Source organism: Anarrhichthys ocellatus, unplaced genomic scaffold (genome assembly GCF_004355925.1).
Source record: "Anarrhichthys ocellatus isolate YVR2014 unplaced genomic scaffold, GSC_Weel_1.0 scaffold5, whole genome shotgun sequence".
Classification (NCBI taxonomy): domain Eukaryota; kingdom Metazoa; phylum Chordata; class Actinopteri; order Perciformes; family Anarhichadidae; genus Anarrhichthys; species Anarrhichthys ocellatus.
This window is the reverse complement of record NW_022280035.1, coordinates 8,686,483-8,758,571: the sequence shown is the minus strand read 5'-3', so window position 1 is coordinate 8,758,571 and position 72,089 is coordinate 8,686,483. Positions and strand designations below refer to the sequence as shown.

The following is a 72,089-nucleotide window of genomic DNA, read 5'->3' as shown; positions in this document are numbered from 1 at the left end:
AAACATTGCATTGTACAATGTGACAAACAGACGAGCTTAATCCTCTCCTAAAACACTTTGACTGAGGAAACACAAGACAGCAGAGACGACACAAAGCAACAGATTGAGCGGAGACTCACCATTCTGCGGATGGCTCCACAGATCGCGTAGGTCTTGAACTGACCGTTGAAGCGACCGGTCACTTTGTCAACCTGCAGAGGACAGAGAACTTTGGATCAGAACATTTGATGTCCAAATCAGCCACTGCACGTGGGTAACCTGCACTTTTCTGCTAATCAAAACCGTTAAAAAAAACAAACCTCATGCCCTTCACATAATATTAGAAAAATCGTCATCCTCAGACATTGGGTTGGTTTCACAAAAATAATGCAACTTCAATAACTCCCAACAAAACCTGCCGTCTGCTAGCTTCCTTAAAACCATGACATGTTTTTACATTTCTGACAAATCTAGTTTGTTTAGGGATGCACCAATCCAACGTTTTCAGTCCAGAGTACCGATACCGATGTTTAATCAATACGCTGCATGCTGCATACGTAACCATTGAACCTCACTCTCATCATGGCCCTGTGGTTTACTCAAGTGGCCAACTTCATGCAAATATTTACCACCGACACTGACATCTACTGTTTGAACTTTGTGTATATTTGTAGAACAGACAGTACAGCATGTGTCACAAAGCCTTATTGAGAGTAGCAAGCTGATAAAATTCACAAATACTCTGACAGCATGATGCTGGAGATATTCTACCAGTCTGTTGTGGCCAGTGCATTGTACTTCGCCGTAGTCTGCTGGGGGAGCAGCATTGGAGCCGGAGACACCAACAGACTTAATAAACTGATTAAGAAGGCCGGCTCCATCATTGGCTGCCAACAAGACAATCTGGAAGAGGTGGTGGAGAGGAGGACACTGAAGAAACTATTATCCATATTGGATAACCCGGACCACCCTCTCCACCACCTACTGCAGGGACAGCGGAGCACTTTCTCCAATAGACTGATTCAGCTCCGCTGTCACAAGGACCGATACAGGAGAACATTCCTGCCCTCTGCCATTAGACTTTATAATAAATCACCTCTGGCCAAATCAAACACTAGACTGTAACCCTGCTACACTGTTGCTGCTGTTGGTGATCTTGTGCACTACTGTTTTGTTTATTTTCTCCTACTTAGTTAATTTAATATGATTCTATTTACTGTATATACTGTGCATTTTTATTACGTTATTTTCATAAATTTAATAGGTCCTGCTCTGTTATTTTATTATATTGTATATAGTGTGCACTTTCCATTTTCCATACTTAATATTTCTATTTTATAACCCTGTTTGCTGCTGCCACAGACAAATTTCCCCCTGGGGATGAATACAGTATATTTCTATTCTATTCTACCTTATTAGGGTTCAAGCATACAAATGCCATCTATGTAGACAAAGGTATCCTTGGAGTCTTGATACCTCGTCTCTATATTATAAGAGTTATTAAATATAACTGATATTAACCATAAACAGCATGTTTAATAGTGGCTCAATCTGGACACACTAATCTTAGTTTCATGCTTTCTATTACATACGACAGGATGAACTAAGACTTACCTCAGCGATGTTGAGCTGGACGGAGGCATGGTCCTTCGCTCCAATGATTCTGTTGCTAGCAGAGCTGCAAAACACGCATCAAATATTTGAATTTATTGTTCATCTAAAATAAATCTTGCCATCACTCACGCCGATACTCTGCATAACAAAGCTTTCAGCTGAGCCTCAATTAAACAATTTATGATGTTCCCAACAAAATATTTTCTACTACAGACCAGTCCCCAGAAATATTAAATCCAGTATTATTCTCTAATTACCCTACCACTGTGGTGAATGTAACTAGGTACACATACCCAAATACAGCTATTACTGAATTTGCACCTTTTTTTTTTTTACATTTTATGCTTCTCACAATTTGACAGCTTTTTGTTTTTTAAAAATCCCATATTCTATAAGATAATGATTTTATAGAATATGAAGCATTGATCACAATTAAACTACTCAGTATTATATAAATGAGTAAAACATTGGCACAACCTTAATCTGGAAATGCAACTCACACATTAACCCAGAAACACTGACGGGGAACATTTTTCTTAACAGTCAACAATGTACAATCAATACAAAGTACTACTACATATTATATACTTGTACTCGGGTAAGGTTTGGGACTTTTACTTGAGAGTGGAGTATTTTTACAGTGCAGTATCAGTACTTCCAGGTAAATAAAGGAGCTAATACTTATACTAATACTTAGCACACAGCAACAAGGCACTCACCATTTACGTGGGACGTAGAGGTCCACAAATTCACCAGAGTCGTTCTGCATGTTTACAGGTCGTACAGGTGGTCGCCTACAAATCTGAAAGAAATGTGACCAAAAAAAAAAGACATCAGAAATTGGCATTACGTTAATTTCGTGCGCTAACTAGCTAACATTACAGTCTGCTAACACTCTCAGAGAGGCTTAACGTTGTAACAGTCGCTTGTTCCCAAAGCTACATACATAAATATATATATATATATCACCGTATTAACAAACACAAAGAGTACATTTATTTTAATGCGAGTCTTCAGAGAAACCAGCAATTACAGTTAGCACTGATAGCATGCGGCCGCGTGTGGCTGCTCACACACTCGGGAAACGTCTGAGATTTACACACAACTTCTGCCATAAACACCATCCACAGGTCATCTACCACTACACAGCCACGTTAACTTTGACATATTTCACAGAAAATCGCGGCTATGTAGGGATAGAAGACGTATTTTAACCGTTTTGAAGACGACAACTCGACAGACACTCACCGATACGATAAATGGCCGACAGGAAAGGAAGAGCTGCCAAACCGGAAGAAGAAATATCTCTCTCTAGATGTTGTTGTTGCCACCTGCTGGCTAGATGCTGGTACTACACACAGTCTACACTAGATGGCCAAAAGTAGATAGACACCCTGCCTATATACTTTTAGACAGGGGCTGTTTCATGGTTTGGGTATGTATATGTGTATATTTCTTTATTTGAACAGGGACAATGTACTCTTTATATTTATATATATATATATATTTGCAACTGCTGCACAATAATTTCCCTGGGGATATAGTTTCAACATATCTTATCTTCAGGTCCAATGAAGGTAAATGTTAAGTCTATTGTAAAAGGATATTTCAGACAATAGCGTTCTTTTAGCTTTGTGGCAACAGTTCGGGGAAGGCCATGCAAAAATCCAGGTCCATAAAGGAAATGTTTTCCCAGTTTTGTGTAGAGGAACCTAAACTGCCTGCCACCTGAAATTTTAATAATCAATCAATTATTTGTTGCCATTAAAGAAACAAATCATAAAATACAAAAAAATAGAATGTAATTCAAACGTGTGAAAAGATGATTAAATTCACATGTCCCACTAACTATATTGTGTTCCTTATTTTGTCTTTAAATGAAGAAACATTAAATGGCTGACAGAAAGTATTTTACACAGTATAGTTGAGAGTAACAAAATACAAGGCAGAGCTCATTTGTCAGGTAGTTTGATTCAGTTATAAAATACTTAATTCAATGTTTAAAGCTTGCTTCCTCGTCTGGATGGGTGGAGTGAAACATCACCTCCGTTACCAACATGTGCACGCATATTTTTGATGATCTCGGGTATAAAAGTGTCAATACCAGCCTCCACTCATCTCGTTTTAGGCTTTCCAACAGATGTTGAACCGGGCAGCAGAGATTTGATCTCATTCAGAGCATTAGTGAGGTCCGACACTGATGTTGAGTGACCACATCTGGCTCCCAGTCGACGTTTCAGTTCATCCCAAAGGTGTTGGATGGTGAGGTCAGTTCTCTGTGCAGGCCAGTCAAGTTCTTCCACACGAAACTGGGAAGACCATTTCTTTATGGAGCTGGTTTTGTGCATTGAAATATTGAAACAGATGTGGGCCTCCCCAAATGGTTGCTACAAGCTAGGAACACATTATTGTCTAAAATCATTGTATGCTGTAGCAGGATTTCTCTTCTTTAGAAAGAAAGAGGCAGAGCCCAGAAAATGGAAATCAGCCCCAGTACACAAACAAACGTGACCACATATGCTTAGCTACTGTATATAGTGTACTTTTAGCACAGGTGGTCTAGTGTTTCCAAATGACTGATACAAAAAGTCCACATTTTGCTTGTATTTGAATTTCATAATGTTTATTTAGGGTACAGTCACCTCAACCATGGTAGCATTATATAATGCACATTATGTAAAAGAAGAGTTTTCACATTTGTATTGAACACAAATATTCTGAAAGTACCAAGTTTTTGTTATTGAACATTACATGATACGTAATAAAAGTGTGATAAACGTATGCTGCACACGTACCACATCTTACAAAACATGTCGGGTTATTTCTCCACAAAATTGGATTCCCCTGATAACATCTACGACACCGCCAAAAACAGATCAACATATGATGTTTCATCTAATGCAATTTCAGCAATGACGGTTTCAACAATACAATTTGATTCATCCTATCAGAAAAGATGGACTTTTATATATTATTATATATCTATACCATATTTAATTGTAAGCTATGAACATCTAAAACAATTATACATTAGCACAGCTAATTAAAAAAACTGTCTTAAGATATTAATAAATACAAATGTATTTTTGAGAGCTTGACCACAATGGACCAAAGCGGTGTGAGACTGATGCAATCAAATACAGAAAAAACCTAACATCTAGGTTGTTGAAAATAAATTCCACAGTGAAACTTGTTCAAATAATATCACTAAGTACTACAAATGCAACAAGTACAACTACATCCAGGACTAGGTCTTGTCCTGATGTCCGGCGGTCATTATCATTGTTTCTTGACACATGTACACCCGACAGCCAAATTGAAGGGACACTTGCACCACTCCTCGTGTAGCTTGCGGTAGACGAAAATCTGGAGGAAGATAGGCTTGGCGACCATGTGCTCCACAGTGCAATCCTTGCAATCAGCATACTCGATGAGTGCTGGATCTCTGTCTGCTTCAATATTATTACTGAAAGAAAGGGGGGAAAGTGTCCATGAAAATTGAGGCATACATGGAAGCAGATTGGCAAACAAGGGTGGAAGTGACAAATTATGGAGAACAGAACCATCAAAAATCATATCAATGAATAAATAAATTACTGTATAAATAAAGTTAATACAAATAAATACATAAAGAAAAATTGTATGGAAGAGTGGATAAATAGGGGAATTTGTAGAAAGTTAAATAAATAAAAAAGGAAATTAAAACTGAAATATCAATTTATGTCACATTGTATAAAGTAATTGATTGATTAATTTATACCTACATTTGTATATTGAAATATTTGTTTGATACACAATCCCATTGTTGACGCACAACCGCCTTTACCAAATATTATTCATCAAGTCACTTTCTTATTTTTTCTTTTGGCAGGTTCTGTCAGGCATAGAAAATGAGAGGCTACTAAGGCTAGTTAATACAGGAAAGGTATACATTTAATACATTTACTTGTTCCAGCACTTCATTCAAGTTCTTTTAACAGCTAAAAAAAAATATATTCAAATCCAAGTTATTCTTTTTTATGATCAATTGATTTGATATGTTGGCCGTAAGCAGGGTTTGAACTTCGACTCTAGCTCTCTTCTTCCATTCTTGACACAATGCCTTTTAGGAATGAATGAGAAGATGTGTGCCTTTACCACCTTCTTTTTTTGATTTCTGATGTGTTCGGACGACACTTTGAACCAGTTGTCTTAGCATAACCCGACCTATGGTCTAGTTAGAAGCTTAAGACAAAGTTCAGCTCTGCAAAGTGACTCAATTACTTTGACTGCAAATATCTTTTAAAAGAGCTATTATTCATTTATACATCCCTCAATGTACTGCTAGTTAAGAAAAGATTCTCTCCTCTGGCCAACAGAAAGGAAACTCACCTTAAATTCCAGGGTGCAACTGAAGAGTGCTCGAGCTCCGACACGTGTCTGAAGCCCTGATAGCAATTCCTGGTAGCACGTTTACAGCCAGGGCCACATACAGGGCTGCTGTACACCGTCCCCATCAGTCCCAGTGATAACTGGAAACACAAGTAATATAAATGTATGTTAGATTCACATTATCAACATAATTTGTGTTTCCTATCTCTCCTCACTCTCTAGTACCAAATAAAAGCTAAAATACAAAAAAACACTTTAATATTCATCGTCATATTGTTGGAAAAATATCTTCTCACACCACCTGCTTCTATGAATGAAATAGCGTTCAAAGCTTTTATGAATTTTGCAGTCAAAATTATTCTTAGAAGGTTCTTCCACAATATTATTTTTATGTATCCTGTGGGGCAAAATCCTAACTATCAGCACCTTTCTTTGGTAGCAGAAGGCATACAGTCTAATATTTATGCACTGCATGTATAAAGCATTAGATCAGATGTATCAATCTATTGATCTGTGATGAGGTCTAAACTGTTACTGTTTCCCCCAGATCATTGATAGTACTCACCAAAAGAGCAGTGAAGTTCATGGTGAGGCTGATGAACCGAAGCAAATTCCTTGAAAGCAGAGTGAAAAAAGGTGATCCTCTCCTGTTGTCTAAACTCAAGTGTCCTCTTCCACAGACCTGTCTACACTCTCTCAGCGTTATTTATACCAGAGGTGACGAAAGAGTATTTGCATCAATGGGAAATCACCGGAGGCTATCCCCATGACACCATCAACAGTATGTTGTCATCTCAACTTCATATTCACCTGTGATTCTTGATTTCATTTCTGGTTTAATTTCTCAGGTATTAAAAGAAAATACACAACTAGCTTCCAGTAAACAATACAGAGAGCTGTGGATTTCCTTTTTTGATTCGACTTCAGTATATTTTTGCTACCGTCTTACAAACGTGAATTCTTTTTCTAAATTATTTGTCAGAATCAGCAGAATTATACGTTTTGACTTAAAACCCGAACCTGCGATAACCTCAATGCAGGACCTAAAACACAGAGGTATATGGCTTAATCCATTATCCTGTTCAAGTCGATATTTTATATTTTATATGATACAAGTCTATTTTTAGACTACGTCATTCAATACGTCATTCAAATATGAATGACGTATTGTCTGATGAAGTAGTATGAGTAGTCTTTGTAAAACACAGAAAATCCAAACAAAATGTTATCAGTGTGGATTTGAACATTGTTGAGTCATCCTGCTTCTACTCCTGATACCATGAAACAAACCACAACAACGCAAGGACAAGTGAAAGGGGTACCTCCTAGACTGATTGCCAGGGGATTACACAACTATTACAGTGTCCCTAAGGTAAGGCATGAGGCAATTGTCTTAGAAAAGCCACCACAAACGCACACGCAGGAAGCTATCTCCATGACACCATCATCAGGCGTGTGGTGACAAGTATCTGTACTTGTCACCACACGGCCTATACACATGTCTAGCATGCAATCCCCGCTTGCTCCCTTGTTTTCGTTGAACTGTGGAGGTTCAACAGGGACAAAACTACTGAAGTGCAGAATTTGGAGCCTAATAGTTTTTGAGTTCACAAGAGAATGTGTCTGTCCCAATTTGAGCAAACAAATGGGCTATGGTCAAAGCTGCTCACTCTCAGTTTTGCCATTTTTACAAACACATTAACTTCAAGTAACAGCAAAGAAACAATCCATTGTATTTGATCTATATCTGAATTTTAATAATAGAAAACAGTAGTCCCTGTGAAGTCGTTCCTGTGAAAATTAACGCTCAAACTTCTCCTAGTTACATATAAAGCAAACACATGAATTCAGCATTCAATCAAAGTTGTATTTTTGGTCATCTGAGGAATGAAAATCCAATATTCCCTCTTTTAATTCTGGTTGAGTCTCCTGAGAGACAATATCTGGCTCTGAACACTAGATGCTGCACTTTCTTTGCTAAGAGTGCGCTGAAACTGAACCCTTCAGTAAATGTACTGTAAAACCAAAATGTGCGAAAAGAAGTTAGGAAGAGAAGTTAGTCCGGTCAGTGTGAGCAGAAAGCTATATAGCAGTTGCGTTTTAGTCTAGATCCACAAATGACTCCATAAATTAACATGCTCAAGTTATCACATTCATTTTCTACATATATTTTTCCAATCAACATTCCATTTTTCATACAGTTTTAATGCTAAATCAGACATTTCAGCATGGATTGCCGATCGGGAGAATAGATTTGAATCATAGGTGTACGCTGCAGCGCGGGGGGAGGCACCCCATTCATTCCTCCATTTGCTCAGTGACACAGGAAACAAAAAAAGTTAAATTCTGGCAACCTTCCACATCCTTGGGACCCATGGAGCAATCTTTAACCCCACCTCCCATCCCTCGTTCTTGGGCTCATTCACATGAACGGAGGAAGGAAATAACTCTGGATTTGGCTATTGGTGCATTTTACAACTTTTGGGACCTCGTGGTTTAAAAACTTTCCACTGATTTACAGAAGTCTCTTTCCTTATGTAAGTCTAGGGGAAATGTTTTGTGTGGAACTTAACTTACTTTCTTGAGTTACTTAACTTACATTGATGACTTAAGTTACAGAACAAGCAGGGCCGGAATTTCACGGTTTACAATTGCTCCACTGTCTGGCCTTGATGCCCCGCCCGCCCTGCCCCGGCTGATTTTGCCGTTTTCTCCTCTGCCAATATGTTTTTTTAGACACCAGTGTTTTTTGTTGTCTGAATTCTTATTGGGCCACATAACTGCTGTGCACATAACCACCTGGAGGTCAGATTTTGAGCCTGGTGGAAAACCGGACTACTTATTTATGCACTGCAGTGTGTTTCAGGAGCGTGCCAGAAGCGGCTTTCCACTGCCTGCTAAAAATACATGCCTGGTCTATTTTTGACAGGCCTGGTAGCTAGCAAACATACCCGAACAGTCTTATTTTCCTAAACCTAACCAAGTATTTTTGTTTTAATTCACAGCATTAACCATGTGTTTAAAACTGTGACTGTTTCACAACGCGCAGGTAGGTGCAGTTTGACCTGAATCATTAAAGTGGTAAAATAAAATAAAATTCCTAGATATCCCATGGAATTATTTTGATTGTTATCAACTTAATAATGAACAAATAAGTATAAAGACCGCAAAAGCACACACAAGACAGGTGGGAGGGGGGGTGGATGGGTACAACAAATGCCGAAATTTCAACCAGGAGACCGCTTTTGGTTCCCCATGTGAAATAAGGAGTCAACGTTGATTTCTTTGTCACAAAACTTGCATACTTAAGGCACTTTTGTAGTTATTTTAAACCAAACGGCGATCTTTTCATAACCTTTCTAAACCTAACCAAGTAATTTTGTTGCCTCAACCTAACTAAGTTGTTTCTTGTGAAGACAGAAGTTTATTTTAAAAAGACTGTATGCATTTAACAAACAGAAATTGACACCTCTCACAGAGAAATCACAAAAACAGTTCAAAAAAATGTTGTGTTGTTGGCTTTTGTAGGAAACACGTGAAAATGAGGTGTAACTTTATGAAAGATATTACGAACCAGACGTTGCAATGGTGGTGACAACAACTGACGACGACCATTTGTTTTTTGTACTTCTTTCACACGTTTTATAACCCTTTTCGCTGTCTTTTACTCAGATTATGTTGAAGTCAGTTTTCACTGATATGCTTTCATTTTTGGGCACTCCGCTCTCCTTAACGCCACTAGATATAAATCATTTTATGGGACCATAGTCTATATGGGTGTATACAATGTTTTGTGTAAACTACTCCACCCACATAGGGCGTACTTCCTGTGTTGCACTGATCGTTTGCATTGGATGTAAATCTTGAGTCGCAGAATTGTCCAATATGGACGTAATTCTACAGATACTGGGCTGATCCCAAGCGAGCATATTTGCATCATTACCACCAACACATTGACAACCAGGTCAGCCAACAGCAACACAGATGAGTGACAAATCAACAATGAAGTCATGTCACAATATCGAGGATACATTTTCATACTCCCTCGCCTCAACCCCATTGTATTGTATTGATTTATAACTTTGCCTCACACTGAAAGTATGATGGAAATTCTCAGTGTGCAGTGAGTCACTTTCACTGTCAATCCTTTCTTCTGCTTTTCTCCCCACCCACCTGGCAACAAAAGTCTTGGCATTTAGCCCAGAGTGTGCTTTGTTGGCCAGTTAAAACACATTTATGAGAACATTAGTGAATACAGGATATTACCAAAAGAATTTCTAGAATTAAAAAAAAAATAAGACGAAGAGTTGAAATCAGGTGTGGGAGGCTGTCAGGACTTTGCTGCTATCTCCATATTCACACGGCGGCCATTTAGCTTTTAAGTCACGCTCAGGGTGGCAAGGAATCTCCCGGAAACTACTTAGACTGCTATATAGCTATTGTGAAGAGGTCTAAACATCTTACTTGTGTACCCACAAGCGCTTACAACGCTTACATAGTCGTTTATCATGCTCTTTTCCACTCATTATTAGTATTTGTGGGGCAAATGTCATTGACAACCATCTGAAACTAGCAGCTCAGGAGAAGTTATTTTCAGACCACAAAGAGATTTGCACCGTTTTGTTTAAAAAAAAGAAAAGGTGTTCTATGGTGTTGAAAGGTGCGTTCTGTGCAATAATTGTCCCCCATTCTGATGAAAACACCAACGATCCGTGCAAAACAGTGTGTGCACAAAGCTGTGGTACACTTAAGGGTCCCAGTTGACAAACACAAATATCACCTGGCAAACAAACACCTGCTAGTTAATGTTAGCGCTTTGTGTTAGCCAACGTTTTCTCTCTGTCGTACTACTAATCCGGCTGGTCATGGCGGTGGTCTTTCCTTCAACATTGTGGATGTAAACTTCAATCCAGCTGCACCCTTTGTTTGGATTATTTTGGGGATCTACTTGTTTTTCGATAGTTTCAACACTCAGCTGGGGTTCACATGGTCGGACCACTTCACCATAGCTATATAGCTGTCTTGACTAGTTGCCGTCAGAACTAAATGGCCATCGTTGAAGTATTTTTGTTGTTGTAAGACTCTTTCCAAAACCTTATTATATTCCTGGGGAAGACCTCGGATGCTTTGTTGATTTTGCGTAATAAAAGCAAACAGGTTGGTGGATGGACGAAGTACGAGAAACAGGAGAGCAGAAACAAAAGATGGTCACACACATTGTTAATGTTGTTGGTGTTGTTGTGGGGTTGTGTTTTCAAGCCATATACTGTAGTATTCCTATTTTCATGGATGCATACAGGGACTCCCTCCATCACGCACTCCCACACACATGGAAAGCAGGCCACAAAACTTTACTGTTTACCGTTTGGTCTGTGAGTCACAGAGTCCACGCAGATCTAATCTTTGACTGCAGGATATCCCTGACTAAAATGTAATAATTTACATAATACATTTGGACGACATGTCATGACAACATTCATAACGACAAGGAGGTTGACACATGACAACAGAAAGTGTAACAAGATGACAGAAGTACAGTTTAAAGTTGAATTGACTCGGACAAATGTTTTGTCAGGTGATCAATCGCTACAGACAATCAGATTGTCAAAAATAGTTTTGTCACAACTAAAGTACAAACTAACTTTACTGTAAAGTATGGGGAGAAACACTTGTATTTAGATGATTTTCTGAAAATAAACATGGTTTGAGTTTTTTAAAATGATTTATTAATCCGCAACTAGTGGTAAACTAGATGGATGCTTCCCAATCACAACTCTGACAACCTTTAGTTTATAACTATTTGCTGTGGTGCTTGCTGGCTGGGTAAAATAACATGCTGAAGCCTTGCTGGTCCAAGCCGCTACATGCTTTGCATCTGCTGACTCACGAACAGAAATCTATTGTGGGTAAGCTAATGTTTTCGATGGGGGTGGGGTGAGTGGTTTGTGTTTGTATTGCTATCTTTGTGAGAGTGAATTTAACTTTTTAACCATTTTAGGGAGGACAATTCTGCACTGTGAGGATACTTTGGCTGGTCTTCACTACTTTAAAAGGACTCAAGGTTAACTCTTGCTTTTAAGGTTTGAATTGGGTTTAGGTAAAGGTAAACGGCTAGGCGATGTATCCTTTCCATAAGGGTCATACAAGTATAGAGAGACCATGTGAGAATGTGTGTGTTGTGTTTGTTTGAGAAAGAGAGAGACATGGGTACTGAAACCTGTGCTGAAAGAAAACACTTACAGCCTTCAATCACAAAGAAGAGGTAAGTAGAACCGTTAATGCACAGAGTTGAATATAATGGCACCAACATAAAGAAAAAGCCTTGCACTAGCAACTAGTCTTCTGCATTGAGTGTCTCTCCTTTCTTTGGTGTGTTATTTCTGACCAGTTTGGGAAGTCTCGGCTTTTTGTTGGAAGATTAGAAATAAGAAAAAGAATAATATACCAGTCCACACTCACAATATGCTGGTCTTGCAAGTACAACATATTTAGTCAACCTTACAACAAAGCATGAAAAAGAAAAGAAAATAACAGTCTACACTTGCAATATGCTGTTCATTCACATACAACATAATTTGAGTGTAACCAGTGTATGAATATAAAGAAAAAAATGAAATACAAATGATTTTACCAAAGATGGTTTCTCAGCGGAAGATTTCATTCATTTAATTTAATTTATTTCAGTCATTGCTTTGTTATGTTATATTATCACTTTAATAAAGTTCTCAGTCTTGTCATCAGCTTGACAGACGAACAGCGACCTCCAGGAAGTCACCGCAGCGAAAACACTGGTGATAAACATGACTCCAGACAAACGAGAAGACAAGTTAGGATGTCACCGGGCATGATGGATGACTCAAACGCAGAGTAGCGTGAAGCAAGTGTTTTTTAACACAAATAGGAATGGTTACCATACACAACAGGGAGTCCGAGCACCAGACAAGTGACGAAGGGGGGAACTAGACAAGGCAGGCAGACGGGGAAACCCGGAGCAGGACAAGACAAACAGGCGGGTAGAACACAAACAATGACCTGACAGGTAGCGACTGAGAGACAGGGGTTTACAAAGTGGCTTGAACAGGTGAGGAGAGTTGTGCTGATGAGGAGGGAGTGCTTGATTAGAGGCAGGTGAAGGGAGTTAGGCTGATGCTGAGGGAGTGACTGACAGGTAGAGTGAGGAGGGTGAAGTTACACAAAGACACAGAACACACAAGGCAAAGCCTGATCCTGACATAGGAGCATGCTTTAGCTTGCAAGTGCACATACATGTTCATACAAGTTCACTTTCATTCACTTTTCAAGTTTTCCGATTTTATACATTGATTGCAACCATATCTGCACAATTTCCAAAAGTATAAAATATTATAAGTGTTTTATAAGTTATCTTTATGAATTTTACTTAAAATACAAATGTGTTGTGACGGAGATGACATTGTGTTGCGGAAAAGACATCTATTTGAAATGAAATGTAACCAACAGCATTGTTGAAAAATGTTTTCTTTCGTTTTCCAAACTCAAAGTAACATCAATTTTTGAATATAACTTGAAATAGAAAAATTGAAGCTAACAAAAACTCTTTTCCTCAAAGGTTTTAGATGGAAGTGAGTTTAAAATGATGGTAAAATTAAATAAAAATTAAAATTTAAATACTGTGTATTAAACTAAACTTAATCAAACTATTAAATGTAACACTTATTTTACAGTTTAATTAAAAAAATGTTACAAATATGGGTTTACATTAATAAAAAACACGTATTTGGTGATACTATACCTGCATTTTAGTATTTGGTGTATCTCGGCCAACCTGATCATGGTTAATTGGTGAAATAACCATGACCTCTTATCAGCGCATTACATGTCAGCACCACAGAAACAATGCCATTGGAAAAAATTTTCTTTTCCAATGACATTGTCATGGACACACGACATACCGTCACGAAGTACACGCGCCCTGTAAACAATTCCCTGAATTTACATTTTGTCCAAGGGACAGGTGTTCACACATCACGCATTTCTGTGTCATTTTAAATCGATTTAAGTTCAATATTACATTACAAAGAATGTCCAAAAATCTGCCACAGGCACAAAGGAAATACACTGCTCAAAAAAATAAAGGGAACACTTAAACAACACAATGTAACTCCAAGTCAATCACACTTCTGTGAAATCAAACTGCCCACTTAGGAAGCAACACTGACAATCAATTTCACATGCTGTTGTGCAAATGGAATAGACAACAGGTGGAAATTATAGACAATTAGCAAGACAGACACCCCCAATAAAGGAGTGGTTCTGCAGGTGGTGACCACAGACCACTTCTCAGTTCCTATGCTTTCTGGCTGAAGTTTTGGTCACTTTTGAATGCTGGTGGTGCTTTCACTCTAGTGGTAGCATGAGACGGAGTCTACAACCCACACAAGTGGCTCAGGTAGTGCAGCTCATCCAGGATGGCACATCAATGCGAGCTGTGGCAAGAAGGTTTGCGGTGTCTGTCAGCGTAGTGTCCAGAGCATGGAGGCGCTACCAGCAGACAGGCCAGTACATCAGGAGATGTGGAGGAGGCCGTAGGAGGGCAACAACCCAGCAGCAGGACCGCTACCTCCACCTTTGTGCAAGGAGGAACAGCAGGAGCACTGCCAGAGCCCTGCAAAATGACTTCCAGCAGGCCACAAATGTGCATGTGTCTGCTCAAACGGTCAGAAACAGACTCCATGAGGGTGGTATGAGGGCCCGACGTCCACAGGTGGGGGTTGTGCTTACAGCCCAACACCGGGCAGGATGTTTGGCATTTGCCAGAGAACACCAAGATTGGCAACTTCGCCACTGGCGCCCTGTGCTCTTCACAGATGAAAGCAGGTTCACACTGAGCACATGTGACAGACGTGACAGAGTCTGGAGACGCCGTGGAGAACGTTCTGCTACCTGCAACATCCTCCAGCATGACCGGTTTGGCGGTGGGTCAGTAATGGTGTGGGGTGGCATTTCTTTGGAGGGCCGCACATCCCTCCATGTGCTCGCCAGAGGTAGCCTGACTGCCATTAGGTACCAAGATGAGATCCTCAGACCCCTTGTGAGACCATATGCCGGTGCGGTTGGCCCTGGGTTCCTCCTAATGCAAGGCAATGCTAGACCTCATGTGGCTGGAGTGTGTCAGCAGTTCCTGCAAGACGAAGGCATTGATGCTATGGACTGGCCCGCCCGTTCCCCAGACCTGAATCCAATTGAGCACATCTGGGACATCATGTCTCGCTCCATCCACCAACGCCACGTTGCACCACAGACTGTCCAGGAGTTGGCGGATGCTTTAGTCCAGGTCTAGTAGGAGATCCCTCAGGAGACCATCCGCCACCTCATCAGGAGCATGCCCAGGTGTTGTAGGGAGGTCATACAGGCACGTGGAGGCCACACACACTACTGAGCCTCATTTGGACTTGTTTTAAGGACATTACATCAAAGTTGGATCAGCCTGTAGTGTGTTTTTCCACTTCAATTTTGAGTGTGACTCCAAATCCAGACCTCCATGGGTTAATAAATTTAATTTTCATTGATAATTTTTGTGTGATTTTGTTGTCGGCACATTCAACTATGTAAAGAACAAAGTATTTAATAAGACTATTTCATCCATTCAGATCTAGGATGTGTTGCTTAAGTGTTCCCTTTATTTTTTTTGAGCAGTGTATAAGACAAACTGCACCTAAATAGTGACAGATCTATAATTTAATTTTTGTATGCTCCTTTATGTGTCATGGAAATTCAACAAAAAATATAAATAAGAAATAGGTTTTCATTTTTCCTATTCCTGCAAAGGACAATTTTTTAAAGAATGTTTGATTGCGCAAAAGAAAGTAGAAACTGACAGTTTGCAAACCTTGTGAATAATCCCGAGGAGAGGTTTCGATTAATTCTGGTGGGTGGATGTAATTATATCAAATTACCTCTTAAAATATCCACCACAAGTTAGCGCATGTAACCGAAACCGCCTTCATTTCCAAATCTCCTCATGGTTGTGCGTGTTCCAACATGCCCAGCAGATGAAAAGGCTTTTATTTTCTAAATATATCCAATTCTATAATCATTTTCTCATTCTGACCTCATTTAAAAACGCCATAAAATGAACATGGACATTGACAAGAGAAAAAAAGGTCCTTTGGAAGGAAAGCAATGCTCCGATGAATCAAGACTAAACAGATATCCCTTTCCCACCAGACTTAGCCGCTACATGCAGTTTTTTTAGACACAACAAAACCTGCTTAAAATATGTGATAGACGCCGTTCCTATTGCCATTTTTTTGTAGTCTAATCTTTTCATTCCTGCATAATTTGCCTAAAACGCCTATCAACCGCGTACCCAAAGTAAACTGACAGCTCTTATTGAACCATTGGGAGTACATGTGTGGTTTTAGTCTTTATTGAACGGCAACACTCTGAAGTTTCTTCACAAACAGTCAAAATCACCGTAAGTGCTACTAGCATTGAGCTAATGCGTTTTCAGCACGGTGAAAGAGAAGCATTTTACTTCCGCCTAGATTTGTTTTGGCCAGCAGATGGCAGCAGCTATCTAAGGCTGGGACTTACAGGCTTGAAAAGACTGATTCGACAGCTAACAGTCATGACGCCTAGTACAAGTTAAAATTTGATAACAATACGACAGAAAATTAATATTTTAGACAGAAAATTAATATTTTACACGTGGTTTACTAAGAGTGCGGCCGTGGTTTACTAAGAGTGCGGCCGCGTAAAGACGCATTTGGAGACTTGCCAAATGCGTCACCACATCAAAATGCATATACTACGCTTTTGAAATTCGAACTATAGTTTATTTATGTCGATGTATAGTTAACTATATTATATTTAACCATTATCGACTTTCACAGATTCTCAAAAATTTTCAGAAACCACACTTTAGTCTTCACACTCTGTCCCAGGAACTTGACTCATGGTTTCCAGTTCAGGTTAGAAAACTTTCCCAGCATTCAATCTGATAAATCTGCATATCCCTGGCTTCGTAATTTCATTGGCTATGTGGAGCCTGAGTTTGAACAGGATCTGTTGCGATTGGCTCGAGCTATACCCAAAGAAGTGAGGCGGGCATTGTCTTTCAAAGCGGACTCTCGTTGGCTGTTCCAGACTGTGGCCGGGCTATAGAAGCTCCTATTGGGTCAAATGAGGTGTCAATCTAACCGGCGGAATGCAGGCTCCATTTTGCGATGAAAATCTCCGCTCTGTTGACACCGAACGTGAAGTTATGCCCGAAATATGATCGCGAGTTGTCATATCTGCTGGCTAATTTGAAATGATGCAACAGCCCCCCGTGGGTCTTTATGGACGTACTAATGTGTTTTGGACTAAATCTTTTACTGGATTCGATCGAGTGGACCCTTAGCCACCTAGCAAGACCGTTTTTGCTGGACTAGCATGCACGAGGGGCACGTTATGGATCATAATCGGTGAGTCACGGCGATATTTTATCGGCTATTTTTGGAGTGCTTGTTTGACAGAGACGTTAACTGTACCTGCTGTTGTTATTGTGTCTTGAAATGGTTTGCAGAAATCGAATTACAAGAACCGTAGCTTTCTAATGAGATATCACATTAATACTCATCGTTACAGGGCAGTTGTGTGCATAACACAAATATGCAGTTATCACTCTGCGGGCCGTCAGAGTGAGAGGAGGCTAAAACAGGGTTAGTAAACAGTAAAAAAAAACAACTCCTAGACACTAAACACCCCTAAAGAGGGCAGTAGGGTCACAGATGACACATGTTGAGTAGCCTACTGTACGTGGACGCGACTCATCACAGCCCCGCTGAACCTTCTCAGGAGAGTGGCAGCAAGGCGGACAGGGATAGAAACTCTTAACCGACTGCCGTCTTCTTTTGGCGAGTGTGCTGTCTGTTTAGCCATCCCTGGCACATTCAATTCAATGTCATCGCTTTGGGTTATAAACTTTTGCGTGTGCTTCTGTGATTTTTCAGGAGAATGCCAATAAGGAGAAATTAATTTCGAAAAAGAATTTGACGGGATGCTCTTCTTTGTCATTTTTGCTGAGAGGAAAAAAAACAAAACAAAAAAACTTTTTATTGGGCAGTTAAACTGCTTGCTGAGGCTTGAAGCAGACGTCACTTAGTTCGCTGCTGTCTGACTATCTAAAAGACTGTGCGCGTGTGTGTTACGTGTGTGTACGTTAAGCTGCTCAGAGCTCGGGTCAAGAGGTCATTATTCCCTCTCAAATATCTGTTTTGTGTTGCTGCATTACAGTATTATAACAACTCTATTTACTACAAAGTGATATATCAAATTGTGGTCATTTTGCAACGGTTATTTATTAGTTGTATTATATTTTCAGTTTCAAATATATCCAGGTCTTAAAATGTTGCAGGTAGCCATACATGTATAACGTATAACTCCCCGTGCAGTAGTATAAATCCTTCAACAGGAGGGTGTTCTCATTTCTGAGAAATGTGGGTTTCTGGCCAGTTGACAGAATTAGGCTCATTTGGATCCGATGTCTTTTACTGTGTCGACACAACTTTGTTATATTTTATTTTTTCTCTCTTTTTTGTCTTGCAAGTTTTTGGTTTTTATAAGAAATCTTAGAAAATGTGAGAGGAGTGTGCACCCATCTGTCTGTGTTCTCTGTCCTCGTGGTATTTGACAGAAGTATAACCTCCACATCCTCTCGCAAATTAACCACATGGTTTTTGGTTGTTGAAAGTGTTCAGCAAAAAAAGTTCAACATTTTTCCCACAGAAAGCTTCAGAGATAGCCCAAAGTTATTTGTTTTTCTTCTACAGGCAGAACCTTTAGATATGACTATTTGTAGAGAGGGAAACAGAAAATGTGAAAATGTGACTGACTTTTCAAGGGCACAGTCAATTCAAAGATACTGTAGAAAGATCGCCCAGACTCCGATGGTCAACAGCTGTGAGCACAACGTACTCTCTATGGTTTCACAATGTTTGATAATCTGCGTGATTAACAATGTGGGAAACAATGCCAAGATGACAAAGTAACACTTGACACGAAGGATGAAGATGGTCAAGTGAACCTATAATTCTCAATAACCCTACAGAACAGAGCATGCTCCTGTTTCACTGATGTAAATGGAAATTGTGAAAAACTGTGTTATTTATGTTTTATGTATCAAAGGCTCAAAATGGTTTTCCCCCCCAAAAAACAAATCCCGGAGAAAATGACAAACTCTAAACAGGAACAGTGACAATTGATGGTTACTTCAAAAAGTTTCACTACTCTAATGTCCGCCTCTGATCACAGACTTCACACCATGGCACTTCCCACAAAGAACTACAAAGGAAGCTACACAAGAACTCCGTTATCCATAATGCCACAATCTGAAGGCAGTTTTACAGCTAGAGTGACACGTTCCCTAACTAATCTAAAGCAACACACTGTAAACATGTTTTTCAAGACCAACAATAGAAAGCGGTTTGTTACCCTTGATATCTTTGAGATACCGTACATCTTAAATACGGTCTGTAAAACTAAACAAATATCTGCTTTTAGCTGCCGATACAAATCAAGTGATCACATGTGCAAACCAGGCAGCGGTAGATGTTCCCATTAATTCAACTGTGAAAAGTTGCATTGGTGGTATAAGAAGAATATCATGCTCACTCACTAGGGTTGTGCGATTGGACAAACATAACAACTATCGGCGATTGGCTGAGTACATCGCCGGGTGTTGCCAGGTGGAACACAAACACACCTGTGCAAATATATTGGCAATCACTCGTTGCTGGTGGCCAGTTGGAAAATTTTACACTAAAATGCAAACTATAGTGAGAGAGGCTGAAGTCAGAGTTTAATACGGTTTAAAGCTGGGGTGGCCAAACTTCGGTCAGCTGCCCGATTTTAAATGGCCCGCTTTGAATTTTAAAAAATGAACTAGAATATGGCTTGAGCATATTTCTAATAAATGTCACTGTATGTACGTTGCACATCCTAGTTTAAACACTAAATGTCAACTAAAGTTAGTGAAATTATTTGGCACAGAAACCAATATATTTCTGTGTCTTCCGTTTGTTGCATCTTAATATTTACATCGTAACGTTTTAAGGGCGCCCTTTGGCCAGAAACCAATTTCTGCCTGTTTTAACTTTACAGATTTACAAATGACATTGTGTTTTAAGTGGGCACTAAGGCCATGCACTGTATTACAGCTCAAACATATTGATAATTGATTTTTCTGTATACGGCCGACATTCAAAAAAAGTTTTGTTATCCGTGGTTTAAAGATTATTACAACAGCATTCTTCATTTTCAGATGGCCACATTTTATTTGGAAAAACAATCTTGATAAAAGTCTATTTGGCATATTTACAAACATTTCATCTCTACAACACAAGAAACAGAAACATTAAATATCAGTATCAACAGCATTTTTTTCTCAATGTAAAGACATACATTATGTTGTGACAACAACATATTCCTGGAGTGTGTGGAGGTGAGCACTATGAGATTCAACACGTTAAGGATCAACATAATACAAAGCAGTAGTAAAATCATTTCCATAAACCCGGAATAAATTAGCCTGGTTTTACATTGGTGTATGAAAGAGCAGACAAGGTGATTGATGGAGTTGTATTTGCAGCTTTAAAAAAAAAAAATATGACATATTCCATTACTTACATTTATAGCTGCTTTAGAGTTCACATAGCATATACTGCCTGTAGGTTTGAGGCGTTTTCTTTCTTCGCACATTCCTCTGATGTTAAAGGCCTTTTAGAAATTGTGTCAAAAATCACATTTTCACCTTTGTGTTTACTGCACTGGGAATATTCTGACTGTAAAGACAGAGAGCAGTTCAAGATGTTGGAAGAGGAGGCAGTGATGTCTGCATGTGTTTGGAAAACAGGGGGCAACGGTGGGATTTCCTCTCTCTGCTGGCTGGATGGTGACTCCAATGTGAATTCAGTCTCACCACCGCCTGCTCTCGGTAGTCTGCAAGGAAGGGTAAACACACAGAGGATTTTACAGAGAGAAAACCTAGCACACCTCATTTACATTTTTTCAGCAGGAAGGTATTTTTGGACTGTTTCTCCAAAACAGTCCAAGCAGCTGAAAGGTTGTGACTCCTTGTTTTCCTTAACTATTCTTTTTACAGTTTCGGTCACCCACACACTCAAACAATTGTTCTGCATAGTGTCCTGAATCCAAACACCTGTTTTGTATTTTTTATTTTGGGCATGTGTGACGCACACAAAATGTATGGTCACATTTTTGTTATTAGATTCATATTTGAACGAATTTCTGTGATTTGCCTATCATAATTAAACTTCCTTTAGAAGTATATTTTTATCTATGCCCAGTAGGTGGCAGTGGAGCGCTGTCGATCTGCCTCGCGACCAGAGATTTGTCGGTGCGCGTTCAGTGTCTTCTCGTAGCTTGAGAGGACACTGAAGCGAGAAGCCACAGCGTTTGCCTGTTTCATTTATTTCCTGTTTTTCTCAGGTTAGTAACATGAAAAGTGCACAAAAGACACATGAATTCAGGACCAATGTGTACATAACATTTGTATGGAGTATTTTGTGTTTTTTATGTAGTTGTTTGAGCGCTACTGACTGTTAAGACTGACTGTTGAGTGCTAGCTAAGCTAATAGTAGCCCTGTGTTACATCCCTTGTTTTTATCTGGCTCCTACACAATGAACTTTTTCTTTATGATGAAATGAATCGACTTTATGTTCCGTTAGGTCGATCCATACTAAATATGTTAATTAATGTGACTGTAATATGTATATAAGTGTTGTGAAAGTTTGTTAGCTGTTCGCTGTACTGGTGACGCACCGCCGCCATTTGGAAGAGTGTCTGTCTCACGTACGCCACAGTGGCTGTGGGCATATTGCCAAAGTGCAGTTAGGAGGGGTTTTAGCCCAAGAGACAACAGATATGTTGATCAAACATGTAATAATAGTAGTGTAACCTTTGTTATTTTGTTTATTACAACTTAATGTATTTTTCCTGTGTTTTGAAATGGAGAAACATATACAGAAGACTGTTTTCACTTAAAGAAGTGTAAAAATAAAGATAGCTTGAGAGGACACTGAAGCGAGAAGCCACAGCGTTTGCCTGTTTCATTTATTTCCTGTTTTTCTCAGGCACAAAATCTGTGATCAGGCCCATTCATGCTGTAACACATGGCAACTTAATGACAGGCTGAAATTTACATAGATGACTCTGACAGTCCATTTATTGTGTGGTTGCTTGGTCACTATATTTGTTGTCATTCTAACTTTCACTGCTATTTTGGGGATAGATTTACTGTACTGTGTGGAGATTTAAAGCTTGCTTACCTCAACAATCACATTTACAATTCATTATAAAAGTATATAGGGCAACACACACCAGTGGCATTAAAGCACCGACACCTGAATTGTTTTCTTTGTAAAAACACACACAGGAAATGGCCAAATTGTATTGTATTGTAATAAAGTAATGTCATCAATAGTGACATTAAAGTGCCATAAAATACATTGGGTGCTATGATGAGCAGTAGTCTGACCTCTGCACTCTGCCGCTGCATCTTGTGCGCTGAGCAGGACGCCGGGTCTTTCTCGCCCGACCCTTCTCGTTCCGACTCGCGCTCCCGCTTTCCTGTGATACTTCCTCTGCTGTGCAGGAGGAGTCCTGAACGTCCGAATAGACAAGAAGAAAAACGTTAGCATTATCAGAAACACTCTACTGGGTGGATGCGCGAGTAAAATGTGAGGTCTCGTTGGGGGAATCTTCTATGATTTCCCTCCACTGAGAAGAACCCGATGTTGGTGATGGGGAGGAATAGAGTCGCCCTTCTGTGGTAGCATTCACACACAGTAGATGAGGTGGGCTACGTATCATTTCTATCAAATACAGGTCTTGTGCATCTAGTAGCACAAGAGATAGTGGCACCAGATACTTTCGGTTTCCTACCTGGGTGTTGAGGCACAGCAAACTCGTGGTAGACTTGGCTGCTGGTGATGGTCTGGGTGGCTTCTGGCACTGAGTGGTATCCTGCAACAGACACAGCAAACTTTAAACTTGGTGGTTTTGAGATGGTGCAAAAGTTGAGTATCATATACTGATACAATAACAATTTCACCATAGCATGTATATGGTTTATTTTAAAGCAGATGTCATAAATGTGCCAGTGTTAGCCAAAAGGCTATTTTCAATGCTTTCAATGTTGGCCATGGCAGTAAATGAAAATAATTGACATTAACCCTTGCATCGCTCTTGGCCAGTAGAAAGCAAGCATTAGTTATACACCTTTTACTCTGTACTGTTACAGGCCCGCTACCTTTTCCGTAGAAATCAGTTCACAGACTGTTATAAGCATCCGAGAAAGTCGGGGAAGTTCTCAGTTTTCACAAGTAAATTGTAAAATATAGCAACTTTAGGTTTGGAACATTTAATCCCATTTTTAAAATGTGCTTTTAGAGCTGAGCCACTGTAAATGCCAAAGTAATTTTAATCTAAAGTGTTCATTCTCTGGGGAAGATAAATCCCGATCTCAATCTGTCCCTTATACATTCTAAAATGTATTGTTAAAATTGTGGTGATATGCATAAAAGCCAGACTGAATGTAAAAAGCTAGAAATGCAGACAGAAAACACTCATGTCAGGGGATGCCCTACCGTGCTGTTGCGAGTGCGGTTGTAGTCGTCTGCTGCTAGGCTCCATGGGTTCTTCATTGTGAAAATTGAGTAGGATGTTCCTGTTGTATTTACCCGTTGCAATGGAGCTCCCCAACACTCCAGGCACTGGAAAAAGAATAACACAGATGGAAACATGTGACCGATTGCCATAAGTGGATTTGCCACACTGTTTCGATGAAGGCACCAACCATAATGGCCAGAAAATGTGTGACACATCTTTATTTTTTTGAAATTGACTTACAATGAGAGTTGTTGTTGTTGTTCCCTGGCTGTTGCTCTCCAAGAGAGTAAGCCATCATTCCTCCGTTTCCATTCCCATTGGTGGACGGCACTGATGCCAATAGGCCTGAAAGACACAAAACACATTTATTTTTCTATCTCGAGCAAAGACGACATAATTCCTCAGAGTTCCATGGGAACATACAAGACTGTATGTATGCATGTATGTCTAAGTCTGTACATACAAGGAATTTAGCTTGGTGATTGGTGCATGACAATAAACACAGTGCAATAGTATAAAACATAATTATAAATACAAATATGAACATTTACAATAGAATATGATAGACAAACAAACAATATAAGAGTGTCAAAATAAGTCTGTTTTTGGCCATTTAACAAAGACCGATGCCGTATGTTTGACATGTTTGGGAAACCGTTTTTTCCACTGCTTTTCTAGCAAAGCGATGGTCACACACACACACACACACACACACACACACACACACACACACACACTCCTCTGCTGTTGCACATCTTCGCAACTCATGGGAAATAGCCTACAGCTCTTGTTTAAAAACACTGTCATTCTTTAAGTACTGGTATTACTGAAATTCGTTATCAGACTGTTTTTAACAGTGGGTATTGCAATAACTTTCTATTATCGGTATACCGCGTAACACTAGTAATAAGCTTTGAAGCCCCAAGGGACAACTGGCACGGCTCTGCAGTTTTGTTAATTCATTGATCCCTTACCCAGTCCCCTGTATCGGCTGAGTTGCTGGTAGATCTGCTTCATTCTCTCGATGTTAAGTCGGCTCGCCTCTGCGTGGTGCACCATGGGCTTTGGGTAATGGACGCCTATTATGCACTTGGCGGCTGCCTGCACGGACTCCGGAGCGTTCCATGGGTCGTAGATATATTTAGCAGGGAAACCTCGGAGGACGGGTAAGTATCGCCTGGAAGCATAGGGAGACATTAGATTAGCAGGCTTTTGTCAACCTGATGGAGAAGGTTACAGAGTAAATCAGGGGTGATGCAGGGATGCAATAAGTAAATACATTTCGAAAGGTTAAGAAAAAAAGTGTCTAATATCTTACAGTAGCTGCGAAGAAAATCTTTTCTATTTAAAAAAAAAAAAAAAAGGTATCAAATTGAATTGTGAAATATTTAGAATTAAGTGCAAATAGATTTTTCACGATCTCATCAATAATCATGCATATGTATGATAAGATACTAATTAAGGTGTTTTATTACTAACATTACAAGTGAATCGTGTTATGTGATACAAATCAAAAGGTACCCACCTAATGAAGTCCCCGTTGGGGTCAGTGCGTCGGCCGAAGCCCACGGGGCAGTAGCAGTGGAAAAACTGCTGGAAAAAAGAACTGCAGGACAGCCACATCCAGCTGCCTGCGTTCACGCTCCAGTCTGCATCCAGAAGCAACTCCTCAAAGATCTGCCACACAAAAACACCAGATGTTTGTTTCACACTTGATGCAGAGGTTGCTTTAAGTGTCATGGGTTATAGAGAACTCAAACACAAACTTTGATATACGGGAGGTCACAATTTTTCGTCTTTGCTTTATTTGGCATTTAAAAATGAAACGGATGGGCCTAAATGTGCGAAAGCATATTAGGGCTATTGTAGGTAAAAATAAATAAATAAATAAATAAATAAATAAATAAGGAGCCTAGGGAGAAGGGCAATATTCAAAGGGAAAAAAAAAAAAAAAAAAAAAAAAAAAAAAACTACATTTGGGAACATTTCAATTCCCACCTCAACACATCGACAGCGAGCCGATGGCTCACAGCTAACACCGGCAAAAGTGCCTGAGGGGGGAAGCGGAGGGTGGGTGCTACACTCCTGCAGTTACGCTGTCGTAGGGGACGAGCAGTGCAGAGCAGCGGCTGTGAGCTAACCAGTGTGGTACACCAACATGCACTAGCACTAACAGCACTCACGGCTATGTAAACAAGCTCGGCTTAACAAAACACAGAGGGAGAGCTGCTTGTGTTTGTTTGGAAATAGGAATTTTCAATGAAATTGAATGGGCCAAAAGTGGGTGACATCAGTCATTGTTGCAGTTTAGGTCTAGTCTCATATCCTCTGTTGTTCCTCCCCTGTACTGAACATTCCTGCATTCTCACCTTCATCCCTTCCTCCCAACTGATCCACAGGTCCCCCCTGGTGAGGAAGCAAGCCACCGCATGCCTGGCCAGGTGATGGATCCAGCCCTCCTGCCTCAGCTGAGTCATGATGGCGTCTATCCAGGGAAAACCTGTCTTAGCCTCGGCCCACTTGGCAAGTGCTTCAGGATTCTTGTCCCAGGGTATGCGGACGCAGATAGGGTTCCCTTCCATCTTGTCAAAGCGTGGGTTGTTGGTGGCTGTGGTGTAGAAGAACTCCCGCCACAGCAACTGGCCATACAGGGAGAGTGGAGGGGAGCTGTTCTTTTTCACCTGGGTTAAAATAAACACAGCAAAAATAGAGAATATTAGGCAAAATAGACACTGTGAGAAGTACAGCACGTTAGGGCGGTAAAATAATCTAATAATTCAAGTACAAATTTGGTTAACAAGCAACAAGAGGCTGCCACTACCCCATGTTCTAAATGGGACTAAAAATAATTCATGTTTTCTTCCAGGTGAGTTTCAATTTCTACATGCACTCAACACAGAGTATATATACATACATACATACATATACATACACATACACACATACAAGTTTTGTAAAATAATGTAATATTAACATACAATCCCCTGGAAGACCTGTGAGTTCCCAATTTCCACAAAGGACTTTCCACACTGCCAGAGGAGCCGATAGAAAACAGCTTTCTCTCAAAGTGAGCTACACTGGAGGGGTTGTAAACTGACCTTGCGGTAGAGCTCAGTGAGCTTGAAGTAGAAAAGGCGACAGGAGAGGCAGCCGAAGCGCAGGTAAGGGCTGAGGCCTGTCGGGCTGGCCAGCAGTGAGTTGGCATTCATTCTGGGACGCTCGAAATTAGCCACCCAGGCCTGGAAAAAGGCAGAGACACAGGGGGGGACAGGAAGGGATGAAATGATGGATGATAGATCCAGGGCACCATTATAAAAAAACAGGGTACCATTTTGAAGAATATGATTAAACATGTCAATTAGGAGTGTTGTGATTATACCAGTATTGATAATAACCGTGATATTAAAAAATTGAAATATTGATATCATGTTAATAATATATATATTATAAGTGTGTTTCAATTGTCACTTAAAACTATCATAAATATGTTCTCTGATTCACTTTCAAGCATGCAGAAGCCTAAAATCAGGAGGTGCAGTACTGACCTTTCTCTCCAGGTGGCGCTCTATCCTGGTCAGAGCCTCAGTCTCTCCTCCCGGCCACACGGCTGTAGGCAGGCCCTCGGTGTCGAAGCCTAAAAACAATCATCTGAATCACCTTCCTGGTTCATTCCTCATTCAAACAGTGTTCCACTTGTTTTCCCCTGAACTTCTATTTTCTTTAATACAAAAATAAAAAAATAAATTCTACTGCACAAATTTAGTTTTTTTTAGATACAGTGAGTACAATCCCACTTCAAATAATCCGAACTATCCCTTTAATGGTGCAACGCTTCTTCTAATCTGTTTATAACTTGTCTTTTACAGTTAGTCAGGCCTGATCATTAGGCAATCCAAAATACATTTCCAAGGAGTAAAAACAAGTCAGAAATGCATCAAACATCTTTACTGCACAAACATACGAGGGACCAAATTATCTGTCAGTCTATCTTCAACACTGCATTGTTGAGGGTTAGTCATATTTCTAATGCAGGGGTTGGTTTGAGGGGTTCTTCTCCTGCTGCCTACACCAGGTCTATACTTGATCAAGTGCAGGTGTGTGTGCGTTTGTTTTCTCACCCAGCTCCTCCAGGGAGGGGACCCCGTACTTGTCTCCGTGGTCCTCAGAGATGGGGGTGACGCAGCGACCCATCACCGTTTCTGACAGTGTCTCCACAGGCATCTCAGGAGGATCCAGGCGACTGATCAGAGTCTGGAAACGCTTGTAGGTGAGAGGAGGCTGTCCGCCATTCAGCTCTATGATCCTGGGGAAGAAAGGAGACAGGGACTGGTCAAATTTCTTAATCTTAAATCTAATTTATTATTCATAACTTTAGCCAAGATGTGCACTCATCTGGCTGGACGACAATGAACTAACTAAAATAATCCAACATAGTGTATGTTTTTAAAACTGTGTCTGCGTTTTGCTTACTTGTCCAGGTCGTAGAGGGTGTGTGATGTCTTGACGATGACCTCCACCCCTGCCTCCATGGCCAGCTTCTTGATGGCAGCATCTCTCTCCTTCCCAAAAGGCTCCGAGTCATACTCAAAGGTCAGGCGAGAGATCTTCCACTCCTGAGACAGAGAGAGATAGCCGACTGTCAGATAAACCAGCCTTTGAAGATGTCAGACTGACAGTCCAAAACCCAATGATGCTATAAAAATAGCAAAAAGCTGAAAATTCTAACTCTTGAGAAGCTGGAAAGAGTTTGATAAAAAGGACTTTGTTCAATTGAGATTATCAAAGCTAGTGCTAATTTTCTGTAGATGCTGACCTTAAAGAGCCGCGGGAACACGTTGGCTGGTTGGCCCCTGATGACAAAAAGGCGAGAGTTGAGCTTCCGAAGGTTGGCGTCCAGATCCTCCAAACACTGGAGGAGAAACCTGAAGAGGGAAGACACATATTCATTACTGATCTACCGATTATATTCTAGAGTCACGAGGCAAAAACATCAAATTATACATCATTATTGGTCCTACCCGTGTTACACTTTCACTTTTCTTCATGCTGCTACACGTTTCTTCTGCAGTTGTTTGACATTTTTTGGCCCAACAAAAGAAAATCAACTTGTTTTGTATGGTAACGGTGTTAAAGATTATTATGTTATTGCAGGTTTGAGTATAGTTATACATTCAGAAAATGTATGTGGTAAAGATAATTACACAATTTGATCTTCCACCACTGTCACAATACTTAAAAGAAAAAATAAATAAATAAATTAAAAAAAAAAAAAAAACACGTAAAGGGTAAAGGCTGATTTGACAATTTAAGACTGGAATATTTTAATCAAGCCAATAATTACTTCTTTCCATCACTATAACACCTCTGCTTCCACAACCTGCACATTCGGCCTCCTAACAGGCATCGCTTCATTACCAGAGGTCAAACTATTGAGTACCACCCATCTAGGGTGTGTTGTGTCTGACCCGCCGTCCCAATCATTAGCAGAATCTGGCAGGATAACTGACAAAGCAGACAGACGACAAGCACAGCAGACAGCCAGGCGACGTTCCGCTCGGTTTTGTTTGCTCCCGTCTGACCCCGTTAGCCTGGTCATTAAACCAGAGGACGGCTCGTTCACAAGCAAAGCTCCGTTTGCTTCCAATCCGCACAGACGGTCAGAGCTGGGCTGCAAGGTTGCACACACTTAAGGCACGTGCCTGCTTACGAGCTAGAAACAGCTATGAAGCCGGCGTAGGAGCGTCCAAAACTGACCATCTGGGTTGGTCTTTTTGTAGACCAGCTCATACTACAGTCCTCCTTTGGGTTTGCTCTGCACCTTTCAAATGGTATTCTAATTTAGGCTTTTTATTTAAAGAAATAAGGTTATGATACTTGTGATATGCACACGGTTGACAAGAGAAACTAAGAGGCTTGAGATTTGCAATCTGTGGTGAATGCAAACTTCGAATAATTATTTTTCGTTGCAACATTCTTAATACCTGTTGATGCTCATTTGGTTCATTTCATGCAGAGGTGGGCATGAGTTACACTGAGATCAGATCACACGAACATCTTTTTGTCTTCACACCACCAGGATTTTTTTAAAATACATGGTTAGAAGTCTAAAATCGCTTAGCGCTGCCAAACAGAACTTTCAACTAGCCAACACATACAACCTTTAAAATGTATTTAATTTATATACAAGTACTGAATAAAAAAAAATCTCCTCAGGCAACTGAAACCCTAAAATTCCCAAAAACATTATTGAAAGAATACTGAAAGGGGATCATGCAAACAGTCACTATGTTTTATCTAAAAAGTCATCCAATTACATGGAAACTATTGAAACAATGAGCAGGTTTTGTATTTCTATGCTTGTAGCTGCATGTCTAGACCAACTGTTGATAACTGTGTGTCTGTTTATCAGATTTTTTGGCTGCCCTCCTATCCGAGTGGACAAACACACATGAAAATATCATGTTCAAATGCTCAACAAATCATTCTGGGTGACATATTGCGAGTGTGTGTGTGTGTGTGTGTGCGCGCGTGCGTGCCCACATGCATTCATCGAAACCTTTTGTATGCGTGTGTGTGTCTGTACACATGAACCCAAACGTGAATGACTGTGTGTGCTCATGTGTGACCATTAATACATGCTTCCACTTTGGTGAGCCTCTGATTGTTCACCGGTGTGCGTTGCTGGGTTTGCCACTTCCTCTTGGTGTTCCTGGCTGCTTCCTGCTTATTTGTGCATGTGTGCATATGTGTTGGCTGCCTGGTCATACATCAGTCCTTATACAACTGCTCTGGCCTACATCTGGTAGAACGCACACACTCAGCATGGACTGCTGCACCACAACACAATCCCTTAGCTGGGTAACCTATTTCTGGTTGTGGAGGGCACATATTCATTCTCTCTCAGCAGGAGCACAAGAGACCAATAACTGAACCGTTGGGTGTTAATGAAAAGCAGTAAACCCTAAGAAAAAGCAAATACGTTTTTACAACTGTGTTTGAAAAGTCTCTTAGGTCAACTTAGGTGGTCCTAAGTGTCATTCCTGCATAGGGAATGGCCAGGTGAAGAGTTTAATGATTGCTACATAAACACCTACTCTGCAAAGGTGTTTCCATAATCCATTTAGCTCATCAACTACTCCCGCCCCTCGAACCCAGACTGGCCAATCATAACGTGGAATCCGGCAGCACGATTCCTCCGTTAGGAGGATTTTCCCGTTTTCATACAGCTTTTCGAATGCAATACTTCAAAGTGCGCATGGACATATGTGAATGGAAGCACAGCTAATAACACTGCTTTAATAATCACACATCTTCCACTTAGGCCTCTCTCAAGTGGAACACTCCTATTCTACATGAAATAGCAGAGGCCATGTGGTCATCCACACTGTTAAAAGAGCCCATTCACACAGTGATGAGTGAATTAAATGTTTCTGTCCTTAGTAACAAATTAAATGGACCCCAGGAAGAGTAGCTGTTACCCTGGTTGTACACTGCGGAATCAAATAGACAGTATATCAAGCACCATAGTATTTGTACGACAAGGGTTTAACTTTGCTAAATAAATTAAGCTAAAGTCTAATTCAACTTTGTAAACCCATTTTTTTATAAGCTTTAGCAGTTGAAGTATTCAATGAAATCTAATTATAATAATAAGTCAATGCCAAACATACTCCTTTCCTTTAGACCATATGCAAACACATTTATTTCACACGTGTACAGTAGAGTAGTTTTAGGTCTTGAGATTTGTGGTGCAGAAATAAAGAGTAAAATCTGTTGCCAAGCCTGAATTCACTGATGTGCAGAGTAATCATTAAAAGATAACTAGAACAACAAACGGGTCGAATGAACACATCATTCAGAGATGAAGAGAGATTAAATAGTTGGTAACCTTGTGGCTTGTAGAGAAAAAGCTAATGACGTGTGTGAACCTCACATCCTGCATCTTTTAGAAGATAAAGAATTACGGCTGGTTTTCTTTTCAAGCTAATGTATGTAACTAACAAGAACGAAAGAAAGCCTCCCTTTTAAGTAGGTCACGATCACATAACCACTCACAAGTGTTATGCACTGACCTACATCTCTACAGACTGTTCTCACATTTTCCCCTGGATGGAAAAACAATTGATTATCCTCACATTTATTAGCTTTTGCCTTCGCTCTCTTTACCAAACACTTCTATGTTGTACATCACAGAGTACTTGTTAGTCTGTTGACTCTTCCCTTTGGCACAGGTTCTTTGTCATTTAATGCTACGTTCAATGAGAATAATATGTACAATAATATGTGCAAAGACAAAATGCCTTTTCACTAGAATTTCTGTGATTGAAACCTTTTGTTCTGAGAAGGCGTTCTGTACCGTTTTCAGTGCCATGGGATCTAATAACTATATCGATTGATGTTAAGTGAACTGTGGTGTATGTCTGTGAGGAGACAACACTAACGCAAGATGACAACATAAACCTCACACAAAGGGAGGCTTGCACTGATGAGTTATCTTCAAAGTGAGGCTCCATTATCTTCACTTTGTTTTTATATCACTCTGTAGTTTCCCAGTTGTGTTCACATCCCAACATTCACATTTTGGTTGAGTTACGTGTGTTTTATCTTTAAAATGCTGTTTTCCCAAGCCCATCTAAAACCTTTTTTCCACCTGACTTGAAGTTCGGTTTCTGCATGATGACGTTGCTACATATACAGTTTATATGCATCATCCACAGCCGCTTGATCTTGACGTCAGACAGCTCTTTCCGATGGGGAACTGTGGTCACTGGACTCCACTGACAAAAACGGTAATTTCACCTCGCAGAACACAGGTCCACTTTAAAAAAAAAATCTTTAAATGGACGAATAAAAACAATCGAATATTTGAATAATCTTACCTCCACCTGTTGACTCCGACGTTGGACGAGCCTGCAAACCAAGGGTCCAGGAAGTAAACACAGCGCACTGTGCCCGCCCCTTTGACCGCCTGCAGTATCGCTGGGTTATCATGGAGACGGAGGCCCTTCCGGAACCAGTGGATGGAATTTGGGGCCATTTTATTCTGAGAAAAGAAGAAGAAGAATCACGTCACAGCTGGTCGTAGTGGGCCGGCTAAGTGGATAGCAGGGCCGTCTTTCAATCAGAGGGTCGGCGGTTCAAATCCAGGCCCCGGCTCTGCTAGTCGCATGTCGATGTGTCCTTGAGCAAGACACTTAACCCCAAAAAAAAACTGCTCCCGTAGTTGTGCCTACGGTGTAGAAATGTGTAAGTCGCTTTGGATAAAAGCGTCTGCTAAATGACTCTAATGTAATGTCGTAGCAAACTGTGAAGAGATGCCTGAATGGTGCTTGTTTTGTGGAGCTGAATGTACACAACAGAGCGTAATGATGCTTTTTGTACAGTTCAGTACAAAACTCAATGTCTCCCTCCTCCTGCAGGAGAGATAATTAAAAGCATTCAAGTTGTAACAGTTGCCAACAGTGTGGGATGTGCTAAGAATAGAACAATGTGATGATCACATCGCTAGCCAAATTGTAGGCAGAGACATTTTTTAGGCATTTGGAGCTTGTTGAAATAGACCCAACAGTAAAATAAAACTTTCAGTGAGTCAACACAAGCAGGCAAAGGTAAGAAAACTCGAAGGACAGAGAGATGCCGATTGTTTAGCCTTTGGATTCATGTATACAAATGTTTTGTTTTAGATCGATAAGTTGATTTGTACAATATCAATATTTCCTCTGAGCAATAATGTGAATTCAACCGTTCAGTTCGCCTACTTATAATATTTTGCTTTTTACCGTTTACATATGTATAGGGCTGGGTATCATCTACAAATATTGCAATGCTATTACCTGCACCCTTAAAGTGACAACCACCGGAACCGGAAGCTCCATGCGTAGAGACGCACAAGCAGCAGCAGTAACAAAGCAGCACAAAGCAGCACTTGATATAACTGACGTAAGAAAAAGAAGGGACGGGTTGGATGGGACACAGTTTTGATAAACTGACTTGAGCCTTACAAGTATTGCATTGTAATGAGGACGAAATGTATTGCGAATCCACAGTTAATTAGATTAATGATAAACAATTTACAAATATATACATCTTAATAATATAATAGAATTTGGGAATGTTTTTTGAAAACCCAAGAAATGTTTGTACTAAGTTATATTTACGCAGATCAAGTCCACTGTAAACATAAGCATGTTGTGTAAAAGCATGATTCTGATTTTTATATCAGTAATTCATCAGTTCACTTGACAATAAAGTATCATACTACTTAAAAATAAATAAGATAAAAAGCAGGAATGCTTTAAAAAGGTAGTTTGATGGATCCTACTGACAGACTGGGAATTTAGGTCGCACCGTTTATTGTGAATGGAGGCAGACATCCACTTCATGAACTTCACCTGGAATAAATAACGCAATATCTGTCAGAAATAAAAAGCTGCAGAACATGTCAGAGTGGAATTTGGGAGTTTGTACAAGCGTTGAAAAATATACTTGAAGTTGAAATCTTTGGCAAAGAAACATCTCTGGAGACCAAAACGGGATCACCAGAGCAATTATTATGTAAGCGGTGGCGCTGTTTAAACAGTGTAGCTGGTTTCCCCTAAAACTAAACCCTTCAAGATGCCAAAAGGACCCCTCTTACCTCGTGCAGGTTACTCAAGTGTGATGATTATATCCAGCCCAAAGAAAGAAACATGTGTTCGGGTAAGTGCCGTGTGCCAGTAGAGCGTCTCTATTTACAGCCTGAGTGTCAAACACAAACCAGCGCTCTGCTGCTGCACTAGTTTGTCACATAAGAGTAAAGCTCACTGCGCATGCGCCATATACTGCTCCCACTCTAATGCTGCCTTCATGGCACACCGGTTTAAACAAACAAAGTGCCAACTTGCGGACAGCGTCCACCCCACATGGCAATCGTACAGTATAATTGACGTTATCAGTTGACAATAACAGCAAACACAATAACATACCTACGTGTGAAATATTTTTTAGGATGATATATTATGAAAAGCCATTTTTCCGTGTGAACCATTTGGTTTTTATACAAGGTAATACGGCATTTCGTGTGCTTTTTGCGCATATACATTTATAGTGACACTGATAACAGAATCACAGGATCAAGAGAGGATCAAACGAAGTTGGATTTTCCGCCTGAAAGCCTGTCTGAACCGTGAAATATGTTTGAAAAATCTGATCGTCTTATTTACCGCAGTACCAGAACGCTGCACGAGACTTGTCAAACGTGACCAGTGACGTGCATCAAAATCCGACGTTCCCATTGGCCAGTTTGCCATGTAGGCGACAATGCGAGGTCACGTTTGCGAGGCATGGGAATCAAGGAAGAGTCCGTGTACGTTCTGATAATCTGTTTTACCGTTTAATCGAAAAAAAACCCCGAAAATACAGAAATACCATGAAGCTATAAAAGATGTTCATATACTGTATATTCATTGATGGAAATACTGAAGTCCACCCTTACAGCCGCGGCTGTAATGAACAATCAAAAGATGATTTCATTAAAAAACGATTTTTCTCTGAATAATGGCGCTAATGCAATTTATGCTTATTTGAATGAAGAACTGGCCTGAACAAATTAGAAGTTACTCATGTTCTTAGATGTTACAGAAGGTGTCAAAAGTAGGGCTATATTCTCTTTATACCTCCAAATTGAACGCCACCAGACAATGTTTATAAAATGTTAGGCATTCTAGATCTACACCAGAACCTTTTCCTATACTTGCAGTGATATGATATGATATGGCTCAAGATAAAATGATTATCACAACACTCATCCTGTTGACCAGAATAAGATCTGAAACTTTGAATAGATGTCAATAAACCCGATACAATTGCTTGTTTTTCTGTTTATGCTTATTTTTCCATGGCAAAATGAAAAGAATATCAGTATTTAGATTGTTCATTTTGTGTTAAAATACAGTACATATTTTTCATCTTTGGTATTTTAAGATTGTTCATTAAGCAACAGACCACACAGACCATTTTTAACTGTTATTTATTTTGGGAAGTTTCAATAGCAGCATCAAGCAAATGTGTAACTGTCGGCCCCGAATGCCAAGGTCAAACTGCACCAACTTTAACACTTTCCACCGCCAGAAAAGCATAGTTTACATTTTTTCTCCTTATTGTTTAATGAGGATATGTGATGAAGAGTAAGAAGTAAGTCAAATGTATCTTTGTAGCACTTTTCAAGATCAAACATCTCAGGTAAAGTGCATAGAAATAGCAAGACATAAAAACATAGTCAAACTGAACAAATGCCCATACCAGTAGGTCTTGAGATGCTTTTTAAAGCTCCATGGTGTCCTAAATTGGATTACATTTCAGTATCTTGGACCAATGAGCCAAAAGCGTGATTGTTTAAAGTCTTATTTCTATCACAGCACGGGACAAACAATGTGTCCCTTTTCTGAGGACTTGAAATTAAGCATCAGCATATTACAAAATCTGGTTAATCAGTGTTAATGACTGATTGTCTGGCGATAGCAATGTGCTATCCTACGCTGTAACAAGAGTGTGTGGATGGAGCAATAGTTGTTAAATTCTTCTGATTTAGCGGCTGGTTAGTTGCTAATTTCACCATGCCTTTCATGCTACAGTCACGGAACATAAAATGCACAACATGAACTACTGGGCTTGATCTATGTTACTTTAACATTTAACCAGACTTTTTAAATTACTGTTCATGATAGCCTGTATCCTTTTAATTATCTTATGCTATTTGCATTTTAATTGTATTATGGTTCGGCTCATTGAAAGATTAACGGCTTCTCTTCTCTAATACTAAAGAGTATAGAAGCAAAGAGGCAAACATTTTACTTTTTTGACAACCGCCACTAGATAGGGCTGCGATGGAGCGGCCACGGATGCATAAAGAGACATCAGAGACCAGAGGATAATGAAGTACATCAATTTCCCAGTACGAACACTTAAATAGCCCTCATTTAAATCATTCTGTCCTAAAAGTAGTAAAATGCACTAACAGCAGTCCACTCAGGGCTAATAAGTCCTGCTGAAGTGCAAAATGGTACGAATAGAAACTAATATGACGAGTGGGGCATGATGACATACTTGTTGTGTAATGACAAATAGCCACTTTCATTAAAAGTCCATCTGTGCAACATCCGTCCATTTGTTGAGGGTTCTCCAGGATTATAGCATGTGTGGATGACTGAGTCACAGCAGAGAGCTCCTGCCTTCCTGATAAGAATAGAAGCCAACTCACAGGGGCAGAAAAGCCACGCGGAAGTGCAAACACCAGAGAAAGTCACATGGCTGCAAATCGCCAGCATTTATTTCTGCTTGTGTGTGTGTGTGGGATAAGGGTTGACCTTGTTTTGGGCTGTGTTCATCTGTCAGACATCTGCTAAACTACATTAACTGTACAAACCTGAGATGTTAATTGTTAATTTAAACTTGATGAATCCCACACAGGTTTGGGCCACTTGTAAAATTACATTATCTAACATTGCTTGAGGAGCCACTTGAGAACAAACTGTTGCCATCACTAGTTTTCTCATGAATATTTTGCTTTACCCTCACCCATCACAGTCTACCTTTATAAATCCAAATTTAATTTATTCAAGGTCAAATTTCTTCACCACACGCTTCAGAGCTTTTACCAGCGCATCACATCTTCCTTTCGAAAAACCGATCCAAGGTCACCGTATAACTCTCGGCAACTGTCACCTATTTTAAATCAAGGCAGAAGACTTTTCTGATTGCCGCTGCCTTTAATTGAATCATTTCTTACACTGCATTACAACTTTTGTTCTTGTATTTTAAAGCTGTCTTATTGTATTTGAACTTGTTTTCTATTTTCTATCCTCTTGTATTGTTACGTGTCAGGCTGGGGCAAGGCGCCTGTGTATGTGCTTTCTCCCCTCCTGCCTTTCTTTCTCTCTCCCTCCCTTGTTTCCTCTTCATGTGCCAATAAGGTGATTGGTTTCCAGCTGTGCAGGCCAGTCATGCTGCTCCTTGGGTTCAACAGATTTCATGCTGGCCGATCAGCAGAGTGGGGCCCAGCATAATAGGAGGAAGCCTGAGGAGTTTATAGTGACACGGATGTTGTTGAACCTTTCGTTTGAATATACCTTTAGTAGTTTAGAGTTTAAATAAATATTGTTGAATTGTTACTTCTACTTTTTCACATTTTTGGTTGTCGTGTGTTCGTACTTATCATAGACTAATAGAAAAGGGATGTCACATATTTTTAACGTTTTTAAATTGTATTTAAATGTCCTTTTATGATGCGTTTCTCTTGCACTTTGTCTTTTGATGTTTTATGTAAAGCGCTTTGAATGTGCTCTAAACTTGCCTTGCTTTAAAAACAGTGGGGATTTACCCACAAGTCTCTGCAATCACGGGGTCATGTTGACAAATGAAAAGCAGAATGTCGACAGCATGTGTGTGAGCTTTTGACGCCCCCAAGGCACATGCACATCCATGTGACTTTGTATGACACACACTAACACAGCAGCACCTGCACACCATTTGCCTTACACCATATATGCACACACACACACACACACACACACACACACACACCCCTTGTTAGCATGGGAACACCACAGCTGTGTTCAAAATTGCATACTAAATAATATGTTAGTATGGGTATTGGAACACAACGCACACCATGTGTCTCTGCCTAATGGAGGGGGTGACCTGGCGGCTGTACGGAACACTCAGCAGCATAACCAATCTACACCGCCCAACATCAACATCTAGGATGCCTCCACTGGCAACCTCCTTGTGATTCTTCTGTCCCCTTATAGAAGCACTTTAGGGTAAAGTGCTGTGCTCAGTGGTGCCTCAAACAACTTGAGGATCTAAAATAATGAGCAGGTCCTGACTGTGTTTGCCTGTCGCTGTGATTCAGCAGCAGCGTGCTCCTCTGTTGCACTCTGAGTCCAGTTGAGGGTAAACGCTGTCTTGAGGTCCGGGTTGGAGCGGGTCCAGACTGCACTGAACCGACAAAATCTCCTGCACCAATCTCCTAAAACACAACAGATATAGTGACTTAAATTCAATGAATCATCAAAATATATTTCACATTGAGGAATCTATTTATCCAGCCACTTAAATTACAGTCGTTTGTCTCAGTGGCATTAGGATGAGATTCACTGACAAACATGTCAACTACAATACTTACTGACATACAGTGGAGACAGAAGCCTTAGCATCCTCATGCTGCAATCCACTGACTGAAAATCACTCTAGATTAAACCAAAATGTCCCCATAAAGCCAACTCCTATAATTTCCTGACTATTTTCAGGCTTTCAACATTTAATGCATCGCTTTGAAGGAACAGGTATAAAACCACTTCCTCAGAAAAGAGGAAATAGGACAAATATAGGAAGCGACTGCTAAATGTACCCATACAGAAACTGCATTGTCAATTACTTTTTGAGGGAAACACATTTCTCCTGGATTTCTCCTGGTAAATGGGGGGGGTCAACACACACATTTTACCCAGGAGACTGCTGTTGTTGTCCCGTGTAAAACCAACGTTCACTTAATTTGGATTTACATCCATTACTTAGACAAGCGGCCCTTCTCTGTGGAGTTTGTATGTTCTCCCCGTGTCAGCGTGGGTTTTCTTCAGGTTCTCCGGCTTCCCCCCACAGTCCAAAGACATGCATCTTGGGATGATCGATGACTCTAAATTGCCCGTAGGTGTGAGTGTGATTGGTTGTTTGTCTCTATATGTACACTGCCTTCGCCCCAACGTCAGCTGGGATCGTCCAGCCCCCCCCCCAGGACCCTGAACAGAACAAGCGGTTAAAGATAATGGATGGATGGACTTAGACAAGGTAACAAACGCACTTATTTTAAGCCAGCTAATGACGTGTTACTTAACCTAACCAAGTAATTTTGTTGCAATTTTGTTTTGTGTTTAACATTAACATTAACCACATTATTTGTTTAAAACTGCGACCGTAATCCAGGAGAAAACATGTTTCCCTCGAAATGTAACAGTATTATGAACATTTCCATTTTATAAAAAATGACGGTAATAGTTTTTGTATCGACCCAAACAATTCTGAAACCTTGAAGCTCATGTACAAACAAAAAGATTCCAAACTTTTAAACTCAATTAGACTAATAAGTGAGAATTTTAGTTTACAAATGGCTATGACATCACTGCTTTACACAAGGAATCGGATAACAACTTTGATTTGGCTAACATTTTAACTCTGTCCTGCATGGTCTCTGGGAGGAGACCATGCAGGACAAGGAGCTGGGTAAAGGGACTCTCAGCTCTCATTGTTACTTCTGTGATACCGACCAAGATGAATTAATGGGTGTGTGGTTTTTATTAATCATTCACAAAAGACTCCATATTTATGTGTAGGATTTCTTGCTGGTTAATAAGGATAACAGGCCTTCTATTGTTTTGGCACAACAAGTATCTTAAAATGTACTTTTTAGTCACACTGCATCATCTGAACTCTCTTTTGGAGTTACCTCATCGCCTCCCCAATGTTCTTGTTGTCTTTGACCGAAACCTCCATCCAAGTAACAAAGCCGTTGGCCTTACTGAACCTGTCGATGCTGTCTGCGGTCACAACCCGCTGAGCTAGGTCACACTGCAGAGAGAAAGAGAGGCAGGAATACATGTTGTTCTTGTAAGGTGAGGGGCTCAGAATCTTCCATAGAAATTAGTCATTATTATTATTAGTCATCCATTATTTGCAGATTGAAATATTTTCATTTAATCTGACATTTCAGTCTGTAACCAAAGTGGAAATAGGACTATTAGCTCTGTGAGTTTAATGACAAATCAATTGTATGAATAACACACACACACACACACACACACACACACACACACACACAAAATCAGACCTACAGTTGGCCTTGTGTAAACCAAGACAGAATAGATGACCTGAGACATTGTTTGATTTTGAATTGATTTGATTCACTTATCTCCTTGTCACGTTTCTCTGGAGAGCAATAATAAAAGGTTACGTTTTATGAAATGTCTGTCAATGAATTTAATTAAGTTAATTCATAGAAACACTGAGTGACAAAAATATCAGCTTTTAACACCGAACTAATGAATCTTGTTTATAATGTTGTTATAATACAAAACTAATTCATTAACCCTGAGCCATAAGGGGTTCGTGATACATTATTCATTATTCAAATGCATTGACTCACCTTGTTGGCCAGCAGGATGCAGGGGATGGAGTCTCCGCTGGGCAGCAAGGCTTTGTTGTCCAGGTCTCGTTTCCAATGGCAACAGCTAAGGAAGCTGGCCGAGCTGGTGACATCAAACATCACAACGCAGCCCACTGCGCCTTTATAATAAACCCTGTTCATAGATATGAAACGTTCCTGGCCTGGAGGGAAGACACAGAGTTCCCTTTATCTGCATCCATCCATCCATCCATCCATCCATTCAACCAACCATGTTGTACCTGCGATGTCCCATAGTTGGAGTCTGACTTTTTCTTTATCCGACCAGAGCAGCAGCTTCACAGAATAATCCACTAGAGAAATAAATAAAATACACATCAGAGAAAGAGAAATAGAAGAAGTGAAGGGAAATAAGTGAGAAGTGAGACAACTGAAACAGAAGTGAAGCCTTATATGGAATTCCATATGTTGCTCAAAATAGAAAATTCACCAACATTTACTTCTGAATTTCGGACTTTCATTCTAAAGGCCTTTACACACAGGGGGGATGACAAATAAACAACACAAAAATGCTAAATACTCGCCTGCGAATATTTCACATTAAAACTATCCATACCAGCAGCGATGTAAATTTACGACAACTTTAAAGATAGAAAGAAACACAGTTGTTTTTTATGTAACAAACATACTTACTAACAGAAAAATGAGAAATAGGTTCTCGTAAAATATACAAATGGTTGTTTGAGGATATGTTGCAGCATGCTGCTCACATTGAAAATGCTGACATGCTGATGTTTGACTTACTCTGAGGCTAGGAAAGTCAGAAATAATTTAGAGAAGGACTAACACTGTTTGTTTTAGTCTTTTCATGAGACTTGATGCTAATAACATGTTTATGTCGGCTATATTCTTTGGCAACATGTTTTTGATCCAAATACGATGCCAATAAAGCCTCAAAGAACAAGGAAATGTTAATTGAGGGTTTGATGAAAATTGTAAACCTTTCATTGATCTGACAAAGCTTTTACCATTAATTAAATATTCACACACACACGCACACACACACACACACACACACACACACACACACACACACACACACACACACACACACACACACATTCCAAACCAAGATTAAGGTACTGTACAGTCACGTTCTACTACAGAACACAGAGAAACCAAAGCAACCGCACCTCCCATTGTCATCTTGTACGTCTTGATGAATTTTCCATTGACGTAGCGCTGCACAAAGGAGGATTTCCCAACAGTTCCATCGCCAATGATCAGTATTTTCAGCAGGTGCTCGTTCATCGCTCTCTGTCAGACAACATCATGTGCCAACAGCTCAAAGTTCAAACCTCATTTCAGGAAATGAGATTTACTTGAGTTATTTTTCTGTAACTAAACAAACCCACCTGGACTTTGCTTTACCTGAGCCTTTCTTTGCAGTGGTTGACCATAAACATTCTAATTCCCTTTAGTCCTTCTAAACTCAATGTATCCACTAACAATAAAAACTTCTTTGCCTCTAAACCCCAAAATTTTGCATTACAATAAATCCATTTATCTTTCCCGTGCCAACTCTATACCTAATACGTAAACAGTGCTGACTGTCCTTTTCTCTGTGTGGCACAGCCCTCAGGTCTGCTAGATTTGCTTTCAGGAAGCAAGTTGCCAACAGGGAACTAGAACAGTTGATGTTTGTCTCTCACATTTTTCTCTTGCACCTCATTGTATGAAATATGACATTAGATTATTGGAAACTGTCTCCAACAGTAGAGTCATGCAATGATTGGTAGTTGTCTTTTTAACTTTTCCTCCAATGCCATTGCTCTGCCTAAGACTTGAGTATTTTGTATGAAATTTTGTAATGTTCAACTGTTATTTTCCTTTTTATGCTACAGTGATGGAAATATGATCACTAATAAAGTCATGGGTTGCTCTGGCATTGCCTTAAATAGACTCCTCTTGGATTTTGTGCTGTAATTCAAACACTGGAACTGGAACTACACACAGTTTTCTACCACAATGCGTCTTCCCTTCAGTGACATTAACATTAGAAATCTCTTCATGCCACTTGTTCCACCTGCACCAGCTGCAGTTAGGGAAGGATGGTGGACACAATTAAGGCAAGGCAAGGCCAACATTAACTGAATGTGAACTCCGGATACCTGGCATGATAGTCAGACGCGCAACATGCCGATACAAAACCTTGACCTCCACACGCTTACTTACACCTTTGCTGCAGAAATGACACAAAACTTCCTGCATTGGCACTGAACGTTGGACATTGGGCGTAAATCGTGTCCAATATGGATCTAGTTCCTAGTGAGCTGACCTGCCGCTCCTCATCCTCCTCTTTATTCTTGTTCTTATATGACATCTCTTCTTCTGTGTCTTCCTCCATCACACCTATTCATCCTCCTCTGTGGTGTTGACCACATGTCTCATGAGTTTTACTGCTCTGCCAACTAGGCCACTGTAACTGGCTACTGAACATGCTTCAGTCCGCCATTGACGCTGAGTCATCTTCATGATACTGTTTGAGTGCGTTTTTCCTGTTTGTGTGTTTTCGTGTCTTGGTCCTTTTCCCAGTGTCAGTTGCAGTACCACTCAGGGTTTAAAAATAACTCTTATTGACAGACCCAACCCATTTATAATATGCTAAACTGTACTATAATCTTAGTTTGAACCAGAAAAATTAGACAGGTTTTCCGGAAGGGGAGCCATGGACAATAACTAGTGATGCAAGTGTGTTTGCCAACTGTCCAAAAAGACACATTAATAACACCAACATTTCGCCAATATAAGATTCCTGATTCTGTCTCTATGTGCTAGCCCTGCGATGGTCTGGCGACCTGTCGAGGGGGAACCCTGCCTTCGCCCAATGTCAGCTGGGATCAGCTCCAGCCCCCTGCGACCGGTTTAAGATGGCTGTTAAAGATAATGGATGGATGGATAGTCATAATCTGTATTATTAAACAATGGATTTACAAACAGAATATCAATAAATGCAGTCGCAAATTATTGTATAAAAATGTGCATAACATTGTATAATATGTTGTATAAATAATGTGAACATGTAGATGGTTTACCATCCAAATTAAATCTGATTGATTTATTTTTTTTAACTTACAGATTAATCAATGAACTGAAGGCTACAATGAATTTACAGTATGTTGTGCTGGGCCTCTGTGGTTTCTCGCTGGTATTTGTCTGACACCTGGGGGTCATGTTACAAACTGCAACATCATCCACATGCAACACAACGGCTTCTGCTGGTTCGGTCTACGGGAAAAATTTTATGTCAAAAATCAAATAGCCATGACTCCAACAATAAGTTTAATGTAAATTTAAATATGGCTACTTAATACTGTTGTGTTTTATTTTCAAGACTACGAACAGAGCTCCGAATAGGAGATGATGCTGTACAGTACGATCAATTCAAGATTCTATTTTATTCTGTCATTTCATTTCTTTGTTTATACATTTAAAAAAATGTAATCACTTAAATTCTTAAACTTAATCCAAACGTTTCCATTATATGAACAATACATACAGAATTAGAAAACAAGGAGCAAATAAATGAATGCAAAAGACTTTAGCTCTTTTCCAGCACTTTGTAACTGAACACTGTTGAAAAAACTTCTCTCTAAAGTGATAGATTATGTAAATACAGTTTTTAATCCTGCTAATTTAGACAAAGAATTACAAGATATAGTTAAACTTTACAGATTTTTTATATTTCCACATTTTGACCCACAGAACCTGCAGCCTGGAACTCTGGTTGTCACGACACAATATTCAGTTCAAACATAAATTGTATAATGAGACCCGGCAGATGCAGCAGTTTGGATCAATCGGTACGTCATCTTTTTCACTCTTTCACTTCAGTTTTACAAATGTGAGCTAACGTTGTCTACAGCACCAACTGGACCTTTAAACACAGAGGCAGCAATAATCATACAAGGTGCAGTATGTTGTGCAGAGTAGCACAGTTATGGATTGATTCAACATTTTCTCACAGCTGTCACCTCCAGTTTGAACACATCACACAAAAAACTCCATGTCGTTAAGTTTCACTGAGTCTTCCAGGGTTAAAGTCAGCTAATTGTAGCTACATCATATATTGGAGAGCAATTATACTTTGACACATGACATTGATTTATATTTATGTGATAAAATCATATAAGCCTAAAAACAAACACAGCATGTTGCCTAGCGATACAAACTTAATATTAAAAAAAAATCAACAAACTTGTCGATTGCAGTGACTAAAGTGATTAAATACAAAATGTCTTCTTCTTCTTCTTCATCTTCATCTTCTCCTTTTTGTTCTTCTTCTTTATGACACATTGAGTGGAAAACTAAATATCTTTTTATTTCCTGCAGATTTACCATCAAACAGCAAAATGCAGCATGTGACTGTCTGGATTGACCTCCTCCTCCTCCTGTTCCTCCATTGTCTGACTTCAGCTGACCTGGAGGAGGTGGATAGAATGCTGGTGATGGTCATTGTTGACAGCTCTCCCTGCAGCACCACCTGCGGACTGGGCGTTAAAACTCAAACCCTTTGTTTACTGGAAGATGGCGAGACAGCCACTGAAGAAGTGACAAGTAAAGATGGAACAGAGGTACAACAGAGATGTCTTGAACATCTAACTAACACTAAGGCTGGGTTGCACTGACAAGGATTCATTTTTAAACCCGATTAAATTATGTTGCTACAAAAGTCAAAACTTGCTAAAAATGAAGATAGCTTAAATTTAAACCTCTCTTTATAGTTTTATATAACGTGCAAAATGAGACAAAATCAGACAGGTTCAACAGAAGCTCCTTTAACTCAGACAATGACTAGCCCACCGCAGACAGACTGTTGGATTTAATAAACGGAGATTCGTTTTTAACTGTGGAGAGCCCTGCCTAAGTTCTTTAAATCTGGATTCACTCATTTTAAACCTAGTTTTGCTTAACTCTGATTTGAACTAATTTTAGATTTCATGCTCCAATTGTTGTCATCTGCATGTGGAAATGGCTTAATAGAAGGTGTCGGAGGATTGCCGTGTTCGTAAGGTAAAGTGTCTGGAGTCGTGGCAGTGTGGACTCAGGACCATGACTGTGACTTCAGGAGAGAGAGTGGAGATCGACTGTCTGGGAGAAGTCATGGAGGCAATGGGCAGGTTCTCCTGGAGGTAAGGATGGAGGAGATTTTGTGGTGATTTGCGTCCTTTTGATTACAAACAAATACCTACAAACCCATTTCAGAATAGAATAAAATTGCTTTTTGGTTGCTCTTTGTTAAAGTGTGTTAGCTTAGTTTCCTCAGCCCAGGGCTTGATTAACCCGGCAGGGTGCCCCAAGGCAAAACATGACGGTCTCGGGCACCGATACAGTAGCGTACTTTGGCCAGTTTGTAATCCAACATTGCCTCAATCTCAGTGGGTACAATTTCCATCCACTACCTGGAATAACGGAGCTAATTTGTATATACATATTCAAGTAAAATGCATACTTAAGTTGTCCAACAAGGCAAGGAAACACAAACTGAGGACACAACTGTTATTTACAATTGTTAAAAAGTTGCATTCTGCCATTTAAAGCTGGCGTGTAAATTAAATGATCCATTGTTTTTATTTTCTCAAGGTAAGGTTTCATTTTTAAGAGGAACAACCTGTAATTGCAGCAGCTCTTTGATGGAGGGCAGTGCTTACTGTGATGTTTTTCCTTCATGGCTCAGGGTGTCGTGGCGTTACGCTCGAGGAATAATCACCTCTGATGACTCTCTGTTTATTCGCCGGGATGCTCCTCTGCTGGATCGAGTTATTCTGGACCCCATCAGGGAAGAGGACGCAGGTAAACACACCCATACATGTGGCTTACACAGACTGGCTTAATTTCAGAACTCCATTTCCTGGTGAGCTCAGGGTTGGGCCAGTAGGTATTGTGAGAAATTAAGTTAGGAAGTATTGATATGTACGTCAAGACAGTCAGACTCTACAGTTTAAGTATAAAGTAAAGTTACTGTGAATTCAACTGTTTTTGGCTCCCATTTGACAAGCAATGGGAGCCAGACCCCCGTGTGGCCATTTTGCGCTTCACAAGTGACACTGCTCTGCACTCATGCCTGAAAGGTAGAGACAAATAGCCGGTTTATCTGAGGGCACTGTACTGGCAAAAAACATATTTTGCAACTCTGGAAGTCTGATGCTGTGCCTTCATTTGAGATGTGGCTGAGAGAGGTCTGAGGGAGGGTGAAGTTGTGGTCAAATATTCAACAATAATAACCATGTAATAGTGCTAGATGTATATATGTCAACTTATTTGTATTTTTTTGTGTCTCTTATTGCTGTCTTGGTTAGTGAGCTTGTTTCTTAACATGAGTCTTCCTTTTGAACTATACTCGTGGGTTGATTTGTGCAACATTTTCCACATCATTTTAATACCCCATTTTTTCACTATTAAGTTGTTATTGTAAAAAAATGGAAAAATAATATTTCTTTTATGTGCCAACGATACCTTGCAATGAAACTATTCTTAAAAAATAAAATAATTAACATTTTCACTATGACATCGTCGAAGCGGTGCTGAAATTTCCACACAGGTAAACACACACAAATCCATGGGAGCACTTTCATACAAAAACACTAAAGTGCTGCTAATCATGTCATTTTCAGGTACATATCGCTGTATCGTGCAGGATGTCACCTTACGCAGGGTGAAGAGGGTTTACTGGGGGATCCGGGTCTTACCTGTCGGAATTCTCAATCTGGACTACGAAAGCTCTCTGGCCCAGTGGGACTCCACTGGAAATCAGCAGAATGAGACCGCATCAGACCAGCATCACCAAAAGATGGCTCTTCTTTACCCAGTGCTGTTTGGTTTAGGAAGTCATTGGTTTGGGGATGCAATGATGCACTAATTATTATTTTGGGGGTTAATGTATTTTAATGTTTTTTTTTAATTACTTGCTTAACAATTTATCAAAATCATTGATTAAAATTACATTTATTAAATGTTAACTTTGACCCCTCTCATCACAGATGCTGATCAGTCTGAGCCTGTCAGGCGTCGGCGCTGGATTGATGCTGCTGGGACTCTACTGGACAGCGAAGAGGAGAGGGCTCAAGCATTTTGACAGATGTTGCTGTTTTTCCCTTGCTCAGCGCACACACAATTAAATTTCTGCTCCACATGGATTATATCTCCAGAATGATCCCCTCAAACAACAAACAAACAAACAAACGTCTGAGATAGAATGAAAACTTTTGATTTCAGCTTTCAACTGGAAAGGGAAAATATAATAAAGCCACTTTTTAAAGCAGCAAAGCTATAAGTTGTAAGATGTATAAAGCTATAATCAATATTTTTTGATAATAACAATATATCAAATAACACTCGTAATGATAAACCTCCAGAGGATTATTGACTGAATCTGCAGCTCCATGAGTTTCAGCTCATTATTTAGCTGTCATCTTTACTGATCGGTTTTCTTTCACCGCTCTCATAGTGTAATTTCTCGGCTGCAGCAGGCAGTTGTTTTCAACAAAGAGCTCTAAAATGCCACAATACGCTACCTACTCAGCAGCAAAAAGCAGAAAACAGCAGAAAACAGCAGAAAACAGTTAGGCTCCGATCCCAAAACCTGTTAAACCTACAGCCTTTTTTGTTGAAGCCTACTAAAGAGCAGCTTGCTCAGTCTTTTTTAAAAAGTGCTCTGTCTGATCTGGGCCTTAGAGACAAGCTGGTGAACACAGTGCAGCCTTTAGCAGCGAAAGAACCAGATAATTGAGACCAAAAACGAGCTAAAAGATAGTGAATATTGCTTATGAAATGCTTTTCAAATGTAATTTGAAGGGGATGCATTGGATATGTTTGTTAGTTGTTCATTGGAGAGTAACACTGAATGGAAACTCTACAGTATATCTGATGCAGATATTTAAGAAAGGGCACACCCAGGCTTAGCTTCCAGTTATTCTGGCTGATAAGACTCAGGGCCCAGGGCCAAGCTATGCTGCAAGTATGTAAGGTGCATCTCTGTCCTACATTTCAAGTGTCTTACCTAAAAACTCAGAGGGAAGTTTGGTATCTATAGAAACAAATGCAGTTATTCTTTTGGCGCAAGGAAAAAAAAATATTCAAACGACGCTTTTATTAGCAATTGATAATGGTGATATTTTATATATGCATGCAAGTTCACCTTCTTTGTAAATGTTATATTCAGTATATCATTCTGCCTTAGGATTTGTCTCTGATTCAGGTTTCCGCACACATCATTGCAGTTTGTATGAGAAGGTTTGTCCTCCTTATACAACTGGAGAACTGTTGAACATTAGCACATTCTTCTGAAAGCCAATGTTACACGCACAACTTATCTATGTTTTCTACTGACTCCTAAAACTATCAGAAGCTGTAACCTTCATTTCTAAAACCTGCACTGCCTTTGGTGAAAGTGTTTTTAAAGTTTTTGCACCCTCATCTAGATTATTTTATGCACATTGGGAGATTATAAAAACAGGATTAAGGACTATTTGACTGCTGAATATGCTGTTACTGAACAGTGCTAATGACACTGGTTGATGTAATTTGATGTTAGTGAGTCAGTTCATTCTGCTTTTCATGTGAAACTTTTTATGCCGCCATGCGGTGAAGACTCCCATGAAAAAGAGATTTTGAATCTCAATGTCAATCTCAAATATTCCTGGTTCGATAAAAAAAGTATTAATATGAAGGATATATTGGAGGTTACTCCACCCTAACTGGTGCACCAAAGCTGAGAGGAGAGATTAGGACCCACAGAGTCCTGAGGAGACATTAAAACAAGCAAAATGAAAGCTCCTGTGGAGGTGGACCATAGCTGATTAAGGGTATTAACCATAAAACAACTGAGTAAGACAAAATGAAAACATTCAAACTCTGGGCGTGACAGGAGTCAAGAGTGTGTTAGACGGTTGTTTAACTCTGTGCCGGCAGATGGCAGTGTTGGTTCATTAAAAGGTTCTGACAGACAGTATGACGTTAAGCATGAGCATAATCATTCAATTTCTCCACCGTGACCACGCTGCATAATGGGACTGAGCTGCCACAGTGGAACGAATCTGATGAAGAGGCAGGAAGACAAAAGGATCCTCTCAAAAACAAGATGATGCATCTCAAATTGTTGATGCTCGTTACACGTCACAAACAAAACTTTTGGATGGATGAAAAATGTTAAGGCAGCTTTGTTATTTTAAGATCCTTAGCTCTCAAACCATCGACGAGAGCAATGTTTGAGGTGCGGGCTTGTGAAAAATCCCTGTGGCTGACATTTGTGGGTTTTAAACTTACTAACAAGATTAAATGTAAATATTAGGAACCCATCAAGTCTTTGAGTCATAAAAGGCAATCATTTGTTAATGATCAGACTCTGATCAAGATACTCTGCAGGTCTTTCCAGAGGGTAAGTGGTCCATGTCCACCTGATGAACTACAATTCAAAAAAATATAGTCAATTGTCCTTCTGGTGGAGCATGAACACCCACTACAGAGATTTTTCACAACCTGGCAACCCAAAAGCTATTATATGTGTGATTCACTAAGTGGTGCCAAATACTACCGAAGTGGTAATATTTAGCTGAATCAAAATGGTTTAGTTTTCATACTCAGAACTGTTAAAAGAGCAAACTTTTGCAACCAGTAGGTTGACAAGCATGCGTAGCAGAATACCTAGGGCAGACAATATAGAACAACAAAACTCCTGCACACTGTCTTCTTCACATACATTGAATGCAAGAGAAGAAGACAGTGTGCGGGAGTTTTTTTGTTCTATATTGTTTTCAGTGTTTAAAAAAACTGCATGTAACTGCTAATTTTGGTGGAAAAAGTTAACAAAGACATATTCTGGGGATTTAATAAGAGCTTGAAGTACTGCACCACCACTGTCCTGTTTATGATCGACTTACAAAACTACCCAACAGTGAATTCAATTAACTGCACCTCATGCATCAGTAATACCACTACAGTAACACTGTTCTGCATAATAGGTGGGTGTATTTTTGCTGATACTTCTGAATATTTAGCTGATAGTGCATCTGTGCTTATTTGAAAACAAATTTTGAGTGCAAGACCTTTACATCTAAGTATATTCACACTGTAGTATTGCTGACCTTGAAAGAATCTGAATATCTAGGCCAGTTTTAGGACACAATAATAACAAATGTTGACGTCATCAAAGTGCAATCACTGAGGCAGAGAGAGAAAGGCGATGAGGACAGATGTCTTTGCTCGTCTGTGATGAGCGTCTTTATTTGTGCTGTTTTGAAAGGAGCAGAGGCAAACGAGGGGCTCAGGGGAAAACACACAAATGCAATTATGATGATATGCTGACTGTAATTCATTCATTTCCTCGTGAAACTTGCCCCATTGAAACCCGAAGAACGTCATTTCCCTCCATGTGCTTATTTGCAACATCAGTCTACAAGATGTAACTGTTTTCCCAGCGCTCACTGCACACACAATTTAATTACTGCTCCCCTGAACCATCACAGAACACATAATAGTCGGACATTGAATCAATAAATGGATGATCTCTCCACGACGAACGCCTCCAAAAAAAGATTCTGAATGAAAATGAGAGAAAAGAAATCAGATGTTAGATGCTTATTATAACCATGTTGAGCACTGGAGAGATGAGATCAACAAACTCTCCTGTTGTTCTCAGTTTTCTGAAATGAAAATATGAAGTAAACTAAATGTCAGAGTGAGTTACTAGTGACCTTTAGATGTTTCCTATCTTCGAAAAGGTCTTCTTAGTTTTTGAACTTGTATTTTTTGCTGCCCCTCTTGAGCCATATTCTAAAAAGCAGTGGTGGAAAGTAACAAAGTACATTTACTCATTTACTGTACTTGTATTTCCACCATATACTACTGTAGTCCCTGATCAGACACAGCGTGTTTTGGTGCAAATTGATGAAAAAAGAAGTAAATTAGACTCTTGGAGCTGCAATCTCTTAAGCGCAATTTCTTTTGGGCCCTTCAGGCGCTGCAGCTAGCGGTTGCAAATGATGTGCAATTCATGGGCTTATCAAGAGCCTCAATCTATTCTTTGCGAATTCACCCTTCAGTGTGTTTACACAGGACAGGTGACAAAATGAAGTACACTCAAACCACAAAGAATGCATACTAAATATGGTCGTTTGTGCATTGTGTGAGAATAGTATACATCAGCAGTAAAAAGGAATAGGATGAGCTTCTCACAGCTGGAAGCAAATAGAAATATATTGTAAGTGCTGGTGAATTAGCTCCAGAAATATCTTGAGAAAGAAATTTAGCTTTCTGATTGTGAAGTTTAACTAGCAGTGTTGTTCCAAAGTTGCAGTTTGATGGACGTCTGAGTTTAACACATTGTATAACTTCCTGTAAGTACAAAGCATGTTGACTTTGTGAAGAGGTCTTACTTTGTGAAGAGGTCTTACGAGGATACTCAAAAGCCCCTTTCAGAAACCAACCAACATCTTGCTTTTGTCTGAAGTGGTAAGGGTTAGAATGGGCATTCACTCCTGGGACAAAAATATGGCTGCAGCCTGACTTGGTGATACTGTTCCAGACTATTAAAGCAAAAATTTAATTTTCTCTCAATTGCAAATCAATATGGATATTAAAGTCTAATATCAAGCACGGAGACGGCAGTTTGAACAGGATGTCGCAGAACAAAGCCGCCAGCATGTTCTGAAAGTCCTGCAGATTTTAATTATATGGGTCTCATTTATGGACGTTTAATGGTTTCTGAGTTAAGAACCTGAGAGGAAAGAGTGGAATAAAAACAACTGCAGATGGCTTTAATCAGGTTCCGCTGCTTAAATGGTAATTTATTCAAGCCTGGGGCAAAGAGTAGTTTGCACAAAGCGAATTTTCGATCTCTCTTTTTGTCCTCTGTGGACTCCAGTCAAACGGTGCCACAAATGATGTTCTGACGACTGTTAGACTATACAATCAGCTCACAGTTTGCATGTGCACAATACAGTGCACACAAAGATGTGGCATGGCAAGTGAACGACCACTAATGGTAGAGGACACTAAATTACAGAGAACAAGACACATCATTAAACAATCTTTCATCGGCAGGTCTTGGGGTGGGGGGGGGGGGCATGACAATATTCTAGATGCTTACTTCATATCGCCAACGTTACTGCGGAGCTTTTAGCATGAGCCCAGCTGTAAGACGGCGGTTAGATAAAGTACGAGGGCATTGATTTTGCATCAAAGCCAAAGGTCAACGTCTCCTTTCTCCTGTTTTCTGTCACTTAACCTTTATTCTTCTGTCTGTCATAAACAAATGTCAAAAACTCTGTAAAACTTTTGGAGTTTTGAACAGGCGGCAAACTGCGGTTCTGAAAAGTGCAGGGTATGGTTTAGGGCGTGGCTACCTTGTGATTCAGTTGGAATGCAGACGTCCGTGTTTTCGTATTAGAACTTGAACCTTTTCACAGTGTGTTTTAGTTCATAAAAGTTTATTAACATTCTGGTCACATAAAAAATGTCTCATTCGGTGTTCGGTTGTAGTTAGCTCCACCTTCTCATGTCAATCTGGTTCCAAATAACCCAGATGGCAACAGCCAAGAACTAAGCTGGTGACAGCCAAAATGCCGTTGTCCACAAACCATCCGATAATGTCACCTTGACTACATCCATTTCGTCAAACAACGCCCCTTGGCTGTGATATAATCACAACATAACACGGCCTCTTGTGACCTACTGCTCATATATATTTCTGACAACGGAGCTACTTTGCAGTTGTGTACTTTGTGGCTTCTGAAATGTCCAACCATCAGCAAATATTATCTGAATATTCTTTGGAGCTGCACAAAAGAGATAACTATTTCAACATAAAACTATTGCGTCAATTTTCTGGAGAGGACAATATCTCCAGAACAATTGTATTCATACACAGTGAATACAAATTCTCAAAGAAATACATAAAATATATTCTATAAGCCCACAAGTTTCAACAAAATACCTGAAAATGTCATTTTTTACTTTTTAAAAGAAAAGAAATCCATCACATAGTATTTGCATACTTGTTGGTAGTCTCTCAACCTTTTCCGCTGCATCCATTGTTTGTTTTGCTGCTGTCCTCTTCTCTCCAGTTCCCAATGCCAAAGTAGCATTGACCTTGTTGTGAAACACTCTTGCTCTTTTGTGTGTGAGTGCACCATCTTTTTTAATGTCACTGTGGTGTCCAAATGTGCTCTCCACCAGAACAGAAAACTGAGAGAGGATGACAAGCCTTGATCCAGAGCTGATTGCAGGACATACTTTAAACTGGCATTTGTGTGGAGCTTGCAGGTATCAGGGGAGAGGGGATTTTAATAAAATAATGTCTACAGAGGAGATGAAAGCAGCAGTTTCATAGCACCTACAGCTGACAAACCTATCCACAACAACTTCGAACTGCTACAATAACGGAGCTATTGGTTTTAAGACGTCTGTGTATTGTGTTGCATAAATATCTACTGAACATACTCAGTACTGCTTGTGTGTTAGGTCTGATTTATACCTCTGTGGCTGTTTGCCTATGCGTTCTGTGTGGGCACATCTCCTGTGTGCCAGGCATACATACACTGCAGCGGATGGCGGATGTAATTTATTTTCATTTGGACCATCCTTTTACAGATCCTTTGTCAGGCGGTCATTGATTAATTTGACAAGCGTGATTCAATATTTTAATGTAAGTTTGGCTCAACAAAATTGATGGAAAAGTCGGATGATGAGGAGGAGCTCCCGTGCCTAGAATTAATAAGGAGGGAGAATACAGCCTGCTTGTGCAGCAAATGAGGGCAATGGATGAGGAGATGACCTTCAGGTATTTCAGGATACCCATCAGCCGGTTTGAGGATTTGGTGCATCACTCGCATCCATTTCTGAATCAACAAGCCATCAACAGTGCTCCAGTGGGGGTTTTCTTAAAAGGTTTGTTGTCACACTCAGTGTACTCGCCTCAGGTGCTTCCCAACCATGCGTTGCAGCTAGCTAAAGACTTGGGTCCATGTGTCGTGTCCTGAATCTTCTCTGAAGTCTGTCATGCATTGTGGTTGGCCCTGGAGAAGGATTTCATCTGTCCCCCAACATCATCAAAGTGGGGTGACATTGCCCAAGACTTCTAAAAGATTTAGAACTGTGTTGTGTCAGAAGCGTAGATGGAAAGCATGTAGCTATAAAACCTCTTTCAAGATCTGGCTATAAGACTGTAAGAGCAACTATTATTGATCCAGGTCGTCCAATGCTAAGGCTTCAAGGGTTGCCATAGGCATTCACATTGATCTCCGCACTTTCTTCCAGTCCCCACAAGAGAGTGTGCCGTGGCAGGAGCAGAACGTCAGAAGAGGAAAACTCAACTGAAACAGACTGCCTCAACACGGGTAACAGTCCAAGTTTTTGTACTTTTCTAGCTTTTAGCTTTTTCTCTCTCTCTAGCTACAAGAACTTTCAACAGATTATTTTAAACGCGTCTTGTTATAAATAACAAAAGATATCACATGATTTGCCATCCAAGAGTCAAAATGATACATTTGTCAACCAGATTCATTTATCAACTATTTCATCATGTGCGTCAGCAATTGAATTACAGTGTTACATATTTTAAATACATTTTGAATCAGAATGGTGTAGTTTAAGAAAAATGAACATTCTGAACAGCATCTATTTTTACAGGTCTGAAACTTCTAGATTTAACAAAATGTGTCTGCAACTGATGGACAATTGGTAATAATAATGAATTAGTTTGTATATAACTTGTATAACATGCATGTATATTCAAACTACACAAACCGTGAGCATGTACGTGTATCAATCTGAAAGAGGATGGATTTTAAATTTGGCCACAGATTTTTCCTGTCTGGGAAACTTGTTCAAGGTGTCAGCGACAATCTGCTCCTATCTACCTTGTGTCCTCATCGTCATCACCAAGCTGAGCAGCTCTCTAGCAATGTCATCAAGACGAAGAAGTATTTCACTCGTTTCCATCTTCTGGATGGTGGTAACAGAGAGGCCCTGATGCTTGAAGAGGCAGATGATGGAGCAGGTGCACATGGGTGTTATGTTAGCCCGATGGAGGGGGTGTAATGTTTGTCTGCTCTTTATCCAATGTGTTGGTGAGGTAATCTTTGCAGAGAATTGCTAGGCAACTGGAATGATTTCTCCAGCTAACTCCGTGGGAGAGATCCTCTCCGTCAAGCTGAAATGACATTGCGACATAGAGTTAAGAAAGATAGTATTTTTCTGCATCATATTAAAGTTACTGTGAGGAACTTTTAACAGGTTATGAAATAGTCTCAATTTAATAATCATGCCTCCATATGACTTACATAAGTCAACAAGACCTTCATCGAGAAGATTGGCTATTTCTAGTTATACTCAATGCTTGTCATTGGTGCCACCGGGTCAGATTCCGTGCAAAATCAGATGAAATCATGCAGGTTCACCATAAAGTCCTTCAGGTCAGACTCCAGCGGGTCACCAGCCCGCTGCGCACAGATCCAGATCCGCTTTGCTGCCGCCTTCAACCTGCAGTCAGAAGGACTGACCAGCACAGACAGTCAGTCTGCTTTCTGAAGGGACTCTGGTGCTGGTAACACCATTTTGACCACAAAGTTCCGTTTAGTAGCTTTAGAATGTTGTAACCCCCTTGACTGCTATAACCTTGTGTTAACAAATTTTTTGAAATGTATTTTTGTCAGTGTTCTCCACAAAACTTATTCAATAACGTTGAATTCACACAATTTGAAAATTGAGCAGATGCCATTATATTTCCCCTCTCTGAAAGGATACAGTAAAAACTCCCCTCACTGTATCACAGTGACAGGAAAAAGAGAGGCTGGAAATACATCTACTATAACTGAGGGTTATTTAAGAGCGCGGTATTCCTCCAAAGAGCTTTGCCATGCATCTCTGGTGCATGTCATGGACAAAATTTGCTGGAGTTTTGCACAACTTGTAGACTTCTTTTTTTTCATTTTTACAAATTTGTCTATCAGAAGCCTACATTTTTGGTTACACCCTCCGACATCACTCTCCAGCTCTTCAACAATATCTTTCTAGGAATTGTGACTAACATTAATAGTTTAATGCGTCATTAGAAGACGCATCAGTGGTGTCCATATCTTCTGACTTGTTCGGCAAGCCTTTCTTCAAACTGGTCCAATGTGCTTCTTGTTGTTGTGCCAGATGTGACGTACGCGTCCGGATATCCCACCTCCCGAATCAACTTCCCAAATCCTGTGGTGTCCGTGGTGCCTGCCTCATAGTCACATTTGTCCGGCTCTCTACGGGCTCTGCGAAGTGTGAATTAGGCATAAGTTATGCATTCATTTACGTGTCTCCAGGACCACATTTTACCAAGATGACAGATAAGGTGACAACAATATGAGCGTTGCTGTTACTGCTGGTAAAATGTACGAAGCAGCTCGGAAAGTGCTCACACATTTTTAGTTTGTAACGGCTAAGTCCAGCTTGAGGTTGCCACTAGTTTTGGTCCTTCAATGACTTTTCTCAGTTTCTTCCATTTTGTTGCCTCCTCCTTCTTTTCCTCTTCCTGTCCTTCCTTAAATCCATCCCACTGTTTCAGCCTGACTCTCTGCTCTGTCATGCTGCTTGTGTGTTTTGTGGGATGGCTCTGTATTCAGGTCTGTGAGATCAGGTCAGCTTGTTTTCCGTGCACAGACAAAGCTTGAATGTCAGAAAATGTCAAAACACCTGACTGAAGGGATTTCAAAATAAATCCTCTGACACATTTCTCACAATGTATGCAAAACAGAGTGTATTACTGACCTTTCAGACACCTAAACAGAGTTATTGTTTTTTCTTTCTAAAAGAACACAACGCATTCTTGTACTGACGTGACATCTTTAAATGATCTGCCAGAGTGACATCCTGACCATCACTGGTGATCTGAGTCACTGCAATGATCTTAAAAATGTTTGATAATCATGACTCAACAACTGCACAGTTACTGGAAAAACACTGTGAGATCAGATCATGCATTTATTTCAAGTGCCAGGCCACCAATTGACAACGAAAACAGCTGAATGTCGGCTTGGTTGTTCGGGACTCTTATCATGTGGGCTGTGTGTGAGACCAGAGACTCCTAATGATCTATCTAAAGTCTAAAGTCAGTGATGTGTCAAGAGTCAGCAGGATGATGTAAGTCACACTGTTAGTGTGCAATATGCCCTCTTTGCCGAATTGTGTAAAGTGGGAAAATACACAAGGCAGTAGGTGTTTAATTAAAACAGCTTTACATCATCTGGTTTTCTCAGAATTCCCAGAGCCAGTGCACTCCTTGCACTAATCAGCATCATCGTCCACTGATGGTGCTCATCACCAATGTTTTCTGATGAAACACAAACACACCAGCTGCATTTGGTCCACATTGGAACAGCTGCCAGAATTAGATGTGGCTGCAATTTTGAAAAGCCAAGACTATTTATACCAAAGTTAAATTCTTTGTATAAAATACAAGTTAGCTCATGAGTTAGCAAGTCAATGGAACTAGTTGTCCTGCTAACAGTTCTACAGACGTCTCTATTAAAACGCGGTTCTTAAGGGGAAATGTCTTTTGGGCTGCAGGGTATTTTTGTCGTGTCACAGAACCTGCAGCAAGGCTTACTATCTTCATTTTGCAATGTAACTTTTACATTTGCTGGTTATATAACAAGCATATTTAGCTTATTTTTACTTTTCCTAAATCTACCTTTTGTAAATGTTGGACGTTTATTTTGAAAAGAGACTGTGTGAATGTAACGAGCAGAAAACTGTACGTTTCCTGTAAACACAGACGTTTATTTTTATAATACACTTTGCATGCAACTAGCGGAAACTGTTCTCGGCTCTTCTTTCCATAAAGAAATATTCTTGTTCTGATATAGCTGATGCTATTTCAAGATCTATGCTAACCTCTTCTGGAACTGCCATTGTTGTTTTGAACAGTTTCCTCTCTGTGTCCTCTTACGCGCACAGAAGTCACATTAAAAAGACAAGTGTAACCACGGCCTATGATGGGAATTTGTCCCTATTTTCTGATATTTTACAGACTTAACGATTTGGTTCATTGAAAAAAATAAAAATCTACAGATTAATCAAAAATAATTGTTTGTTGCAGCCATCCTCTGAGAATACAGAGGCAGAGTAATACTAAAAAAAGATTTTGGTAGGAGTATAACGTCAAACCATTACGTTTCAGGCTCCATTTTCATCCATTGACCACTGGGGCAGAAATTGACATATTGGATGTGACTGAGCGTTAAAACAAGTGCCCTCCTCTGATTGTGTTTATGCACATGACCATGTTATCCAAAAAACAACAACCCAAGGAGCTGAATAACTATCGAGGTAAATTAAAAGAAAACACGGTAGAAGATTGGTGATGAAATTGAGGGCATGGCGGGGACACAAAACACACACACGATGGATGACCTTTTCTAGAAGACCTGCCTAGGTGCACCTGCTCAGTAATTGGAGACAGTCACAGGGGGGAGTCTGTGTGTGTCTCTGTGTGTGTGTGTGTCCTGCAGTGACGACAGAGCACATTGAATTTCACTGACATTCATATATTGGAGGTACTGGTGAGAGCTGACCTTTTGAACGTGTGTTTGTGTCTCCTGCAGTAACAACAGGGAACATTACATACATTTCCCTTTATTCTATACATCTAAATTGTGTACGTAGGTGTACATTTGTATTTGTATTATTTTTATACCTCACTTCCCCTGACCGAATTCTAAAACACAGACAATCAACGTATCCGTGGTTTGGAGAAATGTCATAGTGACTGTGCTAATATTTCTTCGTCTTGAAGACTTGAATTTAATTAAACGGAATTCAACATCTACATCTGTGCACAATAGGAGTCTAAAGTCCTCGGGGTAACACTGTGATAGAAAAACAGACCCTATTTTTCTCTTCACTTTCATCATTTCATTGATTGCGTTCTCTGAGCTGTCAATGACCTCATTTACTATTAACTGGGGTGTCTTCATTGACATCGTGCAGCAGGAAACAACAACAATTTGTAACAGTGGACATAAACCCTTAGAGAAAATTGTTTTAAGTGAAAATGTGTAATGCTTGAAAGTGCAGTCTGCGGTGAAACCTTTTAATGATTATCATGTTGTGTAATAACTGCTTGCAATGTTTACAAAATGGCTTTTATAATAACTAAGCATCAGCTCTGGGACTCTCCACTTCATTCATCTATCTTGTCTTCCTCTTTTATTCTCCCTCTCTCTCTCTCTCTCTCTCGTTCTGTCAGTCCCTGCCTTTATCTTTCAAAGGATTATTAAGAGAGAGCTATACAGAGAGTGTGTCACGAGAATTCTGTGCAATGATTTATTTGCATAATTTCTTTCAATAGCCAGGCTTTTGTCTGGTCTTCTTGATCACAGCATCTTTTGATGTGATGTTCAAGAGCGACTCATAATATCCACTTACTCCATACAGGCCTCTTTTGCCTGACTGAGAGAAACACACATTAAGTCAATGTTTTCAACTGGCACATTATCATACAGGCTTCATTGTTATGACTTGTCTTACTTAAGGTTTCCTGCAAGATAATTTATTTTCATATTCTGATCACAGACACACTCAATACAGATCGTGAGATTGAAGAGCAGGCCAAGGCATGGACGTTGTAATATATATTATTTGGGATGCTAGGAAGTGTAAAGCCTCATTTCATCCTCGTTCAATGTTGTTAGATCAGACAAGCTCAACAAAAACAAAAATGGCGAGACCTGTTACGTTTAGCCAGGTACTGCAAGGAGTATTCGATAGTTTGTGGACGCCAAGCGACATAGCTTCAAGAAGCCGACAGCAATGAGCTCCAGCTGGAGGTGGAGCAAAACTTTGCCTCGCTGCTCTGCCGGTCTTCACTGGGAGCCAACACTGACACCACACTGGTGGAGACCCAGGCTTTATTGTTGGGCCTGCTGGAGGGCAGGGAGGCACTCAGGACCAGAACCAGGACTGAGCGGGGAGGACTGTCGGACACTGCTGGAGTAAATTGAGAGGTTTTCTGATCTGGTGTTTGGAAACACAGAGACTGACAAAATCAACACAAACATAAAGTTCCTTGTAGTAACTGTGACTATGATGCAATGTAATGTGTATGTGAGCTTAATGGTTGCAAAACAACAGCTGCCCCAGCTTTTCCTACAACAATTTATCCAGTGCTGTGAGTAATTAAGGAGTGCATCTAGAGTTAGAAAGGGTTTCTTCAATTCCTGTGATATCCGGTTTATCCCAAGACGAGGATTGTAACCAATTAGATGTAGAGATACAATGGCGACTGGGTCCGCCCACTTACTGTCGAAAAGAATAACTACTCGCGAGCGAGCAGGAAAAAGATTCGCGAGCGAGCAGGTTAAAGTTTCGCGAGCGATTTTTGCTCGTGCGAGAGTGAATTCTGCTCGCATGCGAGAGCGCGCATGGATCTCATTTGCGCTCTCGGATTTTGACAGTGATTTGCCTTCATACTGAATCAAGGATGTCACAGTTTGATACCATCTAGGTACATATGCTCCCGAGCAGTCAAATCTTTATGAACAATTTAGCTCTTCGGACTTTTAAAGTGGGAAACAGGTACAAAATTCATGTTTTAAATTTGTTCTGTTTGCAAAAGGTTATATATTTTTTTAAACTAGGACATGTGGGTGACAATCAAGTCCTAACTGACTAGGTCCTCTTGGTTGTCAGTAACTAGTTACATGCAGAATATTGATGTAAATGTATGTTCTGGAAATGTTTGTCTATCTATGTTTACTAGCCTCTGTAATTATCTCTACAACTGTATCAGTTATAAAATTCAGTTTATTATTCTCAGCCTCATTTACTCATCACGCTACCTCTTTTCATCTTTTCTGTCTGCCCGTCTCTGTCAAGAGTTCAAGTACCTTAAGAGACCCTCTTGTGTGTAGGGCCTCTAAGCCTTCATTATTTGAATATCAAGGGGGCTTATGAAGCTCTTTAAAAACAGCAACACAACAACCATTGATGAATGTTAGCGCAAGTGTGTTTTGTGTCCACAGCATGCACATATACTTGAAAATGTCCCTCTTTTGTTTATTTTTGAGTGTTTGTGCTTCTGCCCAACAAATGCTTGTTATGTGAGTTCTGAGCTTGATCCACATCATTGACCTAATGCACTGTACATGTGCAGATGCATGCACACAGTGAACTGGGAATTATTTAAACTGTTTATGTGATGTTTATGTTGCTGCCCATGTTGTGAAAAACATAAACAGCATGTGATATAACAAAAAACAACAACCTTGTTTTGGGGATGTTATTACTTGCTGCTTAGGACTCCCAAAAAGCTGCAGTATACCAAAATAAGTCCACGGTCTCTTACTGAGGATAACCCTTACTATGTATATGCTATACAGTATAAATGCAACATATGCTGTAATATATATATATATATATATATACTGTATTTATAAATAAATCAGACGCAGGGTCCCTGTACAATATAAACCTCTACGTCTTGCTTATTAGGTCAAAGTTTGCAAGGGGCAAGAGAATTCAACTGAATTTAATTTTCAAATCCGAGAAGCTTATTTTGAGCAGAAAAGGCAGTTTCTATATGGATCATAAATAGTATTATTTTTTCTGTACCTCTACTTTTAAAACCCTTCATGTCTTTAGAGCAGAAGTTCAGTCTTTCTGCAGCTGACTTGTGTCACACAAGTTAAAATACATTATTTACAGTCCTTGCTCATCAGGGCACCCTTAAAGTCATTAAAAGTTCTCGCAGCATGATCTAAGTGAGCTTCTGATAGATCTCTGCTGAGCTCTTTGAAGAGACAGTGGACAGTATCACATGGATTCTTCACGCATTAAAGAAAGATGTGGCAATTTCACATCAGCTATCGTCTCTGATAAGGTTAAGACAGTCTGCCAAAAGGAGAAAGGACGGTGCTCTGGTAATTGGTCATTTAAAAGCTCATGCTTCACCGAGTGTGCTCCGCTCTCCTTATTACAAACAGGCTGGATAGTGAACAACATGCTAACATGCTGATGGATTCTGTGTTTCTAGCTGAGCTAGACCAGAGAATATTGAGAATTTGGCGAGTGATGGAAGTGTATTTTATGTGGAGTGAGCACTGTGCCGTATATTAAAGATGATCCTGTTAAATGATACATTGATTGTCAGGAACCGATCATTTGATAACTCCTGAGGAAATTTGGCCTTGTGTGCAATCAATTTGGCAACCAGTCATAATGTTGTAATGAAAGCTCCTGGCGTTTGCTACTAGTGTTCTTCACCACTGTCTCGGAAGAAGGAAATAACGGTAATAACAGGCAAACAAAAGTGAAGTATTTTCTTTTTTAAAAAGTGCTGTGTGGTGAATCTAATCTATGCCAATGTGAAGACTGGTTTGTGTGGATTTCGAAAAGCAACAGATACATATTTGGGAAAGTAACTTTAAAGACATTTTAAAATGAGAGGATTTGGAGTGGTGTTTTGTTACCTTGTAGGGACACATTTTTTCTTTTTTTAAAATAAGGGAATTAGTTTGGTTGTACTGAAAAATAGCCTTCAGAACTAAAATAATCGTGATAAGATTGTGGATCGTGATATGATATTTTTGCCATATCGCCCACCCATACTTCTACTCTATGGGTATATCTTGCAAGAGTTTGACCTGTATGATACAACCGGTACTGCTTACATTAAGTTAGACATGCAGTTTATTTCTGTATCTGTACCGAGTGCCATGGAGACGTTTCTTTCAGTGGAGAAATAATGAAGAACCTGTGATATTCATCTGCCTCAAGCCTCAAACATCTCCCGCAATCTGCTGTTTGAAGTCTGCTATGCTTCAATTACAGCTCCAGGGTCCTTTGGTGATGTCCCACTGGGATGAGTTTGGGGTCGGGTTTGTGACTTTAACTGCAGTGCATGTCCCCTCCCTTCCCATCTATACTCTGTCTCGTCTATTGCTTTAAAGAAATAATGCAACTGACGTCTCAGAGTAGAAGGGAAGAAAAAGAATGGCCCCTCTTTAGTCTGAAGAAATGAATGATGTGGAAAAAATGTAACTTTCATTCCTTACTCAAGGAATTTACAAAGAAATCAAGTGGAATCAGACGTTTGGCACATAATTTGCGTTTGATTTTACTATAGAGATAACAGATATGACAGAGTATTGTTATGCCAGACACTTGACTACTGGTCCTTTATGAGTAATAATAATACAAATAGTAAAACTATATTTATACAGCACTTTTCTTAACAATGCTACAAAGTGTTTTAGTTGCAGTTGTGGATATCCCCTTTTTGTATAGATTTCTGAAAGTATGAGGTTATTTTTTTGAAAAAAATGAAGCAAAGAAGGAATGAGGGAAATGAGGAATAGAGATAAAGAAATAAGGCCAGGTTTTTATCTATATATTCACTTTCTTTGCTCGGCAAAACAGATCTCCAACTCACACCAGGAGCATATAAATGAGCAGTTATTTTGAAATGTTTATAATTGTACTATTGGAAATAGAGTTAACAAAGAGAAAAACACTGTGATTCAAGGAGCACAGGAGCATTTGTTTAAGAAGATTAACAATTTGGAGTAAATTCCAACTTTGTTCAAACTCGAATGCCAATCAGATGCCCACAGGGTGAGTTTGTAAAATCCAGCATTGAGCATAACAAGGTAAACCTCAAGAGAAAGATTTAAAATCATTGTTTGAAGAGATAAAGACAGAGATAGTTAAATGAGATTATCTGGATTGTTCTTCAAACATTTACCTTATTTTGGCTCCTTCATCGTTGGTCTTCGAACCCCATATTCTGCATCTTCTCCATCTCTAGTCCACCCACACACCCATGATTTATGTTTGATAAATCGACAATCTGTACATTCTGAATTCTGCAGCATTTCAAAGCAGACCTCGTCTGTCTCTTCTTGCTGACTATTCTTTTGTCCGTGTGCTTTTCCAGCCATTAAACACTCAGGGCATCATTGTCTCTCAGTGAGACAGGATCACATCTGACGGCTGTAATTATGTCTTCACTGAGCACTGGATTGTAGAGTGAAGGTTTCAGGCTGTGGTTGGAGTTCATTTCAGTCTGTGATAGCAGCTCTGAAAGCAACACTTACTGAAATGAAATAGAGCCATTTGGGCTATTGAGCCTTTCTTGCCATTGCAGTTTATATCCATTTTAATTTCCATGCTGTAATGTTCAAGCTGTAGTGTGGCACATCACTTTGGAGATGACGGCAGGGTGAGGATGCAGCCATCCTGATCAAAAGACGATGAGCCGCCCCCATTTAGCTTTAATTGCATTGTGAGTATTTTTTGTGTGTAGAAGGCAGTAGAGTAAATTAACTCAATTAATAGTGATATTGTTAGTCTAAGTGAAGATATTTAGAATTATATTAGCCTTTAATTACAATTGCAAAGTCAAACAGAATAATGTTGACATAATTATGCAGTGTAATATATATACAGGTTTTTCAAGGTATGAAATATAAAATTTTCATTTGTAAGAGTGGTTCTTGCACAAGGCCCATTGTTCTATTCAGCCTTCAGCTAGGGATACTCAGAACTGTGGACCGTCAGCCTGCCTTTAACCTGATGGTATGGTCTTTGCATGCATCACACATGATTGGTTGCACCCATGCCCACATCAACACAGAGTTTGATTGCATGTGTGCATGCAACAGTGTGAAGAGAAAATGGAGGAGAAAGAGAAAAGGTGGAGCCGAGAGGGTGTGCAGTTAAGGGAGAAAAGCCCTGCAGGAAAGATGTGATGCAGATATGCTCGTATATGGTCAGTGGTAAAAAAAACACACACACACACATGCCAGCCGGAACCGCCGTCTGCAAAACAATTATAACTGGGATTAATTATGTAGGAAAGTATAAATGCATGTGCATGGACATACTTTTGAGAATAAAGAACTGTCTACTCTTTCTCTATCAGGTGAAAGTCCATATGCACATACTGATATTTACAAAGGAGCTGTCTCAGACTATGTTGAGCTGATGGTTCACGATGAGCAACACAAGTCCGAAATGTCAGGTGCAAACAACATTCCAAAAGTGCACAAACATTATAGATATGAATAGCTGTTATAATATGTCAGTGTTGTGTTTACAGCTTGTTGAGTTGCGTTTATGTTGAGCACAAATAAATATTTAGATGTACAGCAGCAGATGTATGTGAAAATAGCCTTCTTTTGTCAAACTCTGTGCACATATTCTGCAAAGTTAAGGTCAAACAAGTGAAGTGACAATAAGCAAAACAAGAGAGGATACGTGTGAGTGTTTAGTAGTTGTGTGATATGTTTGTTCCATTATCTTTGGGAAGAAGAAAAAATACTGGATTCAGAAAATGGTGGGTTGTGCATCACCAACAACATGAAAAAAATAAAGTGTCCGAGTGAGACTCTGCAGCTGATTGTAATAATAAAAAATGATTGAAAAATATTGATTCACTTTTCTAAATATTCACATGGATCGGCATGAGACAAGACCAAAGAAACCTTATTACAATCATGTTCATCAAGTTGATTGGATTATAAAATACCTACTTTAATTTTGATTAAATACTTAGATGCACCTTTGGAAGGATCATTTATGACTCTTATTTGATGGATTTTTTCGTTCAACAATAACACAATAACTTAAAGTATACCAGCCCAGTCTCACTCAGTGTAGGAATGACCCGTCAATTTGTATGCTGTGTGCAATAACAACGCCATTCTTGCTTTTGTCATTTAATATAGTCGGTACCGACTACAACTCACACGCATTTGTGTGAATATGCTACGCTCAGAGCACATTTTTGTATTGTCTTAATTACTCTTAAATGTTTTTGTACGGTTTGAGTGAGCCATGTTAGATTGGATTCCTAAATTCAGATAACTATGTAAACGATTAGTGTAAACATGTGAGCACAATCTGGACAATTTATCAAACGTAAGTCACCGTCATCTTCCCCCATGCGGGAGATTGCGAAGTTACGGCTGATGAAAACCCAACATTTCCTGATGCTCCGAAATAAAAACTATTAAATAACAAAATAACGGGGGACTTTTATTGTGAAAAATGTATAGGAAAATGTGTTTATCACTCAATTAGCAGAGCTTTGTTAGCAACTATTCTTTAATAAAACAAGGCTAATACTGCAGGGAGGAAGAGTAAGACAGGGACATTTATTGTCAAGAATTTATTGGAAATGCGATCATTTGGAACCACTCTTTAGAGGGCAAAGTCAATCCGATCAGTGTCCGATCATGCAGGTCGCATTGAAAAGACAAGCGCAACCACGGCCTTAGACATGCCCAATACGAATATGAATAATTGATGAAATAGTTGAGTGTTATCAAATGAAATCCTAGTAGGTAGTATTATCGATTTTGTGTTCTATTCATTGCCACAACCCAAACAATTAGTGTGGTGGCAGAGCTTTAACAGGTGGCACTGCACTGCTGTCACAGATTAAGACTTTTAATCATTAAGGGCATTTATGACAAATAAATCACATGACAAAGCAGCTTGCTCTATAAATAGTTCTCATAGATCTGCGGCTCATCTATGCTTCAGTGCCTCCACTGTAAAAGATTACGAGCTTAGGTAAAGATTTTTTATCTTGTATACAGACTTACTTATACAGACAGAGCTTATCAATTAATAATCACACATTTTCTTTACTTTAGTGTCAGTTTTCCAACTGAGCAGCCGGAATTCAGTGAATTATTCATTGTTCCATCTGAAAGACAAAGATTTCACCAAGACCATTAGTGTTTACAGTTTCCCTCTGGTCATACAGCCCAGAGTGTTGTTCTGATTTATCCCAGGAGCTACAACATGTGAATCACAAGTATTGATCGTGCAGGCCTCAAGGCACGATCAGTGAATAATTGAATGCCTTGATCTTTATTTACAACAGAGGACATGTAGCGAACAAGTCTGCAGCAGTTAGGGTGCTTAATTGTCCTTGTACACAAAGACACATTATGAAAATTTGTGGTGGTAAAGGTAACAGCGAGAAGACTGCAAGCCGATTGAGAGTTATTTTCCGTTGTGTTCAGTCATTTGCTTATTTGAGTTCATCAGAAGCACACCTGCAATTACTAATACAAAATACGCATGAACCTCAGTGCCTCTTTCTCCATTTAGGCTTAAACACAGAGGAAAAAAATGTGACAGCTTCAAGATGACTGATGGATTGATGGTGAAGCACAGGAGGGAACAAGATGTTCAGTCAGACCAAATATGATGACTTTTGTAGTTTTATTGTATCTGACTAATTACTAGCACATTTATAGTGCAAAACCCTTTACAGCAATCATTTCTTAACCGCTATTAAACATTTCAGATAGCCCCCCCCCCCACAGATTTATTAAAGCAACATTAAAATGAATTATTCATTTATTTATTGTGCTGTTGAGTGGTAGCATATTGAGCTGTAACAGCTTATTGAAAGGGGAGGCTGACTTTTGTTCAAAGCTGGAACTCATTACTCAACAGGATATTGATCACAGCACAAAGCTCTGTGACATGTTTACCATCAGTGTCAGCACGGATTGATCCAGGTGGAAGACATGTTCCTGGATCCTGATCAGAAAAAAAGAAAATAAGAATAAAGAGCAGAATTAATTAAAGAATCGGAGGTTCTCTTCTGCCAGGTCTCGCTTACACTTTTCAGAGCCTTCTAATATTCTCCCATGACTTCAAAGAACTGAGGATTAAACATTCATTGCGTGAGTCACAATAACAGGAGAAACTTTAGCTTTAACTTTAGACGCGTTGTCACCGGAGGTAGAGTTTGGTGAAGGCAAGGGGTGGTGCCTGGGGAGAGAGTGCAGGAGGCAGGACATGAAACAGATTACACTGCTGTCACATAACTGGTTCGCAATTTGGTCATAAACAGCAGAGTATCTTGCCATTCCGTGAACTTGTCTGACGACTGTGCGTCAGTGCTTACCAACAGAAGTTCCAGGATCTCGTCATCACTCCAGTTAGACATTTGCGTTGGCGTCTTCTTCTATGACCCTTTTGCCGTGATAGAAACATTATCAAGATGTCCACTTGCTCGCTCTGAATGCTCCGAACAATGAGCGCCTCTATTCACATATACTGTAGGCTTAATTGGACATTACACAGACTTTGTATGATTAAATTGCTTTCCAGTTCATTTTAATCTGACATTTTAATCTGGCATTTGAATTCTCACATAGGCTAAAGGTTAATGTCTAGATAAGTGTTTCCGAAACGTTTTTTCTAGGGATCCACTTGCAACCCAATTCACAATAGGCTTTATCTATAAATAGTGAGAAGGCAAATTTCTGCGTAAATGAACATTCCCGACTATCTTTATTGCCGTTTCAGCAGACCCTCTATCACCCTATAATATACTGAATGAGCAAACCAGCTGTTTCAAAAAGTTACACGTTTGATAAATCTCAACTTTGTTTCAAGTGAAAAACCAAGAAATTAAACCAAATTGGGTATAGAGTAACAGGCTATCTCATTCTTTTCATTTCTTCTCATCAGTTAAACAATATACATGTAGATGGTTAACAGGCTCTCATTGTTTTTCCTCTTATAAATAAAATAGCAAAACGTCGCTAGGCTTTTATATTAGATTCAAAAGCAGACTACAATTATCAGAACTATATGTACATTCAGGCTTCCTTTAGTGGCTCAAAGGTGTACTGCAGATATAAATATATTAAAACAATTCTGTACATTTATTTGGCGAGTCTTATGATATCTCTTACCACCCACCTGTTGGTCCCGACCCAGTCTTTGAGAATGATTGGTCTAGATAATTTTAGGATTGGAGTAAATGAGTAAAAGGGGTTTTAGTGAGTTTAACAATACAGAACACAACTGAAACAAATGTTATGTAAAAAAATATTAGGGACAGACAACATTTTATGTCAAAACAAAAATAAAATTACAAAGCAACGTGGCCATGTTCTAAAACGTTCGAGAAAAATACACAATATAAATGAGACATTTCTGTCTGTGCCTGTAAATAGTAAAACAATACATTTTACATGGATCTCTTTGATGTCATAATAAAACAATACCATATAAATTAAAAGCACAATTAAAACCAGATTTGGCTTATTTTTCAAAAGATGTGGACCCAGGTCAGTATAAAATATAGCAAAGATACTCAGCAAATGATACTTAAGATTTATTCAGCTGCCATTGACCGCTGCTATCCACAACCTGAGGACTTCCAATATGGCCGCTGCAGGGCATGTAATCGTACCCGAGAGGACTCTATTGGTTCTAGTAGTGATTATATCAGTGAAAAAAAGATGCTACTATGGTGACAATGGAGTGATACTAATGAAAAACAAGGAACTGTCATTTTTTTGGCAAGGCCTTTTCATCAGAGGATCAGCACATTTCTGCAAATCCCTGTGGTTCTCATATGAAACCCCCAAATAGCCCTGCTGCTAGCAAGCGGGGCCATGCATGTTCGTTTACTTTTAAAACCTCGGTCTGGGCCCACGGCAGCTGCTCATCCATCAACTGAAAATCAATTGTGGGTCAATTAGCAGAGAGGCCGGTGTGGACATGAGGTGAAGCATGTGCTGTCTCTCAATAAGTCATAATGAGAGATGGCACATTATTGGATCAAATCCAAATTAAGAGGCTATTGCATTTCTTTACAAACCATCAGAGGTTTGCTTCTAGAAGGCAATTCAAAGAGGGCTTTGCAACAGTGTGGTTTTGTCTGTCTCAGTGCAATATCTGGACATCACAAGCCTGACCTTTATGCATTTTGACATGGTGTGGAGATGTGTAAATGTAGTATAACTGAAATAAGCATTCATGTACTGTATGAGGTGTCTTTTTAGGTTTCATTGATCTTCAGGTCTCATCTAATCTTCAGCTGTTGATGTCTGCAAACTGGACTGTGTGAATGCTTTATACATTTCCAGTGCCACTTTAGAAAAATGATGTGCCCTGCATGTATCAGGGCAGAAAGTAAGGCTGAGACCAAAGTTTCCGCCCAGTCACAAACCTGCAATTACTCTTTCATGCTGCAAACAGTATGAGAGTTCCACGCACTGAAAATTAAGAAAACAGATGCAAATAGACAACACAAGCAAATGAAGAAACATCTCCACCAACTCGACGACACATGAAAACATAAACTTGACGACACATGAGCAGCATTTACAAAACATCTTGACTGACATGACGACACCGAAAACATCAACTTGATGACTTATACACACCATTGAGAAAATATCTTCAACTTAATGACGACACATGAAGAAATCAATTTGACGTCACATGAGCAATATTAACAAAACATCTTAAATAACTTGATGACGACACATGGAGAGTATTTAGAAAACAGGTTCTCGTAGTTGAATACCTATGTGCAGCATTTAGAAAACATCTTTTCCAACATATTTACAAGCACACACACATAGGCCTACACACAAACACGGCAGCAACATCAGCATAACATGCAATTATACACACATAAACATCTAAACCCAATAAACAATAACATTGAAATAGGCCACTACAGTCCAAAATTGTAAATACGCTTACTTTTGATGGTTACAGGTCAAGGACTGGATGGCTCGTAGCAGTAACCCTGGTACACCATATTCCCACAGTACACCCCACACATATGGTTTTTACCTTTTATTTTTCTTTCTAACCCCTTCCCATCTTCAGCCTTTGCCTTTTCCAGTCTCTCCTGCTTTCTGTTATAAAATCAAGTCAAGACTATGATTTTCAAAAAATAGGAGATGACACTTACCACCAGAGACAATCAGTCATGCCAACCCCTATATTAAGAAGCTCCCCACTTGCAGGTGAAATGAAGAGCTGAAGACACTGATGAATCACTGAGGTAAAACAATCCTGTCTGTGGCTTTTGACAAGGCAACAGGGAAGTTAGCAGTAACTGCAGCTTTGATTGGGCTTTCAAATTCAGGGCAAATCAATCTGTATTACCCTGAAGTCTCCTGGGGATGACTTCTTATGTTTGTGGTGACTACTTGATCTTTCCTCTAGTCAGGCAAAAAATTCCAATTGTACATAAGAAATATAAAAACTGATCATGAAAATTAATAGATTTTAAAACTTTTTTTCTCTGAACAAATTTGAGTCATCTTCCCTTATTTACTTTTTTACTTTTCAAAATGAACAAATCAAAATCAATTTCTCAAAAGAAAACTGGTGCTGTGTATATGAAGACATAAATGTCCCGTCTGAAGAGCTCAGGCTGTGCACGGGGTGGTGGGGGACACATAGGCAGTGATGATGAGTTATTACAGAGTGAGTGACTGTATATTA

General features: G+C 39.7%; 4 protein-coding genes across 5 annotated transcripts in view; 1 reads left to right on the top strand and 3 right to left on the bottom strand.

The window, feature by feature from the left end:
• rps21 (ribosomal protein S21) overlaps positions 1-2,928 on the bottom strand; it is a 4,615-nt gene extending 1,687 nt beyond the window's left edge. For both annotated transcript variants that reach the window (XM_031845435.1, XM_031845436.1), the window contains exons 1-4: positions 2,842-2,928; positions 2,313-2,395; positions 1,594-1,657; positions 120-191 (exon numbers count right to left, since the gene is read on the bottom strand). In XM_031845435.1, the coding sequence (XP_031701295.1) occupies positions 120-191; positions 1,594-1,657; positions 2,313-2,362 (186 nt within the window). In that variant the 5' untranslated portion in view covers positions 2,363-2,395; positions 2,842-2,928. The remainder of the gene's footprint in view (positions 1-119; positions 192-1,593; positions 1,658-2,312; positions 2,396-2,841) is intronic.
• A 17,309-nt stretch (positions 2,929-20,237) lies between these two features.
• LOC116382303 (cryptochrome-1-like) lies at positions 20,238-34,392 on the bottom strand. The gene is made up of 15 exons (XM_031845251.1): positions 34,254-34,392; positions 32,497-32,660; positions 28,431-28,539; positions 28,088-28,230; positions 27,736-27,920; positions 27,163-27,251; positions 26,716-26,856; positions 25,987-26,298; positions 25,143-25,294; positions 24,592-24,794; positions 23,858-23,962; positions 23,596-23,721; positions 22,892-22,972; positions 22,485-22,609; positions 20,238-20,925 (listed from the first exon to the last, which is right to left on the bottom strand). The coding sequence occupies exons 2-15, from the start codon at positions 32,652-32,654 to the stop codon at positions 20,902-20,904; spliced, it is 1,953 nt and encodes a 650-aa protein (XP_031701111.1). The 5' UTR covers positions 32,655-32,660; positions 34,254-34,392; the 3' UTR covers positions 20,238-20,901.
• Positions 34,393-35,632: 1,240 nt separating this feature from the next.
• Positions 35,633-41,483, bottom strand: LOC116382364 (ras-related protein Rab-7L1-like). Its single transcript, XM_031845362.1, has 4 exons — positions 41,054-41,483; positions 40,794-40,975; positions 40,098-40,219; positions 35,633-38,624 (listed from the first exon to the last, which is right to left on the bottom strand). The coding sequence occupies exons 1-4, from the start codon at positions 41,235-41,237 to the stop codon at positions 38,504-38,506; spliced, it is 609 nt and encodes a 202-aa protein (XP_031701222.1). The 5' UTR covers positions 41,238-41,483; the 3' UTR covers positions 35,633-38,503.
• A 3,701-nt stretch (positions 41,484-45,184) lies between these two features.
• On the top strand, positions 45,185-57,049 carry tmem81 (transmembrane protein 81). Its single transcript, XM_031845823.1, has 7 exons — positions 45,185-45,406; positions 45,819-45,964; positions 46,510-46,625; positions 47,447-47,640; positions 47,813-47,912; positions 55,714-55,827; positions 56,970-57,049. The coding sequence occupies exons 1-7, from the start codon at positions 45,185-45,187 to the stop codon at positions 57,047-57,049; spliced, it is 972 nt and encodes a 323-aa protein (XP_031701683.1).
• Positions 57,050-72,089: the final 15,040 nt, after the last annotated feature.

What these genes read in the sequence shown, in the direction of transcription:
- LOC116382303 (XM_031845251.1), bottom strand. Translation starts at nt 32,654, where the DNA reads ATGGCCCCAAATTCCATCCACTGGTTCCGGAAGGGCCTCCGTCTCCAT. An exon ending in ACCCTCTACGACCTGGACAA is followed by an intron (nt 27,921 to 28,087) that starts GTAAGCAAAACG and finishes TTTCTTCCCCAG; the next exon opens with GATCATAGAGCTGAATGGCG. An exon ending in CAACAACAACAACTCTCATT is followed by an intron (nt 23,722 to 23,857) that starts GTAAGTCAATTT and finishes TTCTTTTTCCAG; the next exon opens with TGCCTGGAGTGTTGGGGAGC.
- LOC116382364 (XM_031845362.1), bottom strand. Translation starts at nt 41,237, where the DNA reads ATGGAATTCCATATAAGGCTTCACTTCTGTTTCAGTTGTCTCACTTCT. An exon ending in CCAACTATGGGACATCGCAG is followed by an intron (nt 40,976 to 41,053) that starts GTACAACATGGT and finishes TCTTCCCTCCAG; the next exon opens with GCCAGGAACGTTTCATATCT. An exon ending in AACATTGGGGAGGCGATGAG is followed by an intron (nt 38,625 to 40,097) that starts GTAACTCCAAAA and finishes GTTGTGTTTTAG; the next exon opens with GAGATTGGTGCAGGAGATTT.
- tmem81 (XM_031845823.1), top strand. Translation starts at nt 45,185, where the DNA reads ATGCAGCATGTGACTGTCTGGATTGACCTCCTCCTCCTCCTGTTCCTC. An exon ending in CATCAGGGAAGAGGACGCAG is followed by an intron (nt 46,626 to 47,446) that starts GTAAACACACCC and finishes TGTCATTTTCAG; the next exon opens with GTACATATCGCTGTATCGTG. An exon ending in AGAGGCAGATGATGGAGCAG is followed by an intron (nt 55,828 to 56,969) that starts GTGCACATGGGT and finishes TTGTTGTGCCAG; the next exon opens with ATGTGACGTACGCGTCCGGA.